At 34.6% G+C, this 66,141-nt stretch overlaps 7 protein-coding genes across 8 annotated transcripts; 3 read left to right on the forward strand and 4 right to left on the reverse strand.

The window, feature by feature from the left end:
• Positions 1 to 484: 484 nt before the first annotated feature.
• Positions 485 to 2,072, forward strand: LOC143579840 (uncharacterized). The gene is made up of 3 exons (XM_077063022.1): positions 485 to 770; positions 823 to 1,362; positions 1,702 to 2,072. Exons 1-3 carry the CDS (start codon positions 485 to 487, stop codon positions 2,070 to 2,072), a joined length of 1,197 nt encoding a protein of 398 aa, XP_076919137.1.
• Positions 2,073 to 16,789: 14,717 nt separating this feature from the next.
• LOC143579841 (uncharacterized) lies at positions 16,790 to 18,091 on the forward strand. The gene has a single exon (XM_077063023.1). It carries the CDS (start codon positions 16,790 to 16,792, stop codon positions 18,089 to 18,091), a length of 1,302 nt encoding a protein of 433 aa, XP_076919138.1.
• Positions 18,092 to 20,057: 1,966 nt separating this feature from the next.
• Positions 20,058 to 22,869, reverse strand: LOC143579850 (serine/threonine-protein kinase GRIK1-like). Its single transcript, XM_077063031.1, has 11 exons — positions 22,429 to 22,869; positions 21,966 to 22,040; positions 21,826 to 21,870; positions 21,668 to 21,742; positions 21,494 to 21,581; positions 21,270 to 21,394; positions 21,098 to 21,193; positions 20,693 to 20,759; positions 20,485 to 20,600; positions 20,334 to 20,412; positions 20,058 to 20,256 (listed from the first exon to the last, which is right to left on the reverse strand). Exons 1-11 carry the CDS (start codon positions 22,777 to 22,779, stop codon positions 20,093 to 20,095), a joined length of 1,281 nt encoding a protein of 426 aa, XP_076919146.1. The 5' UTR covers positions 22,780 to 22,869; the 3' UTR covers positions 20,058 to 20,092.
• A 3,742-nt stretch (positions 22,870 to 26,611) lies between these two features.
• On the forward strand, positions 26,612 to 28,443 carry LOC143579842 (uncharacterized). The gene is made up of 2 exons (XM_077063024.1): positions 26,612 to 27,497; positions 27,701 to 28,443. The coding sequence occupies exons 1-2, from the start codon at positions 26,612 to 26,614 to the stop codon at positions 28,441 to 28,443; spliced, it is 1,629 nt and encodes a 542-aa protein (XP_076919139.1).
• A 124-nt stretch (positions 28,444 to 28,567) lies between these two features.
• Positions 28,568 to 33,768, reverse strand: LOC143579831 (beta-galactosidase 8-like). Its single transcript, XM_077063016.1, has 16 exons — positions 33,606 to 33,768; positions 33,403 to 33,498; positions 32,316 to 32,428; positions 32,176 to 32,242; positions 31,991 to 32,083; positions 31,569 to 31,712; positions 31,283 to 31,477; positions 31,099 to 31,186; positions 30,743 to 31,023; positions 30,338 to 30,540; positions 30,148 to 30,257; positions 29,948 to 30,057; positions 29,677 to 29,877; positions 29,385 to 29,593; positions 28,785 to 29,130; positions 28,568 to 28,706 (listed from the first exon to the last, which is right to left on the reverse strand). The coding sequence occupies exons 1-16, from the start codon at positions 33,762 to 33,764 to the stop codon at positions 28,590 to 28,592; spliced, it is 2,532 nt and encodes an 843-aa protein (XP_076919131.1). The 5' UTR covers positions 33,765 to 33,768; the 3' UTR covers positions 28,568 to 28,589.
• An 8,006-nt stretch (positions 33,769 to 41,774) lies between these two features.
• LOC143579851 (protein indeterminate-domain 12-like) lies at positions 41,775 to 43,659 on the reverse strand. Its single transcript, XM_077063032.1, has 3 exons — positions 43,533 to 43,659; positions 42,803 to 43,202; positions 41,775 to 42,490 (listed from the first exon to the last, which is right to left on the reverse strand). Exons 1-3 carry the CDS (start codon positions 43,657 to 43,659, stop codon positions 41,860 to 41,862), a joined length of 1,158 nt encoding a protein of 385 aa, XP_076919147.1. The 3' UTR covers positions 41,775 to 41,859.
• A 9,860-nt stretch (positions 43,660 to 53,519) lies between these two features.
• LOC143579854 (ubiquitin-conjugating enzyme E2 20-like) lies at positions 53,520 to 57,520 on the reverse strand. 2 transcript variants are annotated; one of them, XM_077063033.1, is made up of 6 exons: positions 57,396 to 57,520; positions 56,502 to 56,529; positions 54,678 to 54,905; positions 54,534 to 54,597; positions 54,388 to 54,447; positions 53,520 to 53,637 (listed from the first exon to the last, which is right to left on the reverse strand). In XM_077063033.1, exons 1-6 carry the CDS (start codon positions 57,518 to 57,520, stop codon positions 53,576 to 53,578), a joined length of 567 nt encoding a protein of 188 aa, XP_076919148.1. In that variant the 3' UTR covers positions 53,520 to 53,575. The 2 variants fall into 2 exon arrangements, with proteins under 2 accessions (XP_076919148.1, XP_076919149.1); XM_077063034.1 differs by lacking the exon at positions 57,396 to 57,520 and adding an exon at positions 57,107 to 57,122.
• Positions 57,521 to 66,141: the final 8,621 nt, after the last annotated feature.

A 66,141-nucleotide genomic window follows, 5' to 3' on the forward strand; every position in this document is an offset into this window, starting at 1 on the left:
ATTATTATCACTAGCACTGTTGTTTAAATATCTAATTTATGTATTGTATGAGTACTTCGTGTCGGATTACGTTATTCAGCCGGCGTACCCGTCACCTGTCGCCTGGTCGGATTATGAAGGTTAGGCTTCATCATTGTACCAGCCACCGGTAGCAAATGATTCTTTTTATGGAACTGAGTCTTCATCGCACCACGGGCGAAACGTTCATGCCGGGCCAAACCCAAATAACAAAGATGAGTACGATGACGACTACATACGCGAAGTGAAGGTTTCTTATAAAACAGATGCTGTAAGACACCGTGTGTTTTGTTTAAGTTAATATTATTTATTTGTATGTTATTTAATAAACGGCCGAATAAATAGCATAAAACTGTTTCAGATTTTTGAGAGCTGTGAGGAGCTGGAGAAATGGGTAAAAATTAGAGGAGGGCAGAGGAACTTCACATAGGCTCTGGAGAAACTAAAACAAATGCTCAATGACTGCATGGAGCCACGCGTGATCCTGACTGACGCGGACCACGCCCTCATGAACGCCTGCGACGCGGTCTTCCCTAATGCCACCAAAAATTTATGCAGGTGGCACATATCTGAGAATATAAGGAGAAAATTTAAGGGCCTATATAGCAAGGATACGGGGACGGACTTTACGTACTGGTGGAAGGTCTTGTATCGGTCTCCGACGATACAGGAGTACGACAACCGTCGCATTAACATGGAGCGTCATTTGATACAGGACGATAGAACATGTGAGTCCTTCAAACCAGATGACAGTTTTTAATAGCCTAAACATACGTCTTAATAGCGTTTCCCTTTATCTTTCAGAGGTCTGGCAATACATTCGCAAAAACTGGCTGTATCCATACAGACATAAGTTTGTAGCATGGTGGATCGACGAACGCCGAAACTACGGCGAAACTACGACGAACCGAGTTGAGAGCCAGCACACAAATCTGAAAAGGTACCTTAATGGAAGCAACAACTCGCTCGACACAATTGCCAGACACATCCTTAAAATGGTCAACTCGCAGATGAAAGAGATCGTTAAATCTTTTCATGAATCCCGTTCCAAGGTCATGGAAGGACATCGACAGCACGTCTGGTTGAAGAAGTTAATAAACAGGGTGTTGACTCACGCTCTGGGTCTACTTGTGAACGAGTATGAGTTGATACACAAGATGCGTGACGGCGGGGCTTCATGCGACCACCATTTGTATTCGTCTTCGGGGCTGTCATGTGCTTGTCGGATTGAGGGATACATAGTTAACGACACGTGTATCCCAATAAAGGATGTTGACCCGTTCTGGAGGAGGCTTAATTTTGATCTAGCTTATCCGCCGAACGAAGAGCCAGACTATGAAGCAGGTATGCATGAAATCAACGATACGCTGTCGTCCATAGATGACCCTAATCAGAGGAAAAGTTTTTTTGCGCAGCTCATATAAGCTATTCCAAGGAGATCTAAAAAGAAGTCACCCGAAAAAAGAGAGGATCCTCAGGGGCGTTCCAAAAAACCAGATCCCCCGAGACACAGCTCCTAAACCCCCGCTCCAGATCTCCCCAGACACAGCTCATACACCCCTTTCTCGCCACAGGTGCCCAACAACGAAACCCCCACCCCATCCTCGCTGTCTCGTTCGTTGTCCCAGTCAGCGTCGCGGTTTAATATTCGTCGGGGACGACCTAAGACATCGAAACCTACAGGAGCTCCCCTCGGGTTTCCTTTGATGGTTTCGCCAGCGCAAGTACCGGCGATAGAAATGTTTAGGAGCGTCATTCCTGGCTGGGCCCAGCCGTTTGTCGCAGACATCAAAAACGTACGCCCAGACAGTAACTGCGGTTTCCGATCAATCGCCGTGGGTTTGGGGATACATGAGAAACACTGGTCGGATATTAGGCGGGCAATGCAGAACGAGCTGGAAACGAACGAAGGATGGTGGAGGGCGATGTTCAGCAAAGAGGATGAAAGATTGTACGACTGGGTTCATTCCAGCATTTCGTACTCCAACACGGTCAAACCGGCGCCGCCGAGTCATTGGTTCAGCGTACCCAGTCACGGGCACATGGCTGCTTAGACATACGGGTGTGTGTTAGTTGACCTAGTTGGCAATCAGACCGAATCTTACTTCCCATTGAGAATCGGTCCTGACTTGATTTCCGGATCCAGTGGTTATAGGCATCGCTAACAGGGGAGGTGATCACTCGATATATATATCAAACTGGTAGGAGATTTCCAAATGCCTACGCCGAACCTTAACTGGGAAATAAGCGCCTTACCGGCGGCCCTCAAATGAAAACACTGTACGGACAACGTATGGAGGAGTACAAACAGATACGCACGGGCTGGCGAAGGGAACCCTCTAACGTAGATCTAGACACCGTATAGAAAAAATGTATCAATGGATGTATGTAGACACACACACATATACATACATAAATAATAATAAATAAAGAAATAACAATAATATTAATAACTAATAATATAATAAATAATAATAATACTAAATACTAATAATATAATAAATAATAATAATATTAGTAACTAATAATAATAATACTAAATACTAATAATAATAATAATAATCCTAAATAATAAAATAGGCAGAATACGCCGCGTATAGACCTATACGCGGCGTATTTAGGCCCCTTATATGGATCGCGGCTGCTCAACTGCCACTTTATTATTTCAAATTTCAAACTCCCGCCAGAGCAACCGAGCATCCGAGCATCCAAACACGAGTCTACATTGGACCAACACCGACCGGATTATGACACGAGCCGAGGAGATTTGACCCGACACCGGCACGACATGGAGGTAATTTTTTAATATTATGTTGATGATGATGGTTATGTTTAGATGATGATGATGATGTGATGATGATGATGCTGTTTTGTGGATGGATAAAACCGGCCGGAGTCTAGCCGTCGGTTTGCTAGGCCTATCAGCGGCGGCGTATAGCCCTATACGCCGCGTCTGATATATAATTTTTTTTAATTATTTTATTATTATTATTATTGTTATTGTTGTTATTGTTATAATTATTGTTATTTGTTAATATTATAGTTTGGGGACAATGAGATTGAGGAGGAGCTCGAGCAGGAGCACGAGCAGCAGCTGGGGCGGGGGCGGGGGCGGGGCCAGGGGCGGGGCCGCGGACCCCCAGTGGGTGACAACGTGTTGGTCACCTACCCTCATTTGCAGTTCGCTGAGGGTTCGGACGACCACACACGATACATTCGCCTACGCCATATGCACCCGTTTTCCAGCACGATTATCTCCTAGTCGTTTTTGGAGTCCTGTGACGCTTACCAGCGGGCGGCTGAGTACATCGGACAGGATACGCCCTGGAGCCGATGCTTCAGTATGCCACTATCAGCCCATCGGGAGCTGACACTGGAGGTTTACAACACGATACGCGTTAGTAAGTTTACTCCACGTTGTTATGTTTTTAAGATATTTATTATATTATATTATATTATATTATATTATATTATATTATATTATATTATATTATATTATATTATATTGTATTGTATTATATTATATTATATTATATTATATTATATTATATTATATTATATTATATTATATTATATTATATTATATTATATTATATTATATTATATTATATTATATTATATTATTGCAGGCCCCGCGCGTCTGGTACGCTAGAGATTCAGATGAGGGTGCCAGGCGCCGATACGACACAGTCGGAGTTTACTTTCGCATGTTCGGGCAGGACGTCCATCTCTCGATGGAGGAGTTCGCGGTTGCTCTGGGCTTATACACGCGCAGGAGGTACGCAGCCCGATATACACGGAGAGCATCCACTAGATGCCGGAGGACGACCTGCGGGTATGGTGGCTGGCCATCAGCGATCACGACTTCGAGGATAGGCCCTTGGACACCAAGTCCAAGGTCTCGGCTATTAGGGACCCGCTGCACAGGTACGTTCTTAAAATGTATTGTATTTAAAATGTATTGTATTGTTTAGTATAATGTTATAATTATTAATAATATAATATAATATTAAATTATATTATATTATAATATAATATTAAATTATAATATAATATTAAATTATAATATAATATAATATAATATAATATAATATAATATAATATAATATAATATAATATAATATAATATAATATATTCCAATATAATAAAGTATATTATATTATATTACATTATAATATAGTATAATATAATACAATATAACATTATATTATTATTATTGTTAATAAATTATATTATCTTATATTATACAGGTACCTTCACAGGCTGATTGCGATGTCCATCGCGGGTCGCAACCAGGGCGCGGAGCACTGCAGCCTACGCGACCTGTTTTTTTTTAGGTGTCTGCTGACTCACACGCACTGCAACCTCGCTAGGGGGTTTGCAGACTATTTTGTCGCCTACCTGTTCAGGCAGGGACGAGGGTCCTTGATGGGTGGCGGGTACGTCACCCAGCTTGCGATATCTCTGGGCCATGGAGCCCTGGTGAACGGCCTGCGTATCGCTCCGACCCCTCCGAGCGAGCTGGATCGCCTCCATTGCGGCGGCATGCACATTGTGCGTTCGTTCCCCGGGCTCAACGGCCCGCACGACCGACTGGTGGCCGGGGCGGGGGCACGTGCGCCTTACGTCCCGGTGCCTTTAGTCGAGCCTCCCCCGGTCGCGACACCGGAGGTGGAGCTTGTCCATGAGCCTGTCGACGCGGGGGAGGGGTCCAGCGGGGATTTGGACGACGGTGGTGACGGACTTGAGGATCCAGGCGCATCTCAGGTACGTTTTAATATATTATTGTTTTATCGTTTCTTTTAATTCGTCCACACGTATTAAACGTATTTATGTTGTTTTGTTGTAAGGAGCCGACGCAGCACGTTCCACGCACATATCGCGCGGTGCGTCTGGGTCCCGCCACCGACGCCAGGTTGTATGCCTTTGAGTTGGGGATGAGGCAGATGTCGCGCCAGATCGATTGGCTTGTTAGCAGTCGGGTAGCGGAGCTGTCTGGTAGGGGATATTGTAACATTCGTCAATTTCGGGTCTTGTTTGTATTCGTTTTTGTATTTGTTTATTATGTAAACCGACCCGATTTGTAAACCGAAGCTTATGTTATAATCAAAATGATGGATTTATGTTACAATATTGTTTCACACTTGTTGGGTCTTGAAAACATCCTATTTTTATTTTTATTTTATTTTTATTTATTTATTTATTTTTGTTGTTTTATGTTTTTGTCTTGATCCATTTTGCATGAAACTCTTGTGTCTCACACCCATATTTGACCACCAACATTACCCTATATATACACCACCTTTCCTCTTCATTTTCCCTTGCTACAACTCCAAAAAAAAAAACTCTCTCAAACATCAAAGATTCAAGGTTATCTTCTTAAGTGTTCTTGAAGGTTTTTAGTCTTTAATCTTAATTAGTTTATGTAGCCTTATTAATACTTGTTTATGGTTGTGCAACATATATATAATATACACCCCTTGTTTACCTTTGGTAGTTACTTCTCCGATTCCGGTCGGTGAGGTTTCGGACCTCATAAGGCAAGGCTTCATGGAGGACTTCGTGTCCTTGATATATATACATCTATATAACTTGTTCATATATATTAATCTTGCTTATTTTAGTTTGTTGGTCATGTTTACAAGTTCCATGGTTATGGGTTTTTAAGAGTCTATGCTTCGGTTTAACCGTAAATAGCTCTAAACCGTAAACCGAACTTTGTTACTAGTTTTGTTAAATAATTGTTTAAACATACTTATTGTTAGATCTAAGTTTCTAAAATCATTTTTACAAATTCTATGGTTATGGGTTTGTAGAATCTTACCTCGGTTTTAACCCGAAACACGATCCGAACCGAAAACCGAACTTTTGTTTAAAGACTTTATTGTTAACTTTTGGGTGTAAAACTTAAAGTATTTTTATTTGTACATTATTATACAAGTTCTTTAGTGTTTGGACATGTGGAAACCATCCATGAACTTGTTGTGAGATGGAAACCGAACCAAACCGATTCTTACTCGCTTAAGACACACAAGTGTTTTTTTTTAGCCATCAAGACTTGTATATTTCTTTAAAAATAGTTACAAATTGATTTTTAAATATTTTCTTAAGTACCTGGAAATGTTGGATCCAACTTGATCTCATAACAAAGTTTGGACCGACAAAACCAAACACTCGCTTAACGTGCGTTGTTAGTTCTAAAACAATGAAACTGCATACTTGGTTAAGTCTTGTTAAATTTTATTGAGTTATCTCATAACATTCAATATTTTGGAAAGTTGACTTTGGGTTTGACCAATTATCAACACCCGAACCGACAACCCGAACACTCGATAAAAAAAACCCGTTTTTAGTATCTTTATTCCAAAGGGATTTGCATTCTTGCATTTTATCCACCTTATTACTTAACATAGGTTGAGTAAATATTAAGGTTAGATACTTTAACCCGGTTTCGAGCAAACTTACATTTTTAAAGGGTTATTATTATAAATTCTTAAATAGTTACATTTTAAAACCTTGAACTTTAATTATTTACATTTCTCAACATTTATTTTGATTAAAGACCTTCAAGACAACCTTTCTAAATTCAAGACTTCTTTTCTTTTTAGGCATTGTGCGTTAAACTCGTCGTTCCGACAAATCTCCAAATTATCATCTTTCAAGTTTACTACTTGAAGGTGAGTACTTCATACCCCATTTTCCATCTTTTATTTTGGGGGTGACATTTCATACTTATTCAACAAAATGCTTTATATTTGAATTTTAAACCACAAACGTAGTTGTATACTTTACCTAAATAATTGCTCGATTTGGTGTTCTATGCTTATATGCCTATGTGTTTATCGCTTTTGGTTGGTGGAACTATAAAATCCTAGACTATTTGGCATCCCCTTATAGCAAGGTGTCGTTAACGTAATGCAATTAACGATAACTATAAAATCCTAGACTATTTGGCATCCCCTTATAGCTAGGTGTCGCTAATGTGTTTAGCGATATCTATTTATCCAAATTACCACTTTTATTTATCGTTTCGTATGCAAGTTTTGTGGCTATCTTTATTATATACTAATATGATTAAACTTATGAATTGCTCACCAACCGTTGTGTTGACAAACTTTATTTTATGAAATGTTGCAGGTTTGCATCTTGGTTGATTTATGATTGTGAAGAAAACAACATCAAAGACCTTAGGATATTAGTAAAAATGAACAATATCAAATTTGCCATATTTTGTGATATCTTGTTTATGGTTATTTTATGGATAATTGTTATGTGACATTTTCGATGTTGTGAAATGAAATGAGTTTATTAAATACTGTCACTTTAATTAGTGTCTTGTGCTTATGGACAATCGTTACACCTCGGCATGTTCCGCCGCCTTTGGTCGGGGTGTGACAGATGAGCTAGGTACAATATAAATAGAGTCGATTCAATGATTTTGGAGGTCTAAATCGAAATGAGATTTTATAACCATTACATGGCAATTGTTAAAAAGCCCCCCCCCCCCCTCCCACCGGCTTATTACAAGTGTTGAGATCGCGACCTGTCGCTTAGCAACAACCAAGCTTACCACCAAACCAATACATAACCTTGAGCTCATATTGCCTACATTAATATATCAATATGTAAGGGTTTTTTTTTTGGATTTGGAGGTCTTATTTAAGTGTGGGCCTAAAGCTTTTGCCTGATTTCGCCGGCCCACGAGCCTGCCCTGAATACAGGTACTGATCCCGAAAATCCTGATCCTGAATCTTTAAAAAATTTGGTAGTAGTATTGAAAAATGCTCAGTTAGGTATCGTTCGGTACCGGTAACACGGTCAAATATTCTCGGTAAATACTGGTACCAATCCCGATTCTATTAAAAGCTTGGTGCATGTACCAAATTAGTTGTTTAGGCGGTACCTGTACCCAGTACCATGTGCTCATCCCTATTGCTGAGTGCAGACCAACACTTATCGATTTATATCTAACTTTTTAGCGGCTTATTTATTGATTATTTTTTAACTCATTTGATGCAATGAATTAGTAAAATAAAACATAATTGACTTTTACTAGTTCATTGGCAAAGTTAAAGACTTTAAACATGCTGAGTTGAGAGAGTTTGGAAGGTACTGGGTATAAGTCCCGAAGCAGTGTAAGGGAGTGACTTTTCAAGTTAGTATTCATCTCGTTGGTGATTCAACTTCATTTATTATCTTCTCAAACTCATGAACCGCAAAACAAATAACACTTTCGAGTTACTACTTTGTTGGCATGTAACCTAATTATATTTGTTTATAACAAATGGGATTTATATAATTGTTGCGCGTCACGTCTTCTTAGAGTATTTTTGAGTTGTGAGCCTCTTACTGGACTTTTGTACCAAATCCGTGACTTGGCTCGTATCACGACCTTGGCTTGTGCAAGGTTTCAAACTTGTGTTAATGCCTTTGCATGATCCTTGTGGCTTTGTGTTCATTTTATGGGTTCCAACTCATGACTGGACTTGTTTCGTGACTCACTTACCTTTGGCCCATGACTGGGACATTGTCGCAGACCAGGCCATTGTCACGATTATGTCAATGGGATGTGGGATATGGGTGGTCTAACCCCATCAGTAACCAACTAATCAACTATCTCGCTAGATAATACATATCAATGAAATACACGTAATATTTACATAGTTTTTATGGTTCTCTATCTAAGTTTGATTTTCAGATTTTGAGTGACTCTCTCTCTCTCTCTCTCTATATATATATATATATCTACCTATTCTAATAAAGTAAAATAATTGTGGACACTTGTCATGTTTTGGTTAATTATCATAATTTTTTCCCTCCAAAACTAATATACCATAATATATGTAATAAATCAATAATTATTCACTTTCCTTTTACATTATATTTATATAATATCTATATATTTTTATAAATGTAAATATTGACATATTATTTTACTACATATTTTAAAATACTTAGTGAATTTCAAAAATCAACAACAAATCATGTTTCTCAAATGAAAATTGTTTCGGGTTTTTTTTATGGAATTTAAATTTGATATTATGGGTCAAAAGTTGGAAATGAAAATTTTGAGTATTTTTAAAAGTTTGAGAATGCAAAATAGATTTATCGTCAAATTTATTATGAGTTCAAAGTGCTGACTTTAAAATGTCAAAAGTATGAAAGTTAGAATTTTAAACATGATTCGGGTTTCAAATTTATTTTTAAGGGCATTTTTTAAAATAATCAGAACATTGTTAGAAAGCATGTCATGGAAAACTATGCTCAAATGAAACAAAATATTCACAAAATTGGATAGGTTAACATATTATTTTTTATGCTGTCATTATGACAACGTCAAGAAACCCTCTGAAACTTATCAAAATCTTTTTCATGATGTAGCTCAGAAAAACATAGCTTTCGAAGAATATCCATTGCTACAATTTAATGTTCTACTTTATTTTAATTAGTGGTAAATTAATAAATATATCAATAAAGGTAACGCTCATTTTTTATTTAGACTAATGGTTAGAAATACTATCGTATGAGAAACTTTATTTCCGAAATTAGTTCATAACCAAAAGTCTTTCAATTATACATATATGACACTGAGAATGAATTTTTCAATAGAAAAAAATATTCTCGTGTACGTTTTTACACGAGCATTTTTTTATTAAGTTCATTTAAAAAAATAATTTTGTGATATAAATAAAATCAATTTATGTACACATTGTATAGATACAAGCATAAATGTAATACATTTTTTTCACATACGGTATGTAATTATTGTTTTACTTATAATTTTATAATTTGAATTATCACATGTGTGACACGGGCTCTAAAACTAGTGTGTGTATATATATATATGTATATATAAAGTAAAATAAAAAGCTTAATGTTTGTCTTTAAAATAAAACAAGTATTTATGTACTCGCGTTGCGGTGGAGCAGGTTAAATGCATTATTTGTTCAAAAACTACAGTGCGTTGCGGCGGTATGCGTCTAAAAGTCGATCGGAATTGTTTCGATTTGTTATACTAAAAGTATCAAGCCAAAAGTTTCATTACCGAAGTCGATGGGCCCAAAAGTATAGATTTGAGTTGAAATGGTAAAAGCTCTATTACGAATGTTGAGAAATCAAAAGGTATGTATGTTAAACTTTTGTGACAAACGTCTAATAAACAAAAGATTGTAATTAAAGTAGAGGGACCAAATGTTGAGAAATCAAAAGGTATATATGTTGAACCTTCCGGTTTAACCGGTTATACCATTTTTTAAGCCAATCCGATACGAGTATAATACCGGTTTTTAAAACGTTGCTTGTACTACCTTATGTAAAAAGTTGGACACATTTAATGAACAGTAATGATCAGAAGATATTTTGATTTTTAATATATATAATCAGACACTTGCTTTATAAACTACCATATTGTGTTTTCATTAGAAAAGAGTCTCTTTACACAAATCATTCCGTTCATTTCTCACTATTTAAAAACTTCTCACACCTTTCGTTCCTGTTTCTATATTCACTTTTTTCTTTCAAAAATTATTATATTATTAAAAAACAAGTACTATAAATTAATCATTGGTAGAAGGTTTGAGCTTTTCAACGAATACCCCATTTGTCTTATTTTGGGAGAATATTAGCAACGAAAGATTCGAGCTAGGCCTTATGCAAAGGTTGTCAGTTTGAACCACTAGCCCACCCAGGTTTTTGTCTCACCGTGTGTTACGCTACAGAGTTCTGCTCTTATAAACGCCAAGTCAAACTCTGAAGCCAGCGCGGGCTCGGTTAAAACAACATGGTATGACCAGAGTGGAGCAACAAAACTCTAAGTGCGATAACATAAAACACAAAAAAATCACCGTTTTTAAAAACTACTCTTAAAACATTGAAAAGACTTTTGACCAAATGTTTTGTTTCTTTGATGGACGTGTTGCTTTCATTGGCGGATCCAGCATACAAACGGGTGGTTCCCCGGAACCACCCGAGTTTCGAAATAATAGTGTACGGATATATAGAAGACGCGTAGGAACCACCTTATAAATTAAGAGGGAACCACCTAAAAAAAATTCCTGGATCCGCCACTGGTTGCTTTCTCAACTTAAACGGCTAACATTAATCCATCGTTGGTTTCCCACCGACACACTTTCAAGTCAACCCGCCCGAGACTTACCTGCCCCATATGAAGCCATGAGGGTACTTCATTTTATGTTGTATAATTCTTTCATGGTATTTTTGTGTTGTATTAATGGTTTTTTTTTATTCTTTTTAGGAAAATTGAAAATAAATAATTCCACATTTTGTGTATTGGTCAATAATAATTACACCTTTAAAAATCACTAGCAACGGTCCCACCTTTTAACTATTTTTGTCTCACTGGTCATCCGTTAAAAAATAGTTAACGTCGTTATGTTTTTTCCATAGTTTCAAACCGATATTTTAGGGCTTTTAATCTGAAGAACGATATGAGTCAACAGATGTAAAACTTATCTCGAAGCGGTGATTCAAATGGATTGATTTTTGTTAATTGGAAATCCAAGCACCCGAATTGAAACATTGTTTCGTCGTTTGGATCACCATCTCGAGATAAGTTTTACATCGGTCGACTCATATCCTTCTTCCGATCAAAAGCCCTAAAACATCGATTTGAAACTAGGAAAAAACTTAACGACGTTAAGTATTTTTTAACGAATGACCATTGTGACAAAAATAGTTAAAATGTGGGATCATTGTTAGTGATTTTTAAAGGTGAGATTATTATCGGCCAATACACAAAAGATGAGATTATTTATTTCCAATTTTCCTTCTTTTTAAAGATATGCCGAGTGTTGGTATGATGCTAACATTAGGGTATATGTTTTATATCGTTGAATCTATGCTTTTATGATGTGTCTTATATTTATCATCTTTTTTCTTATTCAAACAAAATTGTATCTTGATTAAACATATAAATGTATAAGAGAATAACCTAATGGATATAGCTTTCCTTGTCAAACATGTCATAGAGGTAACATGGTACTTTAGCATAAGTGAGTATCTTAATAAACAATCACAGTTTTTATAAAAGTAAGAACAAACGTATAATTAAAAGACCCGTTTTATGGTGTGAGTGTGATCAAATGAGTTATACCATCCCTTATCTTATAAATAATTTTTTTAACAGGTGTAATTGGCGAAATGACATTATGTTGTTCATCGGTTTATGAAAAAGCGAACATGTCGCCTTTTAGATGAGAGTGTTTATACAATCAAAGTGATGACGAGAGAGACATGTTGTGATTCATGGCCATAGACTGTTTGTTGGAGAGGAAGGGTGTGCGCCTGTGCGGTTTGTGAGGTGGGAGAGAGAAACCGCACAGTTTATGAGATTGTTTGTCGTCCAAAAACTAAAACCGACTCAAACGTGCCTATTCATTTAACACATTTATTTTCCAATTCATCACCACATAAAGCAACACTCACAAAAGTTTACACGAACCTTTTCAAATAACCGGCACAAACAATTTTTAACGTAAAGAATGTGAGACCAATTAGAATAGTTATGCTAACATTAAAATTAAAGTGTGTATATATATATATATATATATATATATATATATATATATATATTACCCTAGGTTAAAACATTTTCGGATTTCACCACTTCCCATCATGCTTATAAAATTATATAATGTTTGAGAGAACCCAAACCATAGAGATATAGCTTAAGGGTTTCAATCGTGTAGGATTCACATGTTAATCATACACATTTAACTTTATGTTACTCAAATAAGATATGCATAACCAGCTTATTGAAACGAAGTGAACAAATTAAAAAATTCCCAAGTTTAAATTATTATGAATTTTCATTATTAATAAGTAATCTAGATTCGGATAAGTTCATTTGTTCTTTAAATTAGCTCTAAAATTAAAACGACAACAAGAATCTATTGGGTAATCTAAACTGAAAATATAGTAAAGACAAGGATAGAGTATGACGGAACATTTTTTTGGTACTTTGCATGCTTTAATTTTGCCAAAATCTCAGGCAAATAGAATGAAAAGTCCCATAAACACCACATCCTCTTTTGAAAAAAGATAAAAGAAGACATCAAATCCTAAAAGTTAGCCTTTTGTTTAAGCCCTTTAAAACAACATATTTATTTTAAATTTTATATTATGCGGGTTAATGAGTCATTACACCATATTGTAACAAAAATTAAGGGGCTGTTTGGCAACATCTGAATCAGTAAATCTGAACAATTAAGCTGTCTGAATGGGTAAGATAATCTGAACCATTTGACCATCTGAACCAATAAGAGCTGTTTGGTTAGACATCTGAATGACTGTGCAGAATTACTACTTTACCCCTCTGCAGAATTATGTACTGAATGAAATGTATTTGTTTGATCAAAAATCTGAATGACTATACTAAATGACGGATAATTAAAATAAAGAGAATTCAAAACAACATAGAAAATCTAAATTACACAAATCCTTCATAATCCATAAAACACATACTAAAATTCAATACAAATTTATACTTTGCGTACAATTCAATTTTAACTGATCAAACTAGTTGATTAGCTATTTGGTCACGCAAATTATTCATATAGTGAATTCCTTGTGAACCCCATTCTATGTCATGAACTGACTCACTATTGTTGTCTCCACCTTGTTCTTCTGAAAATGTAGTGTCCTCGTCGTACTCCATAAATAACTGATCAGAAATATTTGATTTCCTTATAAAATTATGTACGGCGAAGCAAGCAATCACTATGTCCCTTTGTTTTGGAAAAGAAAAGGGAGCCATTCGCTGTAGGATTGGGAATCAGGCCTTCAAAACACCATACGATCGCTCAAAAACATTTCTGAGTTGTGCGTGAGCATGATTGAATTTTTCTTCCTTAGTTAACGCACGTCTTCGTCGAAAATCATGTTCAAAGCACGTTTCCAATTAATCCTAACCATTTCTTTAAACAATAAAAGCAAATGCGTTTCCACAAAATCATGTTCAAAGCAAATTAGTTCAACAAATTAGGAGCATGTTCAAAGCAAATTAGTAAAATAGTTCAACAAATTAGGGGCATGTTCAAAGCAAATCAACATACAAATAAAATTGTTGTATGTTAACCCATCGGAAACTTTAATCTCGATTACACACCCATTTTATGAATTTTATTATCTTTGAGGCATTTCATCAAACACCTTATGTGCATATATTTAACTCAACAATATTCATATAATTCTATAGTCAAATCATCCAAATTTTCATTTCAAATCACATATTGTTCAGTTATTTATAAACATGGATGCAAATACAAGAGCACAAGATCGATTTGCCTCGTACTGTGGTGGTGGCTAGAAGAGGCGAGATTTGATGGTGGTCGGAGCCGGGAGAAGCGGTGGTGGTGGTTGGGAGAGACGATGGTGGTGGCTGGAGAAGCGGTGGTGGAGGTGCCGACGGAACTGTGGTGGTGGCTGGAAAGAGAGGTTAGGGTTTGGAGATTTGGGGTAAAAGTGGAAAACAAAACCTGGACCATTCAGACCTTAATGGTACCATTCAGCAACCCTTTTTTGCGAACCAAACACCTATTTAGATGACCGGTTCAGCAAAAAGTGTCTGAATGGCCCCATTCAGACACAAACAAACAGCCCCTAAGCCTCCAAAGATTAACAAGCTACTTTTATGATAAGACAAACGGACAACAAGCCCCCCTTATTGTAATTAAACATGAGATTTGTAAAGGTCAACGAGTCCTCTAAGAGAATAAAAGAAATCTAGAAAGTCAAATAAATTAAAAACTTAAATTTTCTGAGTGTTAATTGAAATACTGTTAAGTGGTAGCCGATGATATGGTTTTTCGGATGAACGTCTAAGCCAAACTTTAAAGTCAGCGTATGTCTGGTTAAGAAACCATAGTTTGGGTAGAGTAAGATTACGAGGCTCTTAAAATTTAAAATTAAAAAATACGGTAGCCTAACACAAAATAAAGTCGTCGGTCTAAAAAAATCGAATATTAAGCTTGTTGAGTGGGGACTTCTCACCCTCACATAGACACATACATGTGTTTCCGTCATGCAAGTCTAACACGTTTAATTGCATATCTAACCAGGCAACACAATCTATTTATTAAACAAAGCCACCAAAACACAATTATTTCTATATATTTTGAAGAAAACTTTGACGAGCACAAGCTTGACTCGAGGTTGTGTGTGGTACCTTAAAACAACCTAAAACTTGACTCGTGCTCAGCATTACAATGTGAAACTAATACACTGGGCTATTAATGGCTCGACGAGGCTAAATGATCTTGCCAGCTGTCATACAAAGCTCGAGCTTGAGGATTAAACGAGCTTTATATGAGGCTCTTGATGGCTTGATTTTAAACGAGCATTATTTAAGGCTCTTGACGGCTCGAAGAGGCTACAAAATCTTGCCATACAAGGCTCAAACCTGGGCTCGATAATCAAACAAGGCGGTGTCAAGGACCACGAATCCATCCGCTTATGATTATGGTTCACTGGTTTCGTCCTACCTTGGACTCATCAAGCGAGCGACAACAGCTCGCAATCAGTGATGCGTTCGCCGTACAAACACTTTTTCTCTCTCTCCTCCTCTCACAACCACTTACAACCTACCTCTCAAAATTGAAGAATAACACCCACATAATTTAGAGGACGTTACAACTACTCCATATAATACAGAAATCTCACTTACAATAATATAAACAATATGCAGCACCTACTAAGATGCTATTTGTTTTTCTGAAAAAAGCCTGCACAGACTCTTTTGTTTGCGCCGTACAGAGTCGCAGACCACGAGCAGATATTGCCATCTGCAGATTGTTTGTTTTCTCGGTGAAGACTTGGCTCATCTACTTTTGAGATCTTCTAAGGTTTACAGAAGGTTAAAACACCATACTCCACCAACAACCACTGTCCACCACCACTACCCACCGTCCATCACCACCACCACCCACCATCTATCACCATCGTCCACCACCCACCACCGCCTTCTACCACCACCACCGCCGCCACCATCCACCACCAACCGTCCGCCAGTATTACCATCCAGCAGCACCACTCACTACCACAGTTTGTACACCACTACCAGTTTATTTTAGCAATCTACATATGTTAAAAAAACAAATGGTCTTATTATTACAGACTGCAGAGGTTTGATCCGCATATTCTTTTACAAGTAACTGCATTTTTTAACTCTGAGAAAATAAACACTACTTACCTAAGGGCTAAGGCTCTAATCTACACGAAATGAAAACAGAGTCGTATTGGTTTGAAATTTGAGTGACACGTCGACTTACCAATAACTTAACAGTGTCACGTGCAAACAATAAGGGGTCCATTAAGTACACAATTACAGGAACCTTCCGTGCCCATTACATATTATTATTATTATTATTATTATTATTCACACACCTCATCCCAACGCTCTCAGATCCATCCATCCCATCCTCACTGTTGCAAACACCACTCCGGTATTCATCTTCTATTCACTAAAATTGGCTTATCATGTAATTACTTCCCATCATAATAATATGTAAGATCTGAATGAACCACAAGCTATCCACACCACCAACAATGGCGAAACGGTTACCCGTTAGGGCTTGGTTAGGGCACCAAATCAACATGGTATTGCTGGTGGGTGGAAACCACACCTCCTCCAGGTTTTGCACTCGCTAGATCTTTTGTTTGTATCATCGTTTGTTTAAATTATTCAATTCAATTCAAGATTACTTCAATTTAAGCTTTAAATCATTTAAGTTATTCAAACTGCTTGATTTCCCAATGGTGTTCAAAGCCTTGAAATGGCAGATCCTCCGTGGATCACTCGCCTGGCGGTTGGTTCTCCGACTGATTTTATTCGTATTAGCCATGGTTATTGTCTCGGTCACTCGTATCGCTCACGAGATCCGTGTTACTGAGCCCGGTTTGATTAGTATTGATAAGTGTTCGCTAGGCGGATTACTAGTCGACACACCGGGGTGTGTAGATGGAGAGAATTTCACAGTCAGTGTGATTCGGGAACTGATGAATCAGGAAATGTTAACTCTAGACGCGAGAGCGTTGTGTGTAGGAGACGCTTCGGTGTCGATTGCGTCGACATTGCGAGAGTTATGGTTTTCGAATGCAGTTGGGGTTCGTAGGAACCCGATAATGTCGCTTTTCCGTAGACGGTTTGAGCACAAACTTGACTTTGAGTCCGATTCGTTCGACTTTGTGTTCTTGAGGACGATGGATAGGGCTTCGGTTCCGGCGATTACGGTTTTGGAAATCGAACGGGTTTTGAGACCCGATGGTGTTGGGACGATACTTGTGGGTCCGGGTAATTGTCATATGCGAAGCTTGGTGCGATCGGCGACGCCGGTGTCGTTGATGTTGAGGAGTTCGGAGATTATTCATGTTTGTGGGATTAATTCGTTTACGTTAATCGTGTTCAAGAAGCATTCGGAAAGCGTTGGATTGTTTGATAACTATAAGCTTCCGAACGACTGCCCATCTGTATCGAAAAACAAGCCTTTTATGCAGTATCTTGACCCTATTTCGGCTCACGAACCGACAAATGTTTCGTATTTGCCAAAGTTTGTGAATCTCGCAACGAGAAAGCGGTTGATTAATATCAACATGGGAGCAGGGGAGCTTGATGTGAATTATCCTATCCATCCCGACGCGTTTAATGTTTACGTGGTTGATCACAATGTCTCTGCACTCACTTCACATGTGAAAAAGCCTGGCGTCACGTTTGTTTATCATCCGGGACTCGTTGAGGATGATAAAACGGAGTCTAATCTGATGTCAATTGATTATCTTGAAGCTCCATTGCACGAAGAAGAGTTTGAGTTCATTGACTGGTTTAAAGAAACCGCAAAAGATGGTGATTTCGTGGTGCTTATGATGAATGCCGGAGCCACACAGTTGAAGGTGTTGGTTGAGTTGTTTGCGAGTGGAGCGATATGTCATGTTGACGAGCTTTTTGTTAAGTGTTATGATGGGATTGATTGTGGGACGAGTTATTGTAAGGACTGCGCGAGTCTGTATGATGGTCTTCGAAATGCTGGCGTGTTTGTGCATCAATGGTTTGGGGAGTGAGCCCGACCCGTTTGTTTTATTAGCTTTGTTGCGTGTTGTGTCGAGAATAATGAGGTTAGTAAACCGTGAGCCAGTGAGCCCGTATGACGGTATAAACCTCCGCGTTTGTGTTTGTGTTTGTGTTTGTTGTTTCTTCATGTCTACAGGACATGAATTGTGTTTTAAGCTGTAATGTTTTTATGTTTAAACTTTTAAGTAATGTGTGTTTGTTTGTTTGTTTTTGTGCCTTGTTTTTCTTTGCTAATTGGATTAAATTCATTAACCAAACATATAGTTTTAATTAATGCATGTAAGTATAGGGAAAAGTTATTGTACGATAATCGCTTAACATATACTAGGTACGCGAATTAAGCTCAAGTCTAATACAAAAAACGTTCAATGTTAAAATTCAATATGCTCAAATTCAGATAAGTTTTTCATAAGTGCGATTAGGGGCGAAGGTTCCATAGGGCCCGGGGTGGCCCCGCCCTACTGTTTTTTACGTAGCAGGGTGAATTAACCCTTTTTTCGCATAAAAAATTGTATATGTGGTGTAAATTTACTAGTTTTGACCGAAAATTTAGCACGAACCCCTCGTTTTTTATTTTTTTAATACATTTTGACACCCCCAACGAACTCGTCCGAGCTTCGCCGCTGATTGCGCTCAAAATTCATAATTACGCTCAGAAAGCGTTTTTCGTGAAAAAAATCAAAAGTAAGTTGAATTGACGATTAAGTTTTATTTTTTTGGATGATCTGATGATTAACTGGATACATACTGATGTTTTTAAGATCATGTGATATAATTTCATGGATCAATTTTATAAATAAGGGTTTTCTTGTACCTAATATATAACACTTAAATATATGACACTTAAAAACAGTTGATTTAAAATTTTATTTTATTGTTGTAATTATATCCAAAGGCTTGAATATATAACACTTATCCAATGCTTGATGCAAAACCACTATCGAGCCGGAGGGCTCACTGGAAGAAGTCTCTCTATTCTTATGGAGTAGAGGTAAGGCTGTCTACATCTTACCCTCTCAGACCCTATCATAGCTTTGCTATTTGTTGGATTTACTGAATACGATGATAATGATGATGTTTATAATTATAAATAAAAGATTAAAAAACTTCAAAAAATGGATAATAAACTATTTGTAAGATCAAACTAATAAAGGTTTTGCAGGTTCAACGAGTCATGCATAGAATGATATGACTCCAAGATCCCGAATGTAGTTTTTAAAAGATTGGGTTTTGCAATTCAGAAAGGGTAGCGGCGCAACTTGTTGTTCGCTTGCCTTCTGTTTCGATGAGATGTAATCACTACCTTGCTTATTACAATTAAATTTCAATTCGATTTAAATTAATAAAAATAAATAAAGGTTCATTCAAATTTATAAGCTATCATCATCATCGTACTCAGTATATCCCACCAATAGCAAAGCTATGGTAGGGTCTGAGGAGGGTAAGATGTAGGCAGCCTTACCTCTACCCCATAGGGATAGAGAGGCTGCTTCCGGTGAGACCCCCGGCTCGATAGTAGTTTTGCATCAAGCCTTGGACATAAGGCACATAGCACTCAATCATCGGGACACCGGCTGATCGGTGCATGTACCCTTATCTTTCAGCTATCAACGCCACTACATGATGCCTGATTAACCGTCCGTCACTTTTAACGTTATTTTCACGAGATTAGTAAAATAACGTCAAAATTAGTGCAATTTCACTTTTGCCCAAGCTAATACTTATATATTTTACAAGTTAAAGATCAAACTTTTTGAATACACACAATCATCTCAAATCTGGATCTCATTTTCCAGAATACAACTATTTAAAATTACAAGTGTACCCTCATTAACTCAACACCAAATGCTTGCAAATCAAGACTCAAAAGTCAAAAGTCAACCCTACAAACTTCCTTTTCAATCTTACAAAAAACATTTACTTCATAAACCTCCAAAAATAAACTCTTAAACTGTACAAAATAACCTAAAAACACAACACGAAATGCTTCTTTAGTCGGTATTAGTAACAGCATCGGTTATACTCCCGTCATGTATTTGCTCGCTTTTTAACTTATTACGTTTGCACCAACATACAAATTGAGGTATCAGGCCGATCTCTCCCACAACCCACGGGTGAACCGCAACCATCTCTAGACTCAGTCTTTCCGTCGGGTCTGTTAAAATATAACAATTCTGATATCAGAACAGCTTTTGAATAAAAGTTGAGTTTTGTTAATAAATATTTACTCACCTTTGCAGAGAAGCCCCTCGAGTAGGTTCTTGAGTTGCGGGTTCATACCCACAGGGAGCCATATATGATCGTTAACGATCTGCAAAACAATCCAAAACATTAAAAAGATTCTAAAGTTATGAGAAATCTACATAAATGCCACGTGGCGCACCTTATCATACGTATCTTGCAGGGTGTCACCAAGAAAAGGATATTGTCCCAAAATCATACAATACAAGGTAACTCCAACCGCCCACGTGTCAGCAGCTTTGCCATGATAAGTTAGACCTATTTATTTTAACTTATGAGTAATTGATTCTACAAATGTCAATCTTGACTTATAAGAGTCAAAAAAGTCAACTTTGACCAAAAGACCTTACCTAGACAACATTCGGGAGCAGTGAACACAGGAGTGCCAGGAGATCGACGAAGCTCGTCTTTTTCATCCTAAACAATAAATTTCAATATAATCATCATTAATTAATAACTTAAGTCAAAATTACAGAGTTTGACTGTTGTGACATTAAATCTTGAACAATAAAAATAATGTAAATGATGTGTTTTTATACATATGAAAGTATGATGAAAGTGCAATGACAGCTTTTTATCTTGTTTCCTTATTAAATGGGATACATTTAATTTTACATAAAGGACAATAGTTAGATGGAACATGCCGGTGACAGCGTGATAATATATTTAATGAAAAAATTGAGTATCCTTTGGATGTATTATATAATTATACAAAAGGACTGAAAATGTAAATAATGAGAGAAATAATTTATTACCTCAAAAACCTGGCTGACACTAAAATCACCAATCTTTACCGAGCCAGTTGCGGTAACAAGAAGATTATCAGGTTTTATATCACCATGCACAACATTCTGAGATTCAAAAAAGATAAAAAATTATAACATTAAAACATAAGGAAAACATATTAAGTTGATAGATAAGACTCACATGAGAATGGAGATACATTAATCCGGAAACTATATCACGCAAATATCTCCTTGAAACGTTTTGATCCAAGCCACCTGGCGGCCCCGCACCCTCAAACACCCATTTTCCTTCCACATATTCTAGAACTGAAAAATATTTAAACAAGTTAAAAAAAAACTAGTAATTAATAAAAAAGTCTAAGAAATTTAACCCAAGAAGACGAAACGGTTGTGGCTTTTTCATACCCATGTAGAAATGATCGGTGTTTGGGTCATCGATAACCTCAAACAGATTTACTATATTGGGATGATTTAGCATTTTCATAATTAAAACCTGCAAGCCAGTTAATAAACAATCCATCATTAATCAATAGGATTATCATAATCTAATTCACTTAAAATGAAATTTTAAATAAATACCTCACGCAAAACATCAGTCATTGCGGTTTCAGACGGAGTGACACGTAGCTTTAATAATTGAGACTTGTGAAACGCCTGTATTCGAATATCATATCTTTCATCATAATCTAAACGCTATATTATAATAAAGAATCAAAATCCAAATTTTGGTAAACTACCTTAATTGCATAATGCTTCCCGTCCACTTGGCTTCTGTAAAGAACCTATTAAAGAGATACAAGCCAAACAAGTGAAGATTATTAACATTTTTAGTTACCAGAACGGAAGTTCGTAAAATCTAGAAATATATGAGAATTACCACTTTTCCATAGCTACCGGAGCCAATTTTGTACTCGCGAACATACTCATTTACTGTCTTGTTCCCATTAGCATCCTAGACCAACGGGCGAAACAAACATAAATAAAAACATGGAGAAGAAAACAGCTTCTAACATAAAATGCATACGCTCACAAAGAAAATCAGGGAATGGTGGTAATAAGAACCGGGATTATATATGTGGAGGCCACCAAAGTATTCAACTTTTTTCCATGTCGCATATCTACGTATGACGGTATGATACTACTTTCTTTCACCAACATATACGTTTTTTCTTTTTTTTCTTTTTCACAAAACATGTTGGATGCCAAAAATGACATTCAAACTTTTGAGAAAACAAAACTACCTTTAATGAGGTGTCAGCATGTTATAGTATCTTAATCAAAATCTTAAGAGAATATCAAATTACCAAAAGGTAAGACAACAAATAAAATTATCAAATCACCTCTGACCGGACAACCATTCGGGTCTCCTTAACAGGGACCTCCCTGCAAATCAAACCATTTTGCATTCTGTACAAAAGAATATCTTCAGACCGCTTTGATGGATTCTTGAATTCTTCATGATCACCCTTTTCGCTTTCAGACGCGTAATCACCATAAGAGCCATTATCTTCTTCTTCTACTTGTTCTTCTTCATCTTCTACTTCATCATTTAGCAGCAACTCTTGTGAAACACGGTCCTGAATGTGGGAATTAGGCGTAATTTTATTTTGCCGTTTAGAAGATGAGAACCCGAAACAGCCACAGCAGCCCATTTCTACCACACTTGCAAAAGACTGTCCCTTTATAAACATTGATACTTGACCTTAGCTGAATGTAACAGTTACCAACTTTACCAATCCTGATTCCTAACCAACAAACAAAATAAATCCTGAATCAAACAACTAAGGGTGCAAACGAGCCAAGCCGCTTGCGAGCCACTCGAGATCCGATCGATAAAAAGCTCAAAACAAGCCAAGTCTTATCGATCCCGAGTTTCAAATAAAGCTTACTTAGTTATTGAGCACAAGCTCGAGCCTTGTATGGGAAAACCGTTTAGGCCCGTCAAGCCTTAAAAGAGCCTAGTGTGTTTTTAACTTTTTAACTCTTTTGGCCTTCCATATATTAATTTCACGCTGCAATGCTGAGCTCGAGCCAAGCTATGGCCCGTTTAAGATACTGCACACGAGCCCGATCCGAGCTTAGGCTCGTTAAGCTTTTTCTTATAATATATAAATATAATTAAAAGCGTATCCATATTATTAATAAACAAAAAACAAGCCAAGCTCAAGCTTGAAAAACAACTCATGAGCTGAGCTAGAGCTTAGGTTCATTAGTCGTTAAGGTGTTTCTTAAAATATATAAATAGCTAAAAATATATACAAAATTTATACATAATAAATGAGCCGAGCTCAAGCTTTAGAAAAAAAGTATTCGAAATGAGCCAAGCTTTGACACGTTTAAGGTACTTCACAAGAGTACAAGCCGAGCTTAGGCTCATTAAAAGTTTTTCTTAAAATATATAAAAACATTTAAAAATGTATATATATTATGTAATAAATAATAAGCAAAACGCGGCTGAGCTTGAAAAATGATTCACGAGCTGAGCTTGAGATTTAGAAAAAGTGCTCAAAACGATCCGAGCTCGAGCTTCGAGCTTGGCTCATGAGTCATTTTTCAAGCTCGAGCTCGGCTCGTATTTTATTCATTAAACAATATATATACATTTCTAATTATATTTACATATTATATGAAAAACCTTAACAAGCCTAAGCTCGGCTCGACCTCGTGTGCGGTACCTTAAACTCACCATAGCTCGGCTTAACCTCACCATTGCAGTGCGATATTAACACATTACATAATTACATATGCAAGGCCAAAAGAGTAAAAAGTTAAAAATACACTAATTTCGTAAACGATGTTGCCTATTCGAGGGCTCGTTTAATACGCTAGGAATAATAACCATTAAATTACCCTCACCTCACCTGTTACAGATATTAGGAGCAATTAAGCTAATTAAATCTCCTGCTAAACTCCAATTAATGCAGTTGATCAATTAAACCTAATTACGATTCAAATCCAATAACATCAATAATAATAATAATATAATTGATTTAATAATTAATAATAACAATAATAATAATAGCTCCAATTTATTATCAATTAGAACAACATGAGCATTAACAACAACAACAACAAATAATAATAATCATAATCATAACAATAATAATAATAATAATACCTGGAATGAGGATGAAATCAAAATTGACTAATTGATTGATTGAATCTGGTGGTGATAGGCGGCGCGTGAGGATATATATATGTATGTATGTATGTATATTATGCTCCGGCGTACGGACGGCAAAAAATATGGTGGTTGCGAGGTGGAACGGTGGGTGAATGATGGGTGAGAGGGCCCAGGGGTATTTTTGGTATTTTATTTTTGTTATTGGGTATTTGGGCTCTGGTTATCGGGTTGTGTTTCTTTAAAAGCAACAGATTTTGAGATTTTGATTTTGATCGGTATCGGTTACGTTCGTTATGATACTAGTATAAAACCTGAAAGTAAACTGGTAAACGTCTAGGAGAGTAGTGGAAGTCGTATAGTGTATGATACACAAAAAAGTATTTAAAACGACGTTTATTGGTCAGAAAAACTCAGTCGCTGCGGAAATAGTACTGTGAGGTGACAATTTTTTGGCCGGTATCGGTTAACATTCAATAGAGGGAAAAAGACAAAAAAAAAGAGGCTGGACGTTGGTAAAACCCCACATTTATGATGGCAAGTTGAAGGGTTAACATATTTAAAAGAAAAAGGAAAGACAAAAAATGAGCGGTTGTTGGTAAAACCCGACCTTTATGGCGGCAAGTCGAAACGGTGTGTTTAGCATCAGCTATATTCGTTACGTTAACTCATAGTATTAAATATTTAAAAGAAACAGAAAATCTGAAAAAAAATCCCAAAATATAAGCACATTTATAAAAAAAACATCTTTAAAAACATGGACATATTAAAATATTCAAAAATTCCCTTGTGAAATTCATAAAATATTGTTTTTTTTTCTTTTTGTATTTTTAAGATAAACAAAGATCGGCCACCCGGGTATATCCATTAACAAAAGGTCATCCGCATCCGTGATTGGAGACAACACTGATGACTCGGCATTTGTCAATTCTAGAGGATGCCCACGTGTAAACCCCTGGCTCGGGCACGACATAATGTCAAGAACAAGACTCGAACTGAGCAAATGATGACCTTTCATAAAAAAAAATCATCGAGATACCGCTAAAGCACTGCTTCTTTGTTATAAAGTGTTGTTTTCTATAAACTCATGTATCAACTTCACACCATAATTTCCCGATGATTATTAATTAAGATAAAGCCCACTTTAACAAACAAAGTTGCTTCAAAATCCCAATTGGAGCTTATTGCTTACTTGACCAAAATTCATTAGATGCCGCACCCAATTTTTTATTTATATTTTTAGCCACCCATAAGAAGTGCAATATTGCATGGTGAAGCAAAGTTTATGTATGCCTTCCCATGTGAAATACGCTACAATTACATATCAAGTTATACCATTGCTTTTATAGATATAAAAAATTACTTAAGCATTTATTTATCAAAATAAAATGCTGAATATGTTAACAACTTAAAACTTGTTCAAAATACTTACAATCTTACAATTTAACTTATTAAAAATCTATTTGATCATTTTTTTTATATATAAAAGCCTTTCTAATCACATATATTATTATTATTATTATTTAACGAATAACTCTTACCTCTATGGAAGAGGACTTCTATTTAGATTTTGAGTTGAGCGAATATTCACATTCTCATACATACGGTTTTTACAAACATGGTAAGAACGCTAACTACGATTTTGAGAATTGACAAATCAAGTATATTGGGATGGGTGGGTCCGTCATACCAGCCCTTTTTATTGGTTTGGCAGTTTAATGTTTCGATGGTTACATATTCGATTTTCCTTTTCAAAATCATGTGCTTATTTTTAAAAAATTAAATGATAAATAAGGGATCATAAATATAGAAGATATGCATAACTACATATTCTAAAAAAGAAACAAATAATAATAATAATAATAATAATAATAATAAATATGAATAATAATGATTAATCGGTTGTTTCTATTTACATGACCAGTTCCAAGATTATACCAATAAACTTTGAAAACATATCATTAAACTAGAACGTTTGGATATCAAATCAACTGACTTGTTTCAATTTAGACGGTGCAATTTGTTTAACCGTTTTCTTAGCCACCCTACTTTATAGTTTTAACTAGTAATTATTAATTTTGATAAACATAACCTAACTATCAATCAAACAGAATATATGTGGTAGTCAACAGAATCAAAGATTCTATGTACATTGGTATGTCCTAATATGAATATGTTGTTTAAAAAGTCAAACGGATATATTTGCTTGATAGTCAATTCTCATTGTTTTGAAAAGAAAGAAAACAAGTTGACATAAATAACTTATTCCGAAGTTAATGGATTCTATAACTTTATCACCTTATAAATTACCACCTTTTAATTTCCTATCATTTCATTCATACTTCTAATAACATTAAACACACACAAATACACATAGCTTTTGATTGATTAATTATATTAATATGGGGAAGTCACCTATCATTTTGGTGGCTTTCCTACTCATCTCCATCTCTATTGGAGCAACCGCGGCTAACGACGCTAAGGACACGCCGCCCGCCACTAAACATCCACCATCACCCGCACCCAAGACACCAGCACCTGCGCCCACGCCCAAGCCCAAGACACCAGCACCGGCTCCCAAGACACCAGCACCCGCACCTAAAACTCCAACACCAGCGCCCAAGCCAAAAACACCGGCACCTGCGCCCAAGACACTAGCACCCACGCCCAAGCCCAAGACGCCAACACCTGCGCCCAAGACTCCTACACCTGCTCCCACACCCAAGACACCTGCACCCGCGCCAAAGCCCAAGACACCTGCACCCGCTCCCAAGCCCAAGACACCAGCACCCGCTCCAAAGCCTAAGACTCTAGCACCTGCGCCTAAGCCCAAGACACCTGCACCCGCTCCAAAGCCCAAGACTCCAGCACCTGCGCCCAAACCCAAGACTCCTACACCCGCTCCAAAGCCCAAGACTCCAGCACCTGCGTCCAAACCCAAGACTCCTACACCCGCTCCAAAGCCCAAGACACCCGTTCCAAAGCCCAAGACTCCACCACCAGCACCAAAGCCCAAGACTCCACCACCAGCACCAAAGCCCAAGACTCCGCCACCAGCACCAAAACCGAAGCCAAAGCCAAAGCCTCAGGATGATGCTACTAACTATGACGACTTGACACCCGAACCACAAACAGGGTGTCAACGGGCGTTTTGCAAGTCGAAAGGAGCTTGCTACTACAAGACACTCACTTGCCCAAAAGAATGCCCACAGAAGAAGCCCAAGAAGAACAAAAAGAACAAAGGGTGTTTCATCAATTGTGGTAGCAAGTGTGAAGCCACATGCAAATGTAAGCATCCTATATCATTAAACTCTTCTTTAAACATTTACAATCATACATGAACATATAACTATGTTCAACCAACATGTCACATAACTAAAACTAAATGTTAGCAACCCATTTCATCAAAATCTTCTTTAAACATTTACAATTATACGTGTACACATAACTTATGTTCAACCAACATGTAACATAATATTAAACTTTGGTAGGGAGGAGGCCGAAATGCAACGGGTATGGCGCGTTATGTTACGACCCACGGTTCATAGGCGGCGATGGAGTCATGTTCTACTTCCACGGCGGTAAAGGCCGCGATTTCGCTCTTGTCTCGGACACCAACCTCCAAATAAACGCGCACTTCATCGGATCACGACCAAATGGTAGGCGTCGTGACTACACGTGGGTCCAGTCGCTCTCGATCATGTTTGATAGCCACACTTTAGTCATTTCCGCCAAGAAGGCGGCACAATGGGACCAGTCCGTGGACTCGCTTATTGTTAAATGGGACGGTGAAGAAGTAACCGTCCCATTTGATGGAGACGCGGAGTGGAAAACCGACACTGGGGCAAGAGAAGTGGTGATCGAGAGGACTGATGACGTTAACACGGTTAAAGTAACCGTTGAAGGGTTGGTATCGGTTAACATGAAGGCGGTCCCCGTGACGAAAGAAGATGACAAAGCTCATAATTACCAGTTACCGTCAAATGACGCTTTTGCCCACTTCGAGTTGCAATTTGAGTTCCCGAATCTTTCAAACGAAGTCGAGGGTATTTTGGGAAAAACGTACCAACCCGGGTATGTTAGCCCGGTGAAGAGAGGCATAGCAATGCCAATAATGGGTGGGGAAGATAAATATGAAACTCCATCTTTAACTTCCCCTCTATGTAAACTATGCCGGTTTCAGACAACTGCTACTACTACTGCTACTACTGATATCAGTATATCGCAATACTGATAAGTTATTGTACTTTTACAATCTTTTGATTCGCGATTAAAATGTGTTATAAAGTGCTAATAAGGAAATAACTCCATAATTCAATTAATATGCAAATAATATTGTTTCATTCAATGATCATATGTTCATGTCATATTTGACTATTTTCAAGTGTTTAACGCACACGAAGCTTCAACGGCTAAACTTTTAACTACGCCTATACACGGTTCACCGAAGGTGGTTGCTGAGACTTCAATGATGCAAGTTCTTGACCCAATGCATGCCTGCAGTGTTCACCATTTGTAAACTAAATTTGTATTGAACATATATGCATATTAAAAGTCAAAGTTGACAGAGTTGACCTTTTGTATAATCAAAAGTGCGGTCGTACTCTGGCATTCACCGTGACTAAAACTTCCACATTTTCCTTGAGGAGTTCCAAAGCTAGCAAACTTGATTGAAGATATGACTTGGTTAGGATGAGGGCACTTAAGCGAAACTCTCGGCTTTGACTCTAGCTTTAACTTTCTTGTTGACTTGTCTTGACTCCATGCTTCCATTGGGAGCGGGTGAGATTCGGAGACGTGTGAGCACAAACTTTCCAATTCTTGTGTCACGAACGAGATTTGTGTCGGGTCTCCACCAATTTCCTCAAACAAGACCAAAACATTCCCGGTTGACTTCAGCCATGACCGAGGCACGTGGTAGCTACAAGATTAATTCAGTTATTAAAAAGTTAGAAACTTTATGAATTATGTTGAATAAACACTTCAAGATTACTTCAGTTATTAAAAAAGTTTGAATTTTTATGAAATATTTTGAATAAAGACTTCAAGATTAATTCAAATATTAAAAAGTTTGAATCTTTATGAAGTATGTTGAATAAAGACTTCAAGATTAATTCAAATATTATTAAAAAGTTTGAAACTTTATGAAGTATATTGAATAAAGACTTCACTTACAGATTTTGTGATGGTTTCCCACAACCCTTGAGGCATTTTGTTGGGCCAAATGACCCTTTGTAACTACACTCTGAGCAACCACTAGTTGGAGCAATATACGCAGGCCAATACCGACCGATGCTTTGACCATTGACCCACGCCTCACCTTTTCCCATTCCCGTGAAATCTATCGCAAGTGGAGTATCACCCGAAGGAGCATCAAAAGTGGTCTGTTTCAAGTTTCAACATAGTTTCTTGTTTAACATATAACACTCAAGTCAAAGTTTGACTTTCAGGTTGACTTTGATATTACCTTGTACCAAGTCAAAGGTTGACTTTTAGGCGACCCCGACACCCAAAGTGAAGAACCACCACTGCCCAGGCCTAGTGCTTCTCCTTTGAGTCCAATCTGATATGTCCATTGCTGAGACGAAAGGTCAACGGTTGACCCGCCCGTGAGCTCCACTGGGCCCGTAATACCCGCACCCGTTTTGTCGAAAAAGGCACCATAGTTCTATAAAGATAAATATGAAATATTCACTTGTTGCCCACATCAAATACTTTGACATTTACAGAAGTCAAACCTGAAGTCCAACGGTCAAACTCAAGAGATCGAGTTTGTTCATTCCATGTTTGAGAGTAATGGGAAAATCTTTAGAAAAATCAGGTTGACCCGCAATGCCAATCGCACTACCTACAAGTTAAAAACAACAAAGACTTGTATAAGAAAAAAAAGACAACAAAATATTTCATTTTTGTTCTTTAAATTCTTGTTTTCTTGTACCTTCAAGTTGACCATTAATGAACAAATGAAGAACATGACCGAGTGATTTCACGTGAAGAGTCGTTTGAGATTCACCGTGAAGAAAGGGCTCGTCACCTTTAACATCAATGCTGCAAAACGATAATATTATTACAACGATAATCCAAACGATCCTAAAATGATCGTAAAGGTAAAACTAAAGTTCTTTTACCTTATTGAATACCATAAATAATCACTTTGATCAGCCGTCGTGTTTATTTGCTCCACTAATCCCTTTTTATCGAATGCATCGTTACTTGATATCCCGACAGGCTCACTAACATAACTCCAATCCGAAGAAACCGCCTTTGAATCACTTACTTCATCTTTAACACTTGTAGCCACAAACCTTTTGATAGTAGCCATAGAGTTTATCTGTCAAGTTTTTAAAAAGTCAACAAGCTTTGACCTTTGGGTCAAAATTAACCAACTTTATTCGAATTTTTACGAAAATAACCACATCAAATATGATAACATTTATCACAAAAAGTATCTTCTTTATTTTTAATATGCAAAGAAACCAATGTGATCAATGAAATAGATACGCGATAGGTTTGACCTCAAAAGTCAAACTAACCTTTGCAGAGTTGAACACTACATTCTTGCAGTCAGGCAAGATGCTAACAGACCAAGCGGGTAAGTTATAAGAATTGCCGTTGAAGTCAACCGTTGCATCATTTTGTGTATCAACATTTGCCAAAAAAGCAGCACATGTTGATGATGTTTTATAAACACTCGCCTCTACATTTTGACCGAGAGAAGTAGTTGTTGGATCGGTTGCCACCAACGCCTCTTCACAAAGCTTTATGGCCTTATGCAAATCCTTTAAATGGCCCCACTTTGGTTCTCGAGGCGCCCCTGCATAAAAAACATTAAATGAATATTTGAAAGCGATTACGTGATATGAAATTATGAATAATGAAAAAACCATACCGTATTCATCGAGTGGAGCGTCATAATCATAACTCGTTGAAATAAACGGTCCACCCGTCGAATGACCAAAATTAGTCCCACCATGATACTGCAACGAGTCGTGCAACATATTGTCGAACATTAAATATCTTTTACATAATTAAGTTGAATAAATTAAGTTAACATGAGATAAATTTACACTAACCATGTAATAGTTTTGAAAAGTTCCACCTCTTTGGTAAAAACGTGCAACTGCGTATGAAATATCTTCCACGGGTCTATAAGGCACGGCCCCACCAAACGAAAGAAACCACCCGGTCCAGTTTTCGGTCCACATTGTGGGCTTGTTTTCAGAGTTCGGTTTGTACCCATCGCAGTAAAACCCGTTGCAAGTGTCAATCTACATTCATAATAAAAGAAAACATACATCAATATTAACATCTACCACTCAGGTTTTTTTTTTTTTTTTTTTGTTTGTAAATTTGTACTACAATTGGATCAGGCGCGTCTTGTTGCTGACACATGACCCATGGCACTCCTGTATCCAAAGACGTAGCCATACTCGCAGCCCAGTTGACATAAGATTTTGCAGCAGGACCATAACTGCTTTGAATGTTACCGTATTCGTTCTCAATCTGTCATCAAAACATGCACATACACCATTTAATATTTAAGTAAAAATAATAATGTGTCACACTTTTTTTTTTTGAACGACTAATTTGGATCACTCACGGACCACTGGAGTGTCATCGTGCCACCAGTGGTACCACGCGATCATATCCACCACCAAGCCACCAATTCAAGAGGAAACTCGATATTTGAGAAAAACCCCCTCTTGTGAGATTCGAACCCAGGACCTTATGGTCACACTAAATTGCTAGAGCTAGATAATAGATATGATTAATTAACTAACCTGAGATAATATTATCGGTCCACCTTGAGATGCATATAACTTCTCTTCCTTCATCATGTTAACTATCTTGGCTGTAAACCGTTTCATTTCGGCCTAAAATATATGCGATTTGGTTAACAAAAATGAACAAAATCTAAGGTTTTTTTCTTTTTTTTAATACTAAATACATAATAATAATAATTAACCTTAAACGGTTCGTTATCTGTTCGAAGCACGATTCCAGGTATGAAATGTAACCAGAGTGGAAAACCACTGCATTTGAGAAATATAATGAGCATCAACATTGTGAATACTAAAGATCAAAAGAATAAAAACTGATACGAACCCATAATTCCATTCGGCGCAAACATAAGGCCCAACTCGAAGATGCACATAAAGACCAGCATCAGCAACTAATTTGACAAATTTAACCAAATCTTTTCTTCCTTCAAAGTCATACTGTTGAGTTTCAAGATTTTGTTATTACCCAAAATACTCAAAAAAAAAAAAAAAAGAGTTGAATTCAATAAAATTTTATAAATTTAAGCAAATAAAAAAGGTTACTTTTCTTTGCATATGGCTGAGAGTGAAACAACAAAAGAAAGATGCAAACTTTATCCTATTTCTAGAACACCAAAATATCAAGATTCTTGAAGATCAAAGGAAACAACATAAGAAAGATTAAAAATTTATAATTTTTTTCAAACACCAAAACATCAAGAAAATTTTACCACCAAAAAATGGAAAAAGGGTATCACATTATCAAGAATCTTGAAAATCAAAGGAAACAACACAACAAAGTATTAAAAAGAACAGATATAAAATCATCACTTTATCAAACACCCAAACACCAACAAACACTTCCCACCAAAAATATGCAAAAGGGTATCTAAGTAAATATCTATCAATTACAAATTTACAATCACAAAAAATAAACAAATACCAAAAATATGCAAAAGGGTGTCTAAGAAAACATCTATAAATTACAAATCATATTCCAAGATTCTTAAAAATCATTAAAAAAAACAAATACCAAAAATATGCAAAAGGGTGCTAAGAAAACATACATCAATTATCAATTACAAATCATATTGCAAGATTCTTAAAAATCATTATAAAATAAATAAATAAATACCAAAACTATGCAAAAGGAAGTTTAAATAAACATCTATCAATCATATTCCAAGACTCTTAAAAATCATTAAAAAAATTAAAATAAATCATATTCCAAGAAACATTTCCCACCAAAAATATGCAAAAAGGGTTATCTAAAACATTAATCATAATTTATAAATCATATTCCAAGATTCTTAAAATTCTTAAAAAAAATAAAAAGAAATCATATTCCAATGTCAACTATAATATTATAAATCACATTCCAAGATTTTTACAAATTTTTAAAAAATCTAAAAGTAAATAATAAATAAACAAACCTGGTTTCTAACAGGCTCATGCAAATTCCAAAAAACATAAGTTTCAATCACATCCAAACCTCCTTCTTTAGACTTCTCAATAAGCCCTTGCCACATCTACAATACAATATTATTAACCAAATATAATAATAATAATAATAATAATAATAATAATAAAAAAAAAGTAACACATCACATATTCAGTGTAGTGCACCCTCACTTACATCAGGTGTACTCCGAGGATAATGAATAGAACCAGACACCAACACCCTCCGTTGACCGTTGACCACCACCGCCCGGTGATCATACGTCACATTAACTCCAACCACCACTGTCACCAAAAACAAAAATATTAATACTAATAATAATCTCTTCATTATCATTATAACTTTTGTTAAGTTGTGTATTGTGAAGTGGATGAAGAAGATGAAGTTAGAAGATATTATTTATAATGAGTGAGGTGATGACGTCATGTTTATCAATATGTTGTTATTATTTGAATAAAGGTCTAACTGGATTTGCCGAGAATTATGCAAGACAAATATTGCATTATCTAAAATAGTAAAATGAAGTAAATATCATTATTATTATTATTATTTAAACGGCCAATGAATCCTTCAAATAAGCTATTGACTAAATTTACCCATCGAGATACAGGCAGTGTCGGGTTGTCGATTGACCCCTGGCCCCGACATCGTGATAGGCCCGATCCTTTTTATAAAAAAAATTATATATATTCTTTTGAAAAAAATAAGTATTATTTAACTCAACTAATTTAAGGCCAAATTTTTGGCACAATTTTTTTTACGATTCTTAAAGACGACCATAGATGCAGGAGAAGCCATCACCTAAGGTAAGGCTAGCAGCCGAATATACGACAGTGCTGTGAGATAAAATTCGTTCAGTTCAAGGATCCAACTAGTGAACATCAATTACTCGCTTAGTATCCCCGCCATCACTTGGTATCAGGAATAATAATCAATGCAATTCCACGAATCATGGCTAGTCAAAGATGAAGATATTCTCTTCATAAGTTATGCCTTATATATAATTGTAATTATATATGTTTTATTGTAATATACAAAGTGTGTTTGATTATACTACTCTTTTAATATTGTGGTTGTTTATCATCTTTTCTAAATCATTACATTCTTATTACTTGGTGTCGCCGAAACTAAATGATGAGGGACAGGAATCGAATACGGGTCACGTTAAACACCAAGTCTCTTTCTTGTCACTCCACAATCAGTTCATTGACATTAAATAATAATAATAATAATAATAATAATAATAATAATAGTAAAATTGTTAAAAAGTGGGACTGCAAAGATTGGTGAAATATTTTTCTTGGTGAGATTTTACAATAAGGCCCTTAGACTTTGATTGTTTGACATTTTGTACCCATGTAGTCTTATTGATCGGTTTGGCACCTAGAATATTACTTTTGGATGTGACATTGTTTTTTGAAATTCGAATACAAATATTTACGCATATGTATCAGATAAGTTAAAACTTTATATTTTATATACTTTCAAATTTAGTTGTTTTTATCTATGCTTATAAAATGTGATTTTTAGAAATAAAAAAAAAACTACTTTTAGTTTATGGTGTTTCACATAAATTATATGGTATGTCATTGTAGATAATGTATTAAAATTGACAAGTTTGACTAATGTATTTTTAGATGGACATGCTTTTTTAGCCCACAAGTTACATAGATATACATGATTTCAGTCAATTAATGGAGCCAAAATCAGACTTACCAACTATCAAGAGATATGATCAAATCAATTAATTATGAAAGAGCAAATCATGTTTGATCAATTTGTTGGAGTGATTGTTGCCACACAATTAGCTTGCATATAATTTGTATTTAATATTATCCTAGATATTAGTCATTGTATTGTATTTATATTAGTCATTGTAATTGTAATGTAATTATACAATTTGTGGTTTCATAATATATTCAAAACGTTAATACCAACTAAGCAGGCTAAAGGCTTAGTCAACGCCTAATGCACTGAACTTATGCAATTTGTCACGTGTATACTTCAAGGATGAGACATGTGTCATGTAGCAAGCTAAGTTAGTTTGCAAGTCCATATTACTGGCCGACAATGTCATGCAACCTTAGAGACTAAATTAGCTATCATCTTATTCGTTTTAGCTTTCATCTTCAATTAGCCTTTATCTTGTCGGCTGATGACATGGACTTGCATATAAAGGCTTTAATCAACTGGATTAAAAAATGTTTATGAAATTTGTAGGTTTAAACATGTCTATTTATTTTGTTAATATCTTCTTAATAGATTATCCCTATGTTAAAAGAAACTCAAAATATACTTAAAAGGCTAATATGTGGGTGAAAAAGTAATTTTGTGGGCTCGTTATTATCCCTTCATTTAATTCAACATGTTTTATGAATATGCTTTTTGAATCCCTGGACTTTCATTGTTAGATATATTGTATCCATGTAGTTTTGTCCTCCCATGCAACATGTTCCTAAACAATTTAGTAAATTTGATTTTTGATTGTGTAGTTTTGTCATTTGTTTTTTCTTATATTTTTTACTTTATTGGATGTTATATTATAGGTACTATTAACTAATAATAGTTGTTTAATTTTTGAATGATTTAAAAGGTTATGCACATATCAAACTATGACTTGTGTTTTTCATATGCTGTAAATTCGATACAATCAAGTTTTGTATATGTTTAGTGTCCTATTTAAAGATGTTTCGTATTTTGCTCAAAATTTACAATTTTCATTCAAAAATCTTTTTTTTTTCACGTTTTTATACCTTTGACAAATAATGTGGTCAAAATGTTTTGAACAAATGTGGTTGACGTAAGTTGTTCTTGGACTTTGCATGCCATATTTAAGCGGCGTTGGTTTGGTTTATGTTTTTAATAACCGACTTTATTTGAGAAAATAAACACTTATTTTATGTTGTGTATTTGCGTAGCTGGATGATGAATTCGATTAATGATGCAAACATGTAATTTTGATTTCAATCTTGGTTTCTTGAACAACTGTCTAAATTAATCTCTAACTCTTGAATCACTTTCGAATAAACATATTTGTGGGTTACACACAATGATTTATCGAATAAAACAGAGATTTACGTTCATGGAATTGAATTTGATTATTTCTGTGAATTGATAAAGAACCAGAGAACAAGTAACCGTATTTTGTTTTGTATATACGATCGAGAGAGTCAGAACATCCAGGGAATGAAAAAATATCGATTAATGTAATCCAAATCCAATTCCCATATGAGCCCCAAACAAATTAATTAAAAGCTCATTTGACATTACACTTAAGCCCAAATTACACTTAAGCCCAAGTAAATAATTACTCAAAACCCAAATCGAATAACAAAGCCCAAATAACATTTAGAATTAAATCGAGCCCGCACTCCATGTCACCTAACTCGTTTAATATCTGACGTTATTTCCTTAATCGACAAGTTAATCCAATAACACTAAAATAACCAATATTTTTTAATTTGGTTAGATGCTATATAAGTTCTGTTGTGCCAAATGGGAAGCGAAAGTACGATCCCAGAAAAAAAATATTAAAAAAAAGACTTAATATTTATAATTCGTTTTAGACCATCAAAATGGTCCGGCCGCTCGTGTTTTTCACCCTTGAAACTAAGCTAACTATAAGATTCAATGTGTATTTATAATTAGACCGATGTACACTTGTGAGTAGCCCCAAAAGCTAAGAAATAGCCGTGACCAAGACGACAAACACATAATTTGGTTGGTAGTATTATTTTATTGTTTGTTATCAAATTACTCTATATATAAACAATGTATTAAATTTATAATATTTGTTGGTTGCTACCAGGAGCTTAAATAATGGTACAATTTTAAGACAAAATAGACATCTTTTATGTTTAGTTGTTTCTTTTATATACGTCCTTTAGCAAAAGAAATGACAGAAAACATCTTTTACGTTTAAAAACTCTATCACATTATATCCTTTGGTCCTAACCCAGATAATTTTTTTCGTTAAATCTAGTCATGTGCAAGGCACATAAGGGTATTTTTGTAAATTTACATTTTATTTAGATATTTAAAACCAAAGCTTAAAATTAAAATATGTACTCCTCTCTCTCTCTCTCTCTCTCTCATCATTCATCATTCTTTCTTCATAGCCTTCCACCATCTTCTTGTTTCCACCGATTTAACCCCTAATTGTTGCAGGTTGTTCAATTCCGATATGATTAAAGTCCGTATGCAATTACAAGGCAAATAAGCTCCTGTTCCTGTTCCAAACCCTAATCTCCGTCTTGCGTTTTCATATAATGGCAACGGAGAAGTTGCCATTCCGGCGGCGGCGACCAGATCTGGACTGGTTTCAGTCGGTTTGAAGATTTACCGAACTGAAGGCGTTGTGTTCCAGCATCTCCGCCACCTTTCTCTGGCAGACTTTGTACTCTACTACCGGAATGGGGTAGTAGGAGATGGCACCAAAGATTAATAATAGTGCCTTGAACCAAAACGAAAAAGAAATCAATAAAAACAAAAGAAGGTGTTTTTTTTTCAACATACGTGTTTGGACCTAAAAAGAAAATTTAATATTTTTTTTTTTTTCCCGAGCTACCACATTGTGTTCACATTTAATTACATTTTAAACTTACCTTAAAAAAATTATAATGTAATTAAACCCATTTGATAAACTCCGAAACCTACATTAAGCTCTAAGAGCATCCACAACGGTGCTTCTCGTATGGATCCGAGCCAGTTCATAGATGAGAGAGAGAGAACGTTAGACGTCTGAGATTTCGCACGGAGGTCCAATGTTGTGAATAGTCTAACCTGTAGGTATTCTATTAATTTCAATTAAGTTAATTACATAGATGGTCCACGTGCTTTGAGCAAAGCAACACTTTTATGTAACAAGGTTTAAAAGAAACAAGTTTCTAGTTTAGGGTTTGTGGTTTCAATTTTGTAACGTAATTGGGTTTTAAGACTAAATCTCGTTAAATTATCCGTTAACCCAAACCAATATTCCGGATCTCCAAAAGCCAATATCCATATTTTCGAACATGAGATAGAATTCGGATACTGACTTTTAGATGCTGAAATATGAATTATGTGATCATATTTATTTTTATTATTCTATTGTAATTACATGCATTATATTTCAAAAGTTATCACCAGTGACCCATTCTTCACCCATTTCATACTTGTGAGAGTGACTGATGGCTTATTTTTCATCATGTCACTATGACTATAATTGGTCATTCTAGTACGGTAGTACCTAACTTTAATTAGAAAAAAAAATAGTAAAAGAAAAACTACTTATTTTTGGTTCTTCAGTTTAAATATTTGAACTAAGAAGAAGATATTCTTTTGCAGAATTCTAAAGAAGATAAATCATACTATTCACCAAATCCTTAAGATAATTTAAAAGTGAATTTAAGTGGATTCAAAGATGAGGCATTTAAAATTGAATTCAATTAATTATCTACATAAAAAAGTAGTTGTGCATCATTATTATGATTTAGTTGAATCATTATGTGAGCATATTTTTTTAATAACCTTTATTTATCTCTCACATGATAGGTTTTAATGATTTGTCATGTATCATTTAGGATTACCGGGATTCATCTTTTAAATTCATATGAGTTCGTAAAACACCAGTACTTGCATTTAAACCACATGAACTAACAACCAATAACCCATATATTACACAGGGCGAAAGTATTCATATATAAAATTCTTAAATCTTTATGTACATATTATAGGTGAAAAGATGTATTACATATCAAAAAATCTAAAATATATAAAATTTTATACATAATCGGGTTTCAAGCATATATTATTACTATTTAATGTGATTGGCTCCCGTTTACCATTTTATTGAAAACAAAAATTACATAATTTGATTTCAAAGTTTATACAATAAGACAATTTTTAAAGCGTATCATTATTAAGAGAGACATGCGATAGAAGAAACGGATCAGAAAGTCAAAAAGGATATAGAAACAACATGTTATATGAAAGATCATACTTTATTAAAGTAGACATTCGTAAACCTTGAAAAGAACTCAAGTTGAGCTCTTATAAACTCAAAAATCAACTCGCTATATTTCAAGCTTGTTTTATAAACGAGTTTGATAATATAATCTAACAAAAAAACTCTGAGTCAAAATTAAGCACTACTAATTCACTAAAAATGTGAATGTGGCCATAGCGCCGTTCCGTGTCCTGGTTTTGCTCACAATGTTAATAGTGACATGTATTCATTTGTCAACAAAGTGTTCTTATTGGTTGGACCTATTTGATTTCTTCTATTTAATACATTGCATTATTTGTTTCTTATGATATCTAATTATTGATCAACTTATTTGTTTCTTATGATATCTAATTATTGATCAACTCACATACACAAATGGGGGTTCGGGGTTCAGCTTGGGATGATTGAGTTTAGTTTAGGGCTGTTCACGACCCGAGTCGAGCCAAACGAAGGCTTGCTTGTTGCTTGGTTCGTTTAAACCGAATTGAACCGAACGTCTGAAATTCGAACCGAGCGAAAATGAAATGAGCCAAAATTGAATCGAGCATTTTCCATCGAACATCGAGCGATTTTCGAGCATTATTTATTTCTTTTTCACTTTAAAAGTTTCAATAAGAAACAAGTTTGAAGGCTATAGATAATATATTTTGTAAACAAATTAATAGTATTTAGACAAACGTATAATAGGTTGTAAATTTTTAGGAGAAAGAAATTTGAAGTGCGATACAATAAACATGTAAACAAACTTTTAGTATGCTAAAAAGTTGAATCGAACTAATAAAACTATACAATCGACGGAATAGGAAAATTTTTACATAGTTTAAAAAGTATACTTATATTTTATGTGTGTTGTCTATATATTTATATATTTGTTCATATATAAAAAGTATAATTATATATAAAATAAATTAAAAATATTCTAGCCGAACCGAACCGAACCGAGCAGACATTTGTTCGTTGCTTGGCTTGTTTTCAAACTGAACCGAGCAGAGCGGCTCGTTTACAATCAAGCAAAAAAACAAACGAGCTTTTTCAAACGAACGGCGAACGAGTTTAAGTAGTGAGCGGTTTGGACGGCCATATACTTCAGCATGAGAGTGCATTTGAGAGTTGAGACAAGTCCAATAAATAGGTATTAGCCCATAACTAACTTCTTTTCAGCCCAACTGATTATTTGTTAAAAGTCCATCTCTTTATTTTTATTAATGCCACAAACAAAACAAAAAAAATTAATAGTCACACCACTTACAGTGTTTTAACGTCACTCTACAACAAGAGCACCCACAACGGTGGTAGGTTCCCGCGTCAGGACGTGGTCGCAAAGTAGCGGACGAGGCACAACTAAGGAGTTTCCTTTTGTGGAGGTAAAGTCTGCGGATGAGGTTTGCTTATGCAGACGAGCAAGCATACATTTCTTTTTATATTAGTTATACCATTTCCATTCATTTTCGTTTTAACTTGTAAAAGATAAAACCAACCTAAAATGATATATTTTATAGCAATACCAATACATTAGCAGTATGCACTATGCAAATTAGTGTACATAAAATGAACTAATTAGCTTATGATTCCCTATTTTATTTAGTTTAACTCCTGTAACTCATATTCAGGATTTTAGAACACCATATATTGTTTATATAAGTTAAATGCATTAGTAAATACACAAATAACTTCTTTTTTTTTATAGAATTTATAAAATTATAAAATTTTACGAATTTCCACTCACTTTCCTTCCTTACACCCTCACATTTTGCGGGCACGCTATACCCACACCTTCTGAAATCTAGTCCCTAGACCATATGAAGAAAGGATCGAACGACCATTTGAAGGGGCAGACCATCAAATCATGGTCTCTTTACTTTTCAAACGGCCGTTGTAGGTTGTTTTCTAACTTTAAATATCTGAACAATAGACTAAATTTTTATGTTTATTTATACAATAACTCTGTTTTATAGTTTATTGTTTTCATAATTATCGTCGATCTTTGACTTTTTTTTTTAATATATACAAGCGCCCATTTTTCTTACTTGTATGAGACATCCGAAAGCTAGAAGAGGGCCATGTTTATTATAACTAAGAAAATTAGTTAATAGTTAACAATATATGCCAAATTTAATAATATGGAAAAGGCAAATCATATTTACTAGAAGAATTCATATTTTTAACCATTTTTGTAGATCCTCTTATGACCACAAATTATTAGTCACAGACTGAACAGTACACACTGCAATATCACAAGCATACACAACACACAAGTTTCTTTAAAACAAATTTAAGAAAACTTTTGTTTCTGTTGCAATAACACGCAACATGTTCCACTTCCTTGTACTATTTCCCTTCATGTGAGTCCCCTTGTCTCTTTTATAATCATTAAAATAATTGTCTCTATTTAATGCATCTATATTTATAAAACTTTGCCCTCATATGCTTCAATTTTGAATTGAATTAAGAATTGAATTTGAATAAACCTTGTTGAAGATTAAAACTTCTTTCATTTCCTCCAACGCCAAGAAAATCTTGAGTAAAATCCGAATCATGAGATGCATTGACGCCATTGCCTTTAACTTGCTTTAATTCTATCGAGTTCATCATCATCGTCATCAATGTGTCATCGTTGTTGTGACTAAAGGCATCAAAATTCGATAAACTTGTACTCATGACCCCAAACCGGTTAATATTAATGGGGCCAACACTTTGTGTCGACCCCATTTGAGTTGCCTTATGTAACAGCCCTGTGGCGGACATATGAGCCGCCACCGGTGGCCCAGTGGTTGAAATACTGTGGTTGTTCAACCACTGCACTGTTTCCAGTGGCAGCATTCCATTATTATTGTTCAAACTCGCACACCTCGAAAACAACGAATTACTAGGGTTTTCAAAATGCGAATCATTCCCGTTTTGGTCTAACCAAATTGGTAACATAGGCTTTGCCAAATTCATATCAAAATTAGTTTCTAGCATCCCCGGAAACCGCATCCCACCACCACCGCTCATCATCATCGAAAACGAAGCCATTCTCAAATTTTCTTCGGTTAAAGCATGACAAAACGTTCTATGCGTTATGAAGCTATCTTTCCTGATGATCATATACACATCAACAATTCAAGAAACATAAAAATATTAATGAACTTTCGTTATCCTTTTTATTGGAATATAGTATTTAGGGTCTTAGTATCGAGCTCACATGCCTGGTTTATCTCTATATATTGTAACGCTATTTAGTTGATTGCTTTCAAATCATTCAATTATAAACTTATAATATATATAGATATAAACCAGGTCGTGGGCTCGTAACTAAAACCCTAAATACTATATTCCAATATTTTTCAATCTTTAATCATTACGATCTAAACTTAACTATAATTGAGATGATATATGATTAACTTACCTATTAAAGATTGTTCCACAATCACACTTATGCTCTTTGGTACCACAAATCTTGTTATGAGCTTTCCAATCTGAGTGAACCGCGTACTTCTTCGAACACTTTTCGCATTTCCATTTCTTCTCACCATGTTTACGAAAAAAATGCTTCTTAACTCCGGTGAGATCTCCAAGAGCTCGAGACGGATCATGATGAACACAACTTGTTTCCGGACAAATATAAACCTTCTTCTTCACAGCTTCAAGTTTGTTTCTTTGTTTAAGCTTCCATGGTAGATTGTGTCCTCTTCTGTGAAGCTGTAGGTTTTGGTCTCTTTGAAAACCCTTGTTGCATATTTCACATGTGAACCGGTTCTTCGCAGTTAGAGATCTTGGAGATAATGCTATCACTTCTACATCTGGATCTGTATATTAAAAGAGTTAGTGGAAAGGCAATCTAGAACTTAACAAAGTGAAGTGGTTTTGATAAACGTCCGCAGGATAGAGATTAGACGGTCGTTTTAACAAAAAAATTTCAAAGTTTGAAGAACGACTGAATGGCCGTTATGACCAATAATTTTCACATCTAACCACCTATGGTTAGAGCGGCCGTTCAGATATTGTTCAAACGACAGACTGATACTTTTCAAAGTTTGACGTTTTTGGAAAAAACAGCTATCTGAATGTTTTGTGGACGGTCGCTTAATAGTGTGAAATAAAATAAGGGTGCTGTAGCTATAGCATGACTGTTATACCTGGCATGCCTTGGAGATTACGCTTTCGTTTGGATGAGTTTGAGGAATTAGGGTTAGGGTTTGAGGTAGGATCTTGGATGAGAGTTGAAAGAGGTGAAGGAGGTGATGAATGATATTCACAAGACATTTTTTATTACGTTAAGCTTGTGCACAAATTATTCGAGTGTACAACTTTTGTATATTTTTGTTATGTTTGAATATTGATAGAAGAGGATATCATTTAGAGAGAGAATGGTGTATAGATCTTACACCGGTTGTGTAGAATTTAGTCGATGAGACATAGACTTAACTTGGACCATATCTTTCTCCATTAGTGTCTCGCTAGTCACTAATTAGATAGATAATTATTACTTTTTGTTAGAACATAATTTTCAGAAAAGATAAGACAAAGAATTTTAATTATTGATGTTTTTTAAAGGGAATATCTTATAGATAACTAAGTTTTAAAAGTGTTTCAATTAGGTCACGCAGCATGCGTTTTTTTTCAAATCAGGTCATTAAATCTTTAAATTGAGTCTCATCGATTTTTTTGTGCGTTAAGAAGAAATGGTAGATAAGATGTGGGGGTCGAAATTTGTAATATATGTAGTTAAATTTTAAAAATTTTAAACAACGTTAATTATATTAAAACTTAAAAATAAAATCAACGTCGCCATTCAACTTCAACATAAAAAAAAAAGTTGAAAAAGATTTCCTATATGAAACAAAAAAGAAATTAGCTAAAAAAACATGTTAAAACCTTTAATTTGATAAAATATGAAAGTTGAGTGACTTAATTAGAACACTTTTTAAAATTAAGTGACCTAATTGGAACACTTTTGAAAATGGCTACTATTTTATGAAATTGCCCCTTTATTAAATTATGAAGGCTTGATGTAGCAACAAAGTTGTTACTATTTTATGAAATTGCCCCCTTATTAAATTATGGTTTGATGTAGCAATAAAGTTGTTACTGGTAAAATGAGAATTAAATGCGGTTGTGGCATGAAGTATAAATAAGTATACCAACAACTATTACAAATCGTGTTCACTACTAAATAAATAAGTATTATCTATGGTTCTTTATTGACGGACGTCGTTATTTTAGCCAGGCCGTCAAACCCTCAAAAATGTGAAAAATGTTAATGAAATAAATTGGTTGGCAATTAGTGAGGTATTAACAAGTGCAAACATAAATTTTGGCAGCGATCAAACCAATAGTTACCGACAAAAATACATTATAAGGTGAAACAAATATTTTCTTAAATTTTAACACAAATAACTATCATTGTATTGCACAATTTATTAATGCAATGTAAAGCGTCATGCAACCTCTACATAACAGTACCATATACTTTATTTGCTAGTGAACTTAGTGTAATCCAATTGTAGGATAAAAAAAAAAATCTTATTTCTACCTCAAATCAAATTTTCATGTATCAAATGTAGTAGGAAGGGTAGAGTGGTAATTTTAACTTCATTTTATTCATCTAATGAAAATTTTCTATAATGATTTTTTTAAAAGAAAATAGATTAATTGTACGCATGGCCGTCTCCGAGAATTTAAATGTCCCGGCCGAGGTGAAATATGCCGTAGGCCCTAATGGGTACGAAATAAATGGACCCGTAGGCCCAATATCTCAAATGGGTTTACTCACTGTCTTCGAGAATTTAAATGTCTCGGCCGAAATGAAATAAAAAGGTTAGTATGTCATAACGGATAACGAAATAAAAAGACCCGTAGGTCCATTATCTCAAATTGGTTACGAGTAAAAAAATATTGGACCCAATATCTAATAAGAGGATTAAGATCGGTACCTATTTTATAAAAAAATAAAAAAAAATTCGTGTCCCAAAAAATTAAGTGCTTCGGCCGGTTGTCCGGATTGCCCAACCCACAAGCCGGCTATGATTGTACGGGCGGAGAGGATGATCATCAGTCAACTAATCACATATTAGTTAGTTGCCCATTTCAAAAACGCTTATGGTTTAAGGTTTGTTCGAATGTAAGATCTTTCCATTCTCTAAAAATCGATTGAGGAGACTTGACGGTTCCAAACAGTGCAACAACTTTGTCTTTTTTGGGAAAGACATGCGTGTGATTTTCTTATCTTAGGTATGTTTTCTGTAATAAGTTCATAACCGAGACAAATGTTTAAAAATCGATTCATCCAGGAGGTAAGAAAATCACACGCATGTGTAATGTGTTACTATGGATTAAAATCGCACGCACATTCTCTCTAAGGTCATAAGAAAATCACACACGGTTGTTCTATGGTCAACTCACGCCCTCCTATACGCCCCATATAGAGCTATAGGAGGATATTTGGGGCTTATACGTCCCTGTATAACCCTATACGAGACGCGTATATGAGGTGTCCCTGATAGGACCCATAAAATATAAGTCTTTTTTTTAATATAGTTAAAAAGGGGTGTAGCTTTTGAGGTAAAAAAAAGAATTTGGTTATAATTAGTATGGCTTCATGCAGATGAATAGGCAAGGACGGTGGCCGTCAGTGACCTGACCTGCTGATGTGTCACTAGACCCCACAAAGATTCTTCATGATTTCTATTAAATTAAGTGGTAAAGTTATTTTCATACTGCTCATAATTATAACTATTTTAAGTTTTATTTGTAATTAGTGTTATAAAACTTGCAAGACGGTCGCTAGGCGGTTGAATCCTTTGTAGGGAGTGCTTGGGGTATTAGGAGAGTCCTCGGCTTGTACTCGGGCATGATAAATATAACATAAAATATTTATTGGATATTATATATATGTTAAGACAAGCATAATTCACGTCAAAATAAAAATAATTCATATGAAAAAAAACATAATTAAAAAATAACATCATGTTTTGTTGTTATTTTTAACTTTTTACTAAAAAAAAATTGGAGGCCGAGTAATCCCGAGTACTCCGACTTTTGACCGAGTTGGACCTTGGCGAGTAATAGTGGCCGAGTTGGGACAAGGCAGCAAGGTTGACGTCCGAGGAATCAGACTTTTACAACACTGTTTGTAACAGCGATTTAGAGCATATACAATAAGGCGTTTTTGAGGGTTGTTTTTGGGTGTTTTTACACATCATCAATTTTTGCTTATTGTGGATAAGATTTTTATAACTCATTTTTAAAAGAAGTTCTTGGGTAAGAACTATAAAAAAAGAGATAAAAGTGGGCCCTTTTACAGGTGGTGGGGGTTTTGGATGTAAAAGGTGGTAATGATGTGGCAATTTTTTTTTGGTGGTTTTAAAATTTCTAATTGAGTGAGTTTTTGATGTTTTTAAAAAATAGTATTTTTATGACATGACAGGTGATTATGCGTGTTTTTTGATGTTTTTCGGAGTTCTTATTGTGGATGCTCTTACTTTCATGTTAATATCTTGGCAGCCATGTGACGGAAACTCGTTGCTTTAAACCCACGCGTTACGGTAAAAAAATGACGGAAACTCGGCCAGTATCGTTATGGCTCGTTACAATATCGGTTCACATCGTATTAAAAACTTGTGGGGTTGTTTGTGTAGCTTAATGGAACATGAGGGCTACCATACTAAAATTGTGGGGTTAATTATGTAATTAATTCAAGTTGAGGCTTACAATATTAAAAAGTTGTGGGGTTAATGGTGTAACTAAATGAAAGCTGTAGGATATCATATGTAAAAAGGTATGTGGGGTTAATTATGTAATTAATGAAACTTTAGGGTTAGTGTAAGAAACATTTGTGTAGTTAATTGTGTAAATAAATGAATGTTGAGGGGTATAATATGAAATAGGTTGGTGTGGTTAATTGTGTAAATAAATAAATCTTTAGGGGTACAACATGTATATAGTATAACATGAAAAGATAAAATTTGGTGTGTTGGCGGCAATGACAGTAGTGGTGGCAATGGTGACACCTGGTAGGGTGGGGGTAGCAATGCCAGTGATGGTGAAATTGACCAACTTGTTTGATCGACAACATGCATATCCGTATCAGCACCTTCATATCTGAATCACCTTAGTTCGAATTCACAAACTCTTCATCAGAGCACCTCTTGAACATGTCTTCATTTGAATAAACTATTCCTCATTCGAAGCATTTGATTGTCCGAATCAACTTCATTCAGATCACCAAGAATTGGCTCGGATCATCAAACTAAGTCGATTTGTGTTACACAACGTTCATTTTTCTTAAATTCTAAAAACTAGTGTCTTAATAAAAAAAACTTTAGTAGAATTTTGAAATGTTATAGATATTAATCATCCAATTATGATGTGATAGAAATAAATCAATAATAATTCAAAGTAATATATGTATCATCACAAAATTTTTAATAATGTTATTAAAATTAGTGATGTGGTGGTTGGAATCAATTAGCTAAAGGTGTTGGACTGTTGGTCATGGTAATAATGAATTTAAAACAGTTCAAACATAATCATAACGTCTTATCAAAATTAACAAGTAATAGCGTTAAAAGTTTCAGATAATATGTCAATCTAATCTAACTAATATATTAAAGCAACACAATTTTGTTCACATGTCCTTCACCTAGGTTGTCCACATAGACTTCCATGTCAGCAACCTTTCATAAATCTATTTTCCACATATTCACAACAAAATTTTAATCAATGATATTGATTTTTATATTTTTGTAACTTATTAATATAATTATGATATTAATAATTCTAATTATTGTTAGAATTAAAAAACTTATTAAATTTACTAGGTTTAAATTGTTCATCGTTTCTTCTTTAAAAAGCGCATGCTTCGTTCAAAAATCATAACGCTCCCAATCGTTTGTAACCAGATTCTTCGCCTCATCTATAACCGGTTCTTCATGATTTGTCAGTTTCATAATCCAAACAACATCAAATATGTTCATCGTTTGCAATTATCAGGTATAATTTATATTTTAGTGTTTAATCGATTTTTGTAAAGAACAACATCAACTTGATTCACTGTTATTGGATTTAGGGTTTAACTACATGATTTTTTATACTAACGATTAATAGATTTGATATTTAATCTATTCCTATTAATCGATTTATGTTTTAATCTATTTAGGGTTTAAAGGTATGATTTTTTTTAAATTATCGGTTAATCGATATGATGTTTAATATGTTTGTTACTTAAAATTATGTTTATATATTGTGGCTTTTTGTTCATCATACACCTTTTTCCAAGTTTCACTAATATTAATTTATTTTTATAACCTATCAATTTAAAATTTGAAAATCTTATTATACATGGATAAGAACATAACTGTTATAATCTAACTAATATAATAAAGCAACTCAATTCTATTCAAATGTCATTAATCTAGGATGTCCACATAGGACTCCACATCATCACATTTCCATATAATTGTTTTCCACATATTCACAATTAATTTTTGGTAACATTAAGCAGTTATTTTTAGAAACTAAAATCTTTTTTAATATTGTTGATCAATTAGTTATATATTGACTAGAAATTCACAACCTTATAAAAATTGTTATTTTTAATTAAAACAGTCGTGTAACAACAATCTTAAAAAAACAATTAATTAAAACAATATTACAAAATGCACACCATGAATTTATTTTAAAGGGGATGGATCCCCGGCAAACATTTCAATAAAAATAAAAGAAAAGAAAATGTGTTAATTAAAACGGTTTCTAAATTAGTCAACAGGTCAAATTGGTTTATTATTATAGTTAGATGTCTAATTTTGGTAGTTCCAAAAATCAAGCCCTGGATTTTTATTAGAAATTATATGTGTCATTTATAGGCTTATTTATAGGATGTATATTGCATTATATTGAATTCGATTTATTGTATTTATTGTTTAATTAAAACGGTTTTTGAACTTACGGTGTTTATCAAAAATAAACATCTCCATGTGTAGTATATAACATTCGCTCATAGATGCATTCTCCACATTAAAACAATATTCTGCCTTTGAAGCTTTTACTAAGTAAGTTCTTCAACTGTTAATTATAAATTTTATATTTAAACGAATTATTTTAGTAAAGTCTTTTATCGTTTGATTTAAAATAGATTACAATGGAGGTTCAAAGCTTTACAATGTTGGATGAAATTGATGTTCTCAAAACATCTCCATCCACATTTAAGGTTAGAGTTTTAAGAGTATGGACCGTCAAGGATAACAAACACTCCAAACGAGGACTTCTTGATGGAGATGGTCCTCATGGATCAATCTGTAAGTTTTTTATTGTTTTATATTTTCCTTTCTCTATACTACTCTTTTCATTAATTATCCACACATGTTTCTTTTTATTATTATTATTTCATGACAGGAGAATCGAATGCAAGCTACGGTTTTTAAACCCTGGTATGTATTTTAAAACCTGGTAAATATAAATTTAAACCTTTTTGTTTCAAAAGGTTTTTGAACAAAATCTCTATACGGGTGAAAATATAAATTTAAACCTGGTATGTATTTGTAAGCTTAGTTTTCAAATAATATTACAAAATCTGTTACTAATGTGTTCTTTTTATTTTATTTCAGGTATAATGGTTTATTTATGTTATATTATTCCTTATTTACTGAATTATTTATTTATAAAGTATTTTCTTTTTATGTTATAGACATAGTTTAACATCTTTTGTAATATCTACTGGTAAAAAACTTATGTCAAATGTTTGTGTTGATTGAATATGTTTTTTACATTTTTTATTGTTTCTTGATATGTTTTCCACCCACGTGTAACACGGGTTATTATCTTAGTAACATAATAATCCAAATCAATTAACAACTTACACACTATATAACTCTATATTATAAAATTATATATATTATTTTTTGACAATTGCAGAAAATCAATCCTCATCACTTGTGACCGCTAATGTTAATAATGACCATATATTATTATTATTATTATTATTATTATTATTATTATTAGTTATCATTAACTAATAATTCATGAAAGACCAAACTTTTCAATGGATTTGAGTACTAGATGGGCATACAAATTGCTTTTTAATTATTATCTTTTTCATACAAGTTCTTTTATACATAACATATGTTATGTTTTAACTTTGAGAGTTAAGGTTTTATTTTAAATTCAATTGAAGGTCATATTAGAAGTTACTGTAACAATGACTGAAATGCACCCTATTAGAAAAGGAAAAATAAAAGTATTTAAGTTAACGCGCTTCAAGCTGTGTCTGTTTTCTTCCATTTCCGTTTATTAGGTTAGTCTATAACAAATGTGCCAACTTCATTCGGTTTTATATCGCTAACCAGAAGATCTTTGTAGAAGAAGAGGTGGAACAAAGGTCTGCTGCCTATAATAAGAATGTTGTTTGTTTTCTAACTTCTGCATACCGGTAAAATAAACTGAAATTTAAACAAATTGATTTTTTAAACTTAAAAGAATTTTACAACATTGAAATTTAAATGATATTTATACAATATTAAAATAATATTCATTAAACCATAATAACATTTTTTTTTAAATCATCAATTCCATATTTTGCAATAATTGCTCATTCTAAACTCTATTTTGAGATTAAAAATAAAATAAGACAGATTTGTAAGACATTTCCAAAAATGTACTCCGTATTTAGCATTGAATCTGGTGTTTGACTTTTTAAAGTCAAACTTTAAATATCTCTACATAAATACTCTATTCGTTTAGACATTGATAAACACATATTCCAGAACATTAAAGACTACAAACACAATCAAGTGTAGGTTTGAGATTAAATTAACAGACATTTCATGAATACGTTCTATTTCATATGTTCTCTTATGGTGAGTTCACAATTTCATATATGTGTCCTGCAAAAAGAAAATAATTATAAATGCTTTTTATACACTTTACCAAAATCTCAAACTCCTAGTCCTTTCTCTAATAAAGAACAAAACATTAGAAATATAAATCAATTTGGTAAACAAAAAGATTGTCTACAAAACAATATATGCTATGGGAAAATCAGACCTGACCCGATTTAACCTAACCCGACCCGTTATGACCTGACTCATTTAAATGATATCTAAAGAAGTTAAGATATGATTATAATAGTTTATTTCAATCTCTATGTTCACCAAACTACCCAAACCCAATCTACTCGATAACCACACGAATCGGTTTTATAATATGAAACACAAAAATCCGATCTACCGGAAACCCAATTAATAAACCCGAAGAACACCCCTACATAATTATTATAGTGGTAGTGTTAGCCGTCGTCGTCGTTGTAGCAGCGGTAGCAGTGGTAGTGATAGTTGTGGTAGTAGTAGCAGCAGCACTAACTTGCTTAATTTTGCAATAATGTCACTTAATATCTTGAACTCAATCATATGAAGATATTTTATTGAACTTAATTATATGAAGATAATTTTATTGACCATATTTATTAAAAAAAATGTAAATCAATGCAAACAACAATGACGGGTGTCACAGTCCGCAAACTTAGGGCGAATATAGCAATGCAAACAACATAAAAGTTATCACCTTGAATCTTCATTATCATTAGAATTAATTAAGGATATTATTTAATAATCTTAACAAAAATGACACTTTATCATCTTAAGACTGCCCTTATACCCTTTATTAACTCTATATAAACAGTCCTAATACTTCTCATAATACTTCTCCCGTTCGACTGAACATCGAACCATGGAGATAGGAGAAGACCTTCCTCATCTCCCACCCAGTTTTAGATTCCACCCCTCGGACGAAGAACTAATCATTCATTATCTGTTTAACACGATCATAGGTGAACTCAATTTATATAACTTCGACCCGTGGGTTCTTCCTGGTAAGTTTCTTGCATTTTATGCATAGTTGTTAATAGTGAATAGCGGTAAATAACGGCAGGTCACCTATATGCTACGTAGCAAATAGTGGTAATAAGCAACCACTATTTTATATTTAGCGATGAAGGAGCAGAAAATTTTTAAGCAAATAATTAGGGTTTATATTCACAAAATAAGCTTTTACGGTGGAACTTGTGGAAGGTGCAGCTGTTTGGTCGATAAACAAGCCTGAAAAATAAGTTTCTACAACTTTTTATATTAAAAAATAAAATAAAAATAAAAAAAACCTAAATAACACTATAATCACGCTAAATGACCTATATTTAGTATATAGCGGTCTATAGCCGCATCGCTACGTAACGCGCTATAGCGCCCGCTATCACCACTATTGACAACTATGGTTTTATGTCATTATCAGATTTCCTATGGAAATATACGGTTTGCTGTTTGTGTGTTATTGCAGGGTTTACTATAGACTAATATGGTTTCTTGTTTCTTGGTAGACAAGGCGTTGTTCGGGAATGACGAATGGTACTTCTTCACCCCGAGAGAGAAAAAATACCCAAACGGATCAAGACCAAACAGGTCTGCAGGCTCAGGTTATTGGAAGGCTACCGGGAAAGATAAACCAATTTTTGATTTTTCGGGTTTAAGAATTGGAGTGAAGAAATCTTTGGTTTTCTTTACTGGCCGCCCGACAACAAGCATCAAGACCAACTGGACCATGACCGAGTATAGACTACCCGAGTCGTCTAGCCAGTCATCCGGTTCCATGAGAGTAATAATATTATTCTTAGCAAATAATTATTCAAACTTCGCGTTTAAAAATTTACGTCTGCTGGTTTCATTGTTTCGTGTTTTATTATCAGTTGGATGACTGGGTGTTGTGTCGGATTCGCCAAAAAGGCAACAACCAACAACATTTCACAAGCACAAGAGCTCCCTTCACCATACATGATTACAAACACTGATTTGGAAATAGTCTCGAACCGTAGGCTCAGGGAGATTCATATAATGGCCTCGATTCTTGCGGGTCAAGGCATCCCTCCATTGACCTAAACGGGTTCTCCCAAACAACTTCAAGGTGACAAAACCGATCTAGAATATGGAAACGGATTGGTTTATAAAGAAAACTTTACTTTTGATCAAGAATGGATCACTTAAGCTTGATGTGATTCGGTTGTGTATGATAATGTATATAGACTATAATAAGTTGCAAAATGATGTACAAAAGGTTGATGTTTGATTTTATTTTTCACAAATAAAATTTGTCTTTGATTTAGCGTCTTGGTAAAAATGAATACCCGCGGTTTTATATATCAGCTGTCGGTTGTCGCGTGCTTCTCTAGCCCATAGTGTTTGTGTACCATTTTTCTGTAATCTGAGAAACAGTTGGCTGTTATTAATATTCATTTCGCATAAAAGCAACAATGATTCCTATATGAGTAAATCAATTTCATAATGTACATGTTGCGATTCATATAAAAAAATATAAAACATTTTATAAGGCCTGTAAACGAACCGAACAAACACAAACTGAGCATGTTCATGTTCGTTAGTTTAACTTTAACCGAACAAACGATCGAACACGAACAACTAAACGAACAGGGTATTCTTGTTCGTGTTCGTTCGTTAAGAAAATGAGTGCGCTCGTGTTCGTTTATGTTCATTCGTTAATAGCATAAATAAACGTAAACATAACTGAACGTACATCAACTACAAGTAAACATGAACATAAAGATGTTAGGCCTAAAGTTACATTAAAACTAGACTAATTCTATTGAGCAATTATAAAACTAGACTAAATTGTAATGAGCCCAAAAATTTAGATGACTACGCAAACAAACGAACTTAACTAAATGTATACTAATTAACATAAATGAAGACAAACAACAAAGAATAAAAAAAATACTTAAATGAACGAACATAAACGAACTTAAATGAGCAAACGAGACATACGTCGTTTGTTTAACTAGATGGACGAAAAAATTTGTTCATGTTTTGTTCATTTATTAAATAAACGAACTTCTCGAGTTTACTGAACGCTCAGTTCATTTACAGGCCATAAAAATAATGCTGCTGAGATATATGAAGTTTTTATCACAGTAAATTATGATAATAAACATCTTACCTTCTTGATTGCTCCAGAGTGAAGCAGCAGAGCTGTTTAGCGGACTTTCAATATTTGGTTCTGCATAAAAGGAAAAAAAAGTATTGAACCAAAAAATAAGACCTAATCGGAATCAAATATACTAGTTAATGAAGGGTTTTACAAACCTCCTAATAAGCTTTGAATTGACAAAAGAATGGTTCTACAATCATAGGCTGCAGACCACTTGTCCTGCAATTAGAAAAATAATTAATTTTTCCATACGATTATCCAAAAAAGAGATGAACAACATTATATACAGACTTATATACCTGAAGGATATCAAGGCAGATGTTACCAAACTGGTCAATATTGGGATGAAAGCACACTGTTTCAAATTTAACTTGGGGGGGTTTGAAAGGGTAGTCAAGGGGAAACTGTAACGAGAGTTTATAGGATAGACCCTCATACATAGTTCCTTTCCCGCCTTCTATAGTACCAATCCATGTAAATATGCTCTCTCCTTTTGGAAAAGCGGATACTCCAAGATCTCCACTCATCTATACACATCAATGGTTTCAAATGTTATTCAACTATAAAAACACCTTGAGATGTACATGTTTGTAGACTAAAAGAACAATATGACAAGATACAATAACCTTGTCAAATCTAAGCATGTTAAACTGGAAAACTTTGGCAGTAGATAATACTTTACTACAGGATGGTCATGTCGGTAGGCTTGTAAACGAACCAAACATTCAGTGTTCGTCGGGAAGTTTGTTTATGAGCAAATGTTTATTGTTCATTTAGTTAATGAACGAACATGAACACATGTCTCATTCATTCGTCTATGTTTGTTGGTTTACATTACAATATAGTCTAATTTTATTTTAATAACTTTTTATGCCCAGCACATTGTTGTTCACATTTGATTTTAATTGGTTTTAGCTCGGTTATCTTCTTTCATCAATGTTCAGTTTTGTTCGTTCGTTAACAGTTCGTTTACACTGTTAACGATTAACGAGTGAACATAAACGAACACGTTCATTTTCTTAATGAACAAACACGATCAAGAAACCTCGATTGTTAATTATTCGTGCTCAATTGCTTGTTTGATTAAAGTTAAACGAATAAACACAAACATCCTCTGTTCATGTTCATTTAGTTCGTTTACAATCTTACATGCCTCTCTTATATGTATGTATACATAACAAAATGACTACCAATGTCAAACTCATATCTAACATTAAGGTTTAACACCAACACTTTTCATGAATCAAAAGCATATAGATATAACAATAAGGTAGAAACAAAGTAAATAAATTCAGATTTAGTGTGTGTAAATCAGTCCTAAATCAAAATAATCAGTTTAAAACTAGTAATTGGTTCTTTCTTCTGTATGCAAAATGAATATATACTTGTTGTATACATAATCACAGATAGCATCATGCCATCATCATTAATGATCAAGTGATCATAGAGACAGTGTATTAGCCTGTTAGGCATTGCAAATTTCTCAATATTCACTTATGTATACTATTGACATAGTTAAATCTAGGGGTGAGCAATAACCGAAGTCCTGAACCAAATCGAAAACCAAGGAAACTGAGCCAAATTTAACCGATCGGTTATCGCTTTTTTTTTGTTGTACCCTCGGTTAACCGAAATTAACCGGACTGAACCATTCATATTTTCAAATATTTTTAGCTTTTATACCTCCATTTCATGTATTTCATGTTATATACCTCCATTTGACGTATTAATAATACCTCCACTTTATGTATTTAACCTCCATTTCAAGTATTTGTAAGCAAAAATTTTAGCCCAAGTTTGGTTTGGGTTATTAACCAAAATTAACCGAGCCGAAAACCGACAAACTAACCGATTAACCAAAAACCGATTGGTTAATAAAATAGATTAACTGATGCCTTCATTTGGCTAATAACCGAACCGACCATGCACACCCCTAGTTAAATCATACATGTAAATGAAAATTCAAGCCGCTCTATCCTACAGACCTAACGCATCAATCGTTTTGCACAATACATCACCATACAGAGTTGAAATTATAATTACTTAGCATATATCAATATAAAAACTCAATACGTTCAATTAACAACTTATCAAGTAACAGACAGTATTAGCGTATTACATACCATTAGTGCCATAAGTTCCTTCTGTAACCTGCAAAAAAACGAGAAAAAAAACAGATAATACGCTAGGGGTGCAAACAAGTAGAGCTGCTCAAGACCGGCTCGTGAAAAAAGCTCGATCAAGCCGAGCTTAAACGAGCCCGAGCTCGAGCGTAAAAATAACTAAATAATATATATTATGTTATATATCAAAATAGAATTAAGAATATATACAATACTAATTAATAAATAGTTAACGAGCCAATCTCGAGCTTGAAAAACTACTCACGAGCTCGAGCTCTGTGTAAGTTAAACGAGTGAGCTCAGCCCGTTTACACATAATAACAACTGAAAACCTAATTACGCTAATGGAAATCAAATTCTAACAAATTAACCATAAACTGTTACAACTTATGTTATATATCAAAATAGAATTAAGAATATATATATATATATATATATATATATATAATTAATAAACAGTAAACAAGCCGAGCTCGAGCTTGAAAAACTACTTACGAGCCGAGCTTAAACGAGCGAGCTCAGCTCGTTTGCACGTAGTAACAACTGAAAACCTAATTACGCTAACGGAAATCAAACGCCAACGAATTAACCGTAAACTGTTTAACCTCTGAGTAACGGAATTAGTATATTATATCAAATATCATCATCATCGTACTCGGTAAATCCACCGATAGCTAAGCTACGGTAGGGTCCGCCTTACCTCTACCCTACAGGAATAGAGAGGTGAGACCCCCGGCTCGAATATTATATCAAATATCAAAAATATAATTAAGAATGTATAATTAATTAATTAATAATCAGTAAACGAGCCGAGCTAGAGCTTGAAAAACTACTGACGAGTCGAGCTCTAGCTAATTATAACAGATTAACGGTAAACTGTTACAACTAATTAACCTCTGAGTAACGGAATTGGTGTCTACGGGAACCGGAGATGCTTTAGGCTGCTTTGACGATGACGTTTGATGACGGTGTTGTTCGGGTGATAGGTTATCCATCGGAGCATCCTGTCGAATCTCCATTATGAAACGGTTACGGTGTGAAGGTGAGTGTGTGTGATGGATGAATTGATTGATTGTGATTATGATGGTTATAGGTTTTGAAAAAGTGGAGATGGAATGGGAGTATTTTATTGTTTGGGAAGTGGTGATGATAATGGACGGATGAATCATTATCATCATTAATCGTTAAGTAATTATTATTCAATATATTTTTCATACGATCCTGTGTTCAAAAAAGTCCGAATTCATGTATGAAATATCCAGGAATCCAAATCCGAGTTATCCAAAAATTCAAATATCCGAATTTTTGGATTCGGATCCAATGTAGCGTAGTGATAAGGAGTTTAGGTTTTTTAGGGTTCAATTACATCTTGGGAGATATGGGTGGCTCAATGAATGAAGACTGAGATCTTTGTGATCTCCAGTTCGATCTTGAGGGCATTCGTGTTTTTACTACCAGTGGGCTTTTGGGCAGGTGGGTTTCCCCGGAACAGGAGCTAACTTGGAGGCGCTTAAAGGCTCCGTACGGCTGGGTTGAGCCAACTGGCGGTGGCCTTTAGCCATTCATCCCGTACAAAGTACCTAGACATTATAGGTCTGTTGGCCGTTCAAAGGAAAAATACTAAATATTATTTATAAATTTCGGATTGATAATTGTTTTGAATATTTTGAATAATTTGAGGATATTTTGGATAACTTTTAAGATATTCAAACAATTTTTTGGATATTTTTGGATATTCAAAATACTTTTATAAATAGTTCTTTAATTTTTTATAATAAATGATCCAATTGCAATAGAGAGATAGGTAAGCAGGCAACAAGCTACACCGTCACCCTCTTTTGAATTACAAAATCAATCATACTGAAAACAAATCGGTGTTAACATTTCTAAAATTTCTACGAGTGCGACGTCGAATTAGACGAATATATAGCATTAGAAAACTTTTCTGTACAAATTCAGCTGAACCCGTTTCTCAAAAGCAGCCTACACTCATGAGTTTGAATGAATTTCTCTTTTCTTTTCTTGGTCACATTCACATATATAAAGTCGTCCGGGTCTTGAGATTATATCAACCGGTCCGACCTAAAAGAAACACAATACGTTCCACGCAAAAAAGTCTTCTTTGTATTATTTAGTTTCAATTCTCCGTACAATGTTTTCTTAATTCCAATCTAAATAAAGTTGTCTAGAAACGTCTAAGTGCATTTCCAATAGATTCTCTAAATTATGTGAGGGGGTTCTTTATTTTTTTAGAGATGATTAAAAATGGTTGTGAGAGGAGGAGAGAGAATATGTTACTATTTATGGTTAAATTTAGAGAAACGTACTGTTCATCTCTATAATTTTTTAATGTTTTTGAAAGTGGTTGTGAGTGAATGAGAGAGAAAAGGTAATGATAAAAGTATAAAAAAAGTATTATTTAATTGAAAATCTTAAAGAAAAGATAGTGTTTTTAATGTAACTATAAAGATGGAGATGGAGAATTGAATGAGAATGCTCTAAATACGGTTACCTAGAAACAACCTCTAAAAACTAAAAATTATAAATAAAAAGAAAACAAAATAGTGGGACGAAAGAACATCAATGTAAATCATATAAGGTTATGTGTAGTGGAGTGCTACAAAATAGTGAAGATTTTTGATACGTGACGCCACGTCAGCAGATGGGCTATTTTCATTTTAGGGGTGTGATGTTACTGTAGCCCAAACCAACCCCCCCCCCCCCCACCCCCCAACCAGTAGTTGATCGCCACGTCAGCATATTTATCACACAAGCCGGCGAAAAATTCATCCCCCCCCCCTTATCGCCTGGTGGGTGGTGTTCCAACCTCTTATCACCCAAAAAAAATCACCTTGTACGCATGGTCTAAGAGTCTAATGTGGGCATAAAAAAACTTAGTGGCTAACTGGCTATAAGCCTATAACATATTAAATATTGTTATGATATTAGCCCTAATTATAACAATATTTTCGAAGTAATAACTGAACTAAGAAATATGCTGAGTAAACAATATGATATCTTTTTTACTTCTGGATATCAACCTTCGTTCAAATAATTCTATTTATAATGCAAAAACTACTGTGCAAAAGTACTATTTAAGGAGACAAACGAAATATAATTGGTGCATATAAAAATATAGTTGGTGAAGTCATGGTGTCATACAAATAATAGTGTCGGTGTCGGTAATTCATAACACTCCCCCTTGGATGACACCATTTCAAAACGTCGGGGTCTTGAAGTACTGCCTCATTAAAAACCTTGCTAAAGGAAAACCCAATGGGAAAAAACTTTAGCTAAGGGAAAAATAGTGCAGTATATAGCTCCCCCTCAAATTGCAGGTCGTTACATTGTTCGTACATGGCGCATGCCAATATCATGAACATGTTTCCTGAATGTTGCTGTGGGAAGTGCTTTTGTGAAAAGATCAGCTGAGTTGTTTCTGGACTGGACATATCTCATTTCAACCTGATTGTCTTTAATAAGGTCTCGAGTATACTCAAAGTATCTTGGTGGTATATGCTTTGTTCTGTCACTTTTGATATATCCTTCCTTCATTTGCGAGACACAAGCTGCATTATCTTCATAGATAGGAGTTGGAATTCGATCTTTCTCTAGTCCACAAGAAATCAATATGTGTCGTGACATAGATCTTAACCATACACATTCTCTTGAAGCTTCATGCAATGCAATGACTTCAGCATGATTTGAAGATGTTGCAATGAGTGTTTGTTTCTGAGAACGCCATGAAATCGCAGTTCCTCCATTCTTAAATACATACCCAGTTTGAGATTTTGCTTTATGGGGATCAGATAAATAACCTGCATCTGCATAACCAACTAACCCTTCTTTTGAATCGTTAGGATAAAATAAACCTAAATCAACAGTTCCTTTTAAATACCGAAAAATATGTTTAATGCCATTCCAATGTCTTTTAGTAGGGGATGAACTGAATCTTGCCAATAAATTAACTGCAAAAGAAATGTCAGGTCTTGTACAGTTAGTAAGATACATAAGTGCTCCAATTGCACTGAGGTATGGTACTTCGGGACCAAGAATCTCTTCATTATCTTCGCAAGGACGAAATGGATCATTGTCAACATTGAGTGATCTAACAACCATCGGTGTGCTTAAAGGATTTGCTTTGTCCATATTGAAACGTTTTAAGAGTTTCTCAGTATAAGTTGACTGATGCACAAGTATCCCATTATGCATATGCTCAATTTGTAAACCAAGACAATATTTGGTTTTTCCAAGATCTTTCATTTCGAATTCTTTCTTTAAAAGAGCAATTGCTTCATTAATTTCTTTTTGTGTCCCAATTAAATTTAGATCGTCAACATACACAGCTATGATCACATATCCTGATGTTGTCTTCTTGATGAAGACACATGGACAAATAAGATTATTTGTGTATCCTTTGCTTATCAAATAATCACTCAAACGATTGTACCACATCCTTCCAGATTGTTTCAGTCCATACAAGGATCTTTGTAATTTGATGGAATACATTTCCTTAGGCTTTGAGCTTATTGCATCAGGGAGTTTAAATCCTTCGGGAATTTTCTTATAGATGTCACTATCTAGTGATCCATACAAGTAAGCTGTGACAACATCCACAAGGCGCATCTCTAAATTTTTAGAGACTGCTAAGCTGATTAAATATCTAAACGTAATAGCATCCATGACAGGAGAATACGTTTCTTCATAGTCAATTCCTGGCCTCTGAGAAAAACCTTGAGCTACAAGTCTTGCTTTATATCTTGTAACTTCATTTTTCTCATTTCGTTTTCTCACAAAAACCCATTTATATCCTACAGGTTTCATTGACTTTGGTGTAATGACAATAGGTCCAAAAACCTTTCGATTGTTTAGTGAGTTTAATTCAGCTTGCATAGCATCTTTCCATTTGTTCCAATCTTGTCGATTTTTACAATCATCTACAGATTTTAGTTCAGGTCATCATTTTCTTCCATGATATCGCTTGCCACAGAATAAGAAAATATATCATCAATATTTTCCATTTCATCTCGATCCCACATTATATGTGATTTACCATAGTTTATTGACAATTCTTTATTGGAATCATTTATTTCTTCCTGAGGAAATGTTATATCATTTATTCTTTCCTGAGGGAAGGTTTTGTCAATCATTCCTTCCTTAGGGTCAGTATCCTTCTCAGAATCCTTTCTTTTTCGAGGATTTTTATCCTTTTAACCGATTGGCCTTCCACGTTTTAAACGTTTTTGAGATTCATGAGGTGCATTATTATGGTTTTGCTTGCTTGGAATCTCAACTCGAGCTGGAGCATTAGCAGCTGGTATATGAGATTTAGTGACCCTGTTTATATCAGTAAATGCATCAGGTAACTGATTTGCAATTTCTTGTAGATGTATTATTTTTTGAACCTCTGTCTCACTTTGTTTTGATCTTGGGTCTAGGTGTAACAATGATGGCACACACCATGATATATCTCTTTCTTGCTTTTTCATTTCTCCCCCTAATGTCGGGAACATTGTCTCGTTAAAATGACAATCAGCAAAACGTGCTGTAAATACATCACCTGTTAAAGGTTCAAGGTATCTTATGATGGAAGATGTTTCATATCCAACATAAATTCCCAACCTTCTTTGGGGACCCATTTTTGTGCATTGTGGTGGTGCAATAGGAACATACACAGCACAACCAAAAATTCTAAGATGAGAGATATTTGGCTCATTTCCAGAAACAAGTTGTGTGGGAGAATATTTATGATTTGCACTTGGTCTTACGCGGATTAATGATCCAGCATGCATAATTGCATGACCCAAATAGAAACAGGGAGTTTTTTCCTCATTATTAATGGTCTAGCTATTAGCTGTAGGCGTTTGATCAACGACTCGGCTAAGCCATTTTGTGTGTGTACATGAGCAACAGGGTGTTCTACAACAATCCCCACAGACATGCAATAATCATCAAAAGCATGTGATGTAAATTCTCCCGCATTATCAAGCCTTACTCTTTTAATGGTATAATCCGGAAAATGTGCACGTAATATGATAATTTGAGCAAGAAATTTTGCAAAAGCAACATTACGAGTCGATAATAAAGAGATATTAGACCATCTGCTGGATGCGTCTATTAAGACCATGAAGTATCTAAATGGTCCACATGGTGGATGAATTGGTCCACATATGTCACCTTGAATTCTTTCAAGAAACATTGGTGTTTCTTTATCGACTTTTAATGGCGAAGGCCTTGTAATTAATTTTCCAAGAGAACAAGATGTACATTGAGGCATTTTATCTATTTTGTGGATCTTTTGACCTTTCAGTGGATGCCCATGTGTATTTTCAATGATCCTTTTCATCATTGTGGATCCTGGATGGCCTAATCTGTCATGCCATAAGTTTATGATACCAGAATCGCAACAATTTTCTTTGACTGCCATATGTGCTTGAGGCACATTTATATATGTATAATGCAAACCAGAATGGAGCATTGGCAATTTTTCCAATATTTGATCTTTGCTTATGATATGCAAATATTTTTCATTACTAACAGTCCTTGACTGAGTATCATATCCATTATGATATATGTTTCTGAAACTCAACAAATTTCTTGTTGATTTTGGGGAAAATAAAGCATTTTCTATTTTGAGCTTTGTACCATTTGGTAATGCTAAATTAGCTTTTCCCACTCCTTCTATCAAGTTTGTAGGACCTGATATTGTATTGATGATCCCTTTTGTTGGTTTCAGTTTATAAAAATATTTTTTAGATCTAAGTATAGTATGCGTGGCTCCACTATCCGTTATACATATATCTTCTTCATTTGTTTGATCTTGTGCTCCGGTGATTTTCATTTTAAATCTTGAAAAATATTAAGAAAAAAAATAAGTGTATAACGAAGACATATGATATTTTAATAAGAACTTTATTTAATTGAAACACAAGTAGTACATGAAAGAGGAACTACATAATTAAAGATAATGAGAACACACTTAATAACTGCATCTAATTATAGTAGTCAAGCAACTTTGTTTCAAAGTTCTATCCCAAAGTCTTCAACGCTCAGCTCAGCATTGATATTATTAAAGTTATCAACACGGTTCACTTCTTTCTCTTTTCCTTTTAGAGAGGCTTGGTACAGTTCACACAGATGTGGAGCTGTGCGACAAGCCTTTGCCCAGTGGTTTGTACTTCCACATCTAAAACATGAAGTGCCATTGTTTTCGGACCTACCAGCTTCATTCCATTTATTTTGGTGGTTGGAATTGGTATTGTGTGGGACATGATAATTATTGGCTCTCTGGTTACGACCACGACCACGGCCACGACCACGACCGTAAGAGTTATTGTTCCATTTGAATGGATGCTTACGATCATTAAAATGCCTTTTGTCAAAATGACCACGTCCACGTCCACGGCCTCGTCCTCGACTTTGTTCCCATTTATGATCAGAATTTTTATGAGAACTTTTGTGAGCAACATGTGCTTCTGGTATTGCTAATGAACTCGTGGGACGAGATTGATGATTTTTCATCAATAATTCATTATTTTTCTCTGCTACAAGGAGTAATGCATTTAGATCAGAGTATCTCTTAAAATTCTGCAAACGATAATGTGTTTGCAAGTTTATATTTGATGCATGAAACGTGGAGAAAGTTTTCTCTAACTTTTCTTCCTCTGTTACGGGATACCCACAAAATTCTAGCTTTGAACAAATTCGGTATAAAGCAGAGGTATAATCATTTACCCTCTTAAAATCTTGGAACCTAAGACTGTTCCATTCATCTCTAGAAGTATGATGTAAAACTTCCTTTAGATGACCGAATCTGCTTTTCAAATCTTCCCATATCATATATGGGTTATCATAATTAAAATACTCATGCTGTAGTAATTCATCAATATGTTTATGGATGAAAACATCAGCTCTTGCTTTATCCTGGTCAGAGCAATCATTGTATTCTTGGATTGCGTCTAACACATCCATAGATTTTAAATGTCTTTTGACATTTGCTGTCCAAGACATATAATTTTCTCCAGAAATGTTGAGTGCAGGGAATTCGAGTTTTGCTATATTTGACATTTTGTTGCTAAACATAATAAGATAAATATTAGAATCCATATATATCAATCAACAATGAGATACAATACATTGGTAGAGTTATAAACATATAAAAGAAAAAGAAAATGCCGAAATCTTCAGATGGAAGATTAAAAATTAGAATGAGAAGTAGTATAAGCATTATAGTGACCAACAGTAAAACCGGGTGAATCATTTTGAGAACTTTATCTTGGATAAATTTAATAAGAAGAATGTTTGTTGTAAATGAAATGGGGTTAATGATTGGTTATTTATAGTGAAAATTTATAACCTTTTACAACGGTTATATTACCGTTTATAACGGTAACATTACCGTTTGTGTGTATATATATAATATATAATATTAATTATTTTAAAGTAAGATAATAAATAAGATATTAAATACAGTTTATTTTATAAAATATATATAATTAGTATGCACAATAATAAGAATAGAATTGTTAGTGTAAATAAATCTAACTTCTAAATGAGATATTAGTGTGCATATATAAATAAAAGTTAGAATAGTTATCAAATTTTAATAACAATGTTTATACACATTATTGCTATTACTCAGTATATTAGTTAGTATATGTATATGCATAGATATATATCTAATGTACATAATTAAAGAAGTGTTTATGATGCTTATGTAGATACCTTTGTGTCTATTACATTTCTTGGTTAGGATATAAGCGGCTCGTGCTGATAACGTGTTATGATATTAGCCCTAATTATAACAATATTTTCGAAGTAATAACTGAACTAAGAAATATGCTGAGTAAACAATATGATATCTTTTTTACTTCTGGATATCAACCTTCGTTCAAATCATTATATTTATAATGCAAAAACTACTGTGCAAAAGTACTATTTAAGGAGACAAACGAAATATAATTGGTGCATATAAAAATATAGTTGGTGAAGTCATGGTGTCATACAAATAATAGTGTCGGTGTCGGTAATTCATAACAAATATGTTTTTTTAAGAAATTCTGTTATTTTTAAATAATAAAAAACTAAAAATATACTTTAATATAAAAAATATATAAAAATAAATGTAAATGTAGTATAGTGAATTCACCACTTATGGCATGGTGATAGGAAGGCTTGAGTTCTCCGGAGAATACCCAAGTTCGATTCCCACATGTGTTATTTTTGGTGGATTGTGACAATAACAGATTTGAGCTAAGTTTTATGAGGTTGCCAGTTCGAATTTCAAGCCCAGCTGGGTTTTCGTCCTACCGTGTGTTAAGAGAGTTGTGCTCTTATAGCGACACAACTCGTCCTACTGTGTGTTAAGAGAGTTATGCTCTTATAGCGACACAACGACTGCCAAGTGATAGCCGACGGTGTGATTTTCCAGATGAACGCCCAAACCAAACTTTAAAGCTAGAATACGCCCCACCCCGTTAAAATAATATAGTTTGACCGGAATGAGACAAGAGAATATCCCATTTAGAAAGTACGATTACCTCAACATCAAAAAGTATCCATTCTAAAACAAAATGTACTAATAACGTTGAACTATAGAGAAACAAATGGCTGTTTTCAGGACCATTCAATGTATTGGGGG

The sequence above is a fragment of the Bidens hawaiensis genome, unplaced genomic scaffold, assembly GCF_021521415.1.
Source record: "Bidens hawaiensis isolate Kalapana, Puna unplaced genomic scaffold, B.hawaiensis_p1.1 tig00029992_1, whole genome shotgun sequence".
Classification (NCBI taxonomy): Eukaryota; Viridiplantae; Streptophyta; class Magnoliopsida; order Asterales; family Asteraceae; genus Bidens; species Bidens hawaiensis.

What these genes read in the sequence shown, in the direction of transcription:
- LOC143579842 (XM_077063024.1), top strand. Translation starts at nt 26,612, where the DNA reads ATGGGGAAGTCACCTATCATTTTGGTGGCTTTCCTACTCATCTCCATC. An exon ending in GTGTGAAGCCACATGCAAAT is followed by an intron (nt 27,498 to 27,700) that starts GTAAGCATCCTA and finishes AAACTTTGGTAG; the next exon opens with GGAGGAGGCCGAAATGCAAC.
- LOC143579840 (XM_077063022.1), top strand. Translation starts at nt 485, where the DNA reads ATGGAGCCACGCGTGATCCTGACTGACGCGGACCACGCCCTCATGAAC. An exon ending in GTCCTTCAAACCAGATGACA is followed by an intron (nt 771 to 822) that starts GTTTTTAATAGC and finishes TTTATCTTTCAG; the next exon opens with AGGTCTGGCAATACATTCGC. An exon ending in AGAGCCAGACTATGAAGCAG is followed by an intron (nt 1,363 to 1,701) that starts GTATGCATGAAA and finishes CGAAACCTACAG; the next exon opens with GAGCTCCCCTCGGGTTTCCT.
- LOC143579851 (XM_077063032.1), bottom strand. Translation starts at nt 43,659, where the DNA reads ATGTCTTGTGAATATCATTCATCACCTCCTTCACCTCTTTCAACTCTC. An exon ending in TAATCTCCAAGGCATGCCAG is followed by an intron (nt 43,203 to 43,532) that starts GTATAACAGTCA and finishes TTTAATATACAG; the next exon opens with ATCCAGATGTAGAAGTGATA. An exon ending in TGTGGAACAATCTTTAATAG is followed by an intron (nt 42,491 to 42,802) that starts GTAAGTTAATCA and finishes TATGATCATCAG; the next exon opens with GAAAGATAGCTTCATAACGC.
- LOC143579854 (XM_077063033.1), bottom strand. Translation starts at nt 57,520, where the DNA reads ATGGAGATTCGACAGGATGCTCCGATGGATAACCTATCACCCGAACAA. An exon ending in ACCAATTCCGTTACTCAGAG is followed by an intron (nt 56,530 to 57,395) that starts GTTAATTAGTTG and finishes GTTTTTTTGCAG; the next exon opens with GTTACAGAAGGAACTTATGG. An exon ending in AGGAACTTATGGCACTAATG is followed by an intron (nt 54,906 to 56,501) that starts GTATGTAATACG and finishes TGATGTGTATAG; the next exon opens with ATGAGTGGAGATCTTGGAGT.
- LOC143579841 (XM_077063023.1), top strand. Translation starts at nt 16,790, where the DNA reads ATGGTGTTCAAAGCCTTGAAATGGCAGATCCTCCGTGGATCACTCGCC.
- LOC143579850 (XM_077063031.1), bottom strand. Translation starts at nt 22,779, where the DNA reads ATGTTTATAAAGGGACAGTCTTTTGCAAGTGTGGTAGAAATGGGCTGC. An exon ending in TGACTGATGTTTTGCGTGAG is followed by an intron (nt 21,582 to 21,667) that starts GTATTTATTTAA and finishes ACTGGCTTGCAG; the next exon opens with GTTTTAATTATGAAAATGCT. An exon ending in GTGTCAGCCAGGTTTTTGAG is followed by an intron (nt 20,760 to 21,097) that starts GTAATAAATTAT and finishes TTTATTGTTTAG; the next exon opens with GATGAAAAAGACGAGCTTCG.
- LOC143579831 (XM_077063016.1), bottom strand. Translation starts at nt 33,764, where the DNA reads ATGATAATGAAGAGATTATTATTAGTATTAATATTTTTGTTTTTGGTG. An exon ending in GGGAAACCATCACAAAATCT is followed by an intron (nt 29,131 to 29,384) that starts GTAAGTGAAGTC and finishes TTAATCTTGTAG; the next exon opens with CTACCACGTGCCTCGGTCAT. An exon ending in CACTTTTGATTATACAAAAG is followed by an intron (nt 28,707 to 28,784) that starts GTCAACTCTGTC and finishes TGAACACTGCAG; the next exon opens with GCATGCATTGGGTCAAGAAC.